This window comes from Lygodium microphyllum, chromosome 21 (assembly GCF_053477565.2).
Source record: "Lygodium microphyllum isolate KBCC chromosome 21, Lygodium_microphyllum_v1.1.10, whole genome shotgun sequence".
In the NCBI taxonomy this organism is placed as follows: domain Eukaryota; kingdom Viridiplantae; phylum Streptophyta; class Polypodiopsida; order Schizaeales; family Lygodiaceae; genus Lygodium; species Lygodium microphyllum.
The window spans coordinates 82576081-82648169 of record NC_141155.1 but is presented as its reverse complement, the minus strand read 5'-3'; the positions used below and the strand labels follow the sequence as shown (position 1 = coordinate 82648169).

The 72089-nt window shown below is 40.2% G+C and overlaps 1 protein-coding gene across 1 annotated transcript; it reads right to left on the bottom strand.

Annotated features, from left to right (window-relative positions):
• Positions 1–13955: 13955 nt before the first annotated feature.
• Positions 13956–37631, bottom strand: LOC148018212 (2-C-methyl-D-erythritol 4-phosphate cytidylyltransferase). Its single transcript, XM_087661881.1, has 8 exons — positions 37465–37631; positions 37178–37280; positions 36982–37041; positions 36787–36849; positions 36486–36710; positions 36295–36397; positions 14405–14607; positions 13956–14294 (listed from the first exon to the last, which is right to left on the bottom strand). Exons 1-8 carry the CDS (start codon positions 37569–37571, stop codon positions 14202–14204), a joined length of 957 nt encoding a protein of 318 aa, XP_087518007.1. The 5' UTR covers positions 37572–37631; the 3' UTR covers positions 13956–14201.
• Positions 37632–72089: the final 34458 nt, after the last annotated feature.

The window sequence follows — 72089 nt, the reverse complement described above, 5'->3', positions numbered from 1 at the left end:
CATTTATGTGATAGTGGACAGACTCACCATTTTATTCCTATCAAGACTCAGTTCACTGCTTCATAAGTGGCTAGTCAGTTCATGGAGTAGATCTTTAGATTACATGGATTACCACATGTGATTGTGCATGTTAGGGATACCAAGTTCATGAGTAACTTTTGGCAGGTGATATTCAGCTCCATGGATACTAAATTGACTCCTTTTACAACCTAACATCCGCAGACTAATGGTGAGACATAAAGGATAAATAAGTGGTTGGAGACTTACCTTCACCATTTTTGTCATGATGTGCACCATGCATGGGATTCATGGTTGCATTTGGCTAAGTTTGCCTATAATAACTCACCTCATGCTAGCATTGGAGTTTCATCCTTTGAGGCTATGTATGGCTACAAGGTACCCTTTTCCACAATTATTTTTAGTGAGAAGATTATCCCTCATGGAAATGAAGAATTAGAAAGAATGCAGACCCTTCTTCAACAATCTAAGATGAATCTTAAAAAAGCTCAAGATTAGATGTATAATGATGAGAAGAGACGACCTTTGGAATTCTAGGAGGGAGAGTTAGTCCTCTTAAAAGTTCCCAAGTCTCGATATTCTACTCTAAAGGTTATCTCTAGTAACATGTTTGCTTGTTGGTTCTATGGGCCCTATAGGATCTTGAAGCGTATTAGAGACTTGGCATATCAATTGAAACTTTCCTCTTCTACTACGATTCATAATGTATTTCATGTTAGTCAACTCAAACCCTTTTACGGTACCTAGTTGGAAATAGTTGATGGGTTGTCTCCTATGGATGAAGGACTTATTCAGTACATTCTTAGGTCATAGGTCAACATGAAAAGAAGCTTCGTTTTCATCAAGTGTAAGGATTTACCACTTGAGAAAGCCTCTTGGAGGCCAGATTCCATTTTGGATGAGTTTCTCTAACTACAGAATGCATTTGTGGGGTTGAGACGATCACATGGGAGCTAGCTATATACAAGGTTTGAAAAGTAGTTTGTTTTAGAATAGATTTTACTCTGTCTAGTTTTTAAATTTCTACCACCTAAATAGTGTTGAAGTGCTCTTCAAATAGCTACATTTTGATATGTGGCATGCCCTATTTGAATACTTCTATCAGAAGTCATGGCAATTTTCTTCAACATGCCTTGTTTTTTACAACAAGCGTGTCTATTCTTTACATAGTCTATTTCTTAAAGATTTGAAGGCTCCAATTTCTTTTAAAGACATCCAAATTATATATATGGTAGAGGCTTTACTTTGTGTTCATTTCAACAAATAACTCTTCATTACTTGATCCATTTCTTATCTTTTGTATAGCTAAAATCAGAGTAGTACTCTATTTTATACATCCTTCTTTACCATTGTAAATTTGTTTTTGTGGGCAAAAACTTTTGGGTAAGGATGGATTGTAAGAACCTGGGAAGATGTGTGTTGGTGAGAGAGTTTGTTAATACCTTGTTACAATGACATAAGTATAAAAGATGTAAGACATGTAAGTTTTTACATCATTGATTATAATACAATTATTATCTCTCATCTCACCTACTTACACTTAGCTTTCATGGCTTCTCTCTCTTCTTTTCTTTCTAGTATTTCTCTCTCCTCGTCACTCACTCTCTCCTCTTTTCTCTCTTATGCTCTTCTTTCTCACCTCTTAGGCCTCTTCTACCTTGTCAAATTAATATACATATTTATAGCTAATATTTATGTTACGTATTAATACCTAATTATTAATCTTAAGTATCATTTATTTATTATTTAAGTTAATTTTATTATTATTATTATTATTATTAAGTATGATATAATTGTATAATAATTTAATATTATACATGTTAATTATAATTATTAATACTTTCAATCATTCTTAATAAAATATGTATGATGTATATGTATTATGCTTATATATTAATATATGTAACTATAATCTATAATATTATAAATAATTATTAGTAATTTAATAAATTTGATTACATGCATAATAATAAAATAATGTAATTTATTGGATATTAATTATTAATAAAATATTTTTTACTTTTTATATATCAATGGTATTACATATCTATATATTGTATTTTCATGGATTCAATATTGTATGAGTCAATTGCCAAAGCTTTTGAAGATTAAATTATGTTCTTATCAATCTCCCATGAACCCTCGTACTACATGAAATGTGTTTTGAAGCCTTAATGAGAACACTGACACGAAGCACTAAGACAATCTAATCTAGATGTGGAGTGTCTAGTAGGAATAAATAATGAAGCGCATTTTGGGTGGCCAATTTATGTCAATCCACCTAAAAATGTAATAAGTAAGACATAATCTTCATATGTGGTCACACAAGATTTGGTAACTTATATCTTCTAAATACTTAATCAAGGACACATGGTAGTTTTAACTACATAATGTCAAATCTTAAATAAAAGGAACTAGATCTTCCTTGATATTGGGCATGAGATAAATTAATGACATCTTTGCCCTTGTAGTATAAAAGAAGGATAAACCATTAAAAATTCATCTAGAAAGTGTAGACGCAAGAGAGACCACCCACCAGCATTCATCCATTAAGTATTTTGTATTTAAAGGGGGTTTTGTTGAACCAACCACCGTCATCATGGATTTTCACCATGTTGTGCTTTTATGAGGACTCCAAATGGAATTAGCCTTGTGTCTCAACTAATCATGATCCTTAGTGAATAGATTATATGTCTAATTAACTAATGTATTCTTCAAGTGCCATCGTTCTTTAATTTTTCAATCTTACCAGAGATTATCCAAAAGCAATCTAGGAAAGGATTATCAAACAATTAAAGATTATAAAATGGTTTCCCATATATCTTAGCATCCTTTGGAAACACAAAATATCCTTAGGATTTATTGAAAGGACACCAAAGTTTGTCGTTCTAATAACAGTATATCAATAATAGAAACCAATCCAAATTGTGTTGTTCAATTCAACTTGGGTCTAGCTTATTGCTTGCCTTTCCGGAAAATAATCTTAGAGATAGATAACACCTTAGTTTGCATAGAATTAGCTTGCAAACCATCATCAATTGGTTGGCAATCTAATTTTTGCACCACTTTCCATGAATGGACCAAGTGAGTCAATAACACAAAAGATTTGAGATTGACAAGTTGATCAATATTAAGCATATACTACTAACAGCCTTGGATTCTAATATTATTTTCATGCATAATAGCCCCATCTTTAAGAAAGAATCATCTAATATAGACTTAAGGTTGTTGATCAAAACAAATAGCTTCAAATAATGATCATTTGAGTGTCATTGTATGAGTTTCCACAATGTCCAAATTTGTGTTACTTTCCATTTATTTTTTATGTATAGATATGATTCCACAATATCCAAGAAATACATGAATGCATAGTCCTTTTTCCAAAGCTTGAAACAAACAAATTGAGTAATGTCTGTTCAACTAGTCTTTGACCAAGGAATCTCTCTCTCTCTCTCTCTCTCTCTCTCTCTCTCTCTCTCTCTCTCTCTCTCTCTCTCTCTCTCTCTCTCTCTCTCTCTCTCTCTCTCTCTCTCTCTCTCTCTCTCTCTCTCTCTCTCTCTCTCTCTCTCTCTCTCTCTCTCTCTCTCTCTCTCTCTCTCTCTCTCTCTCTCTCTCTCTCTCTCTCTCTCTCTCTCTCTCTCTATGGAGAAGTTTGAATTAATGAATTGAAATAAGGTCCTTCAGGACAACCAAGCATACTCAAAGATAGGTAGTGAATACACATAGAGTCAAAAGGCTATAAAAACACAAAGCTACAAGAATAGAATAAGACAATCACAAAGCAAACACAATCAAGGTAGTGTAGATGGAAAACATCAATTGGCAAACAAAAGGCTAGCTAACATAATCAAAAGCATTTTGATAGCTAACTAGATCGTGATCATCTCCTAATATAAGCTTTTTCCATAAGCATAAGGTTTTTTAATATCCACCTAGATCATGACCACTTCCTAACTAGAAGCTTTAATATATTTTAATTCCTAGTTGAACATTCAATATATTGTATAGAGTATTTGTACCCTTGATGAGATTGTATTTCCTTGGATGAATAAGCTATAGAAGGGTGTGTATGTGTGTGTGTGCATGTGTGTGCAAAGGGCCATCTGGCCTATCAACTAAAGCCAAAAATACATATGAAAAACCTAAGAAGCCACTAGGTTAACAATAGGAAGGGACTCCATGAGAAAGGTTGATTTGGAGTAGAACTAATAATCTCCATCCATGAAGTCACATTTCTCAAAAAATTAAGACTAACTAAAATAGTGAAACCCACTAAGTTAACAATAGGAAGGGAGTCCATGAAGGAAGCTAACTTGGAGTAGAATGGATAATCTCCATCCATGGAGTCGCCACCTATTGAAGACCAACTAAAACCACGGAACCCACTTTCCCTAGCAACAATCCATGTACATGACTAATATGATTATGTATGTGAATCAAATAGAAATTCATTACATGTCTTGTGAATAGGCCAAAGGCCAATTCAACTAGAAAACTAAAACAAATGGGGCAATTTTAGTTGCAAAGTGGTGATCAATGGTAATTTACCCAAGACTTAGAAATAATGGTGGTGTACTAACATGTCACAATAGTCCAACCTCAAATTTTAAACCTCGCATTGATCAAGCCATTGGGCATAAGCTAAAAAGATGAGTTACATTACATGTAATGCAAAAGATACAACTACTAGAGTTACAACACATCACCTATTTGGGGATCATTTATTAGATGCTCCAAGTAAATACTTCCCTTTGTAGGGTATTCTTAATTTCCCTAATTGAAGTAACATGTACCATCATTTAGCTTTACTGTAAAAAATCTTTGTTATTATCTTCCAAGATTATTTTTGTCAATAAGGAACTAGTGACGCATGTATTTGGCACTCATTTGCATAGCAAAATTGTGAACTCAATCACGTTGGGCAACACTTTTGAGGCAATGATGACTGTGTGGTGGTAGGCCATTTGTTAACAGCTAAGAGGCATTGCAAGCAAGTTGTTGCAATAATCAAAAAGTTGCCCTAGTGATGTACTAGATTAGTTTGCTATTATAAAATGCTCTGCTTAAACCTATGATGTATGATAGAACCTTGTATTTGGATTCAATATGGAATATAATATATCATTTTGTGTCTATTGGACTCATGTGCCATAGTTAATCCTTCAATTTTAAGTGCACTTGTGCCAATATAGTTTTAATTGAAGGTCATACTCTACACATGAACTTGAATTGTGTCAAGAAACTATAGGGTTACCTTGTACTTGTTTAAGTATCTTGCACAAATAAAGTAATTCCTTAAGATAAAGAGTGTGATTTACCTTGAGCCTATAGATCCTTACACCTTGATGTTGTACCTTAATCAACATAGCACCTATTACATAGGCATTGACACTTGGCATTTAGGAAAAGACCTTAGGATTGTCATCCAAAAATAGCCTTGTATGTTAAAGTGTTTTGCACATGACCTCAAGCAAGTGCATGATTTATTTGAATTCTACAGATCTTACCTGAGCATGCATGTCCTAATACCTTACACCACAATATCCTTGAGGCCCTTGCCACAAGCATCACAAATTGGAGTGACCTAGGCCCCAAGTAGAAATGGAACCTTTGCATATATCATTGGATAACTATCCCCCATTTTAGCATGGATCATAGATCATGCTATCTTGTTGTTTCATAGATCATGGATGGGTAAATTCCCACTCTCCCTTCATCTCTTAACTAGGCTCTCCAAGGCATATATTGCACATGAACTTGAATTGTGCCAAGAAGGTGTAGGGTTACCTTATACTTGTTAAGCATCTTGCATCAAAAGAATCATGGCCTTGAGGTGAATGGGTATGATTTACCTTGATCCCATAGGTTTCTTATACCTTGAGGTTGTAACTTCATCATTATACTACCTATTACATAGACATTGATACTTAGCATTAAGTGGAAGACCTTGGGTTTCTCACCCAAGAATAGCCTTTCATTTTAGAGATTTTGACACATTACCTGAAGTTGGTCATAAATTATCTTAGTTCTAGTCCTCTTAAATCACAATCTTGTGTGTCCTAGTACCTTGCAAGTTGATGCCTTAGCCTCTACTTGTTCGGGGAGAAAAAAAATTTCCTATTTTTTAAGACTCTTCCCTTAACCATGCTTGGAGGGGGGGAAATTTTGCCTTGCCATAGTGCATGGAATAGCAAGAATTTTGTCTTGCTATTTCATGTGTTGTAGATGGGTAATCCCCCACCCCCTCCCCCAAAAGTCCTTTCAATTCCTTATTCTGAACCTAGTGTTTAATGTCTAATTACCTTCCAAAACAGCATGTGAGTCAAAATGGTGGTTGAAAATTGTCTTGCTTTTAGAACTCTTACATTGAGCCTTCTTAGAGGAGGAAAAATCCCCCGTCCCCAAGAAAAAAAAAGCACCAAAGTGACACTTCAACTTCTTATTTTCAACATAGATGGCCAATGTACTTGGACCAATGCATGACAAGCCCCCTCTCAATTGAAGCAAATTGAATGCCAAGATTGTAGTGCAAGAGACCAAGATCTATTTGAAATGTAAGCACAAGCTCTGCCACACCCATGACTCATCAAATAAAATGGCAATTATATTAGACAATAAATGATGACAATCGTAGACAAATTATTGAGACCACCAACAAGGTATGTGAATCAAGAAAATATACATATATTGTAGGGAATTGTTGATCCAATTTTGAATGAGCATTTATGAGATTCAATTTTTCATGAGCATATATAAAAAAGCAACAAAGGACTTCAATCATGTTCACTCTTAATCCTCCTAATTGGTTGCATACTCTATGCATAGTCATTACATGCTTGGCATGGATCACACAGAGATGTGCATTTTCAAAAAGAGAGACCAGGTAAGCTTTTGCTACTTCTTAAGGGCTCAAGAAAGAAAAAATTTCGTCTCCATACTTCCAAAATATAACCTACATTGTACAAGAAAAAGACACTTCTCAAATTGGTAGCTCTATGTTCTCTTGATATTTCTTAATCTCTCATTGTGCTGTTAAGTGGTAGTTTCTCTCTTTCACTATCCTAGCACACACACTACAAGACGTCATTATTGTAAGGCTATTCTATGTGTGTAGGAAATTGGGGTTTGCTAATAGCAAAAGATCAATTGCAATTGGGGAGGAGCAATCTATATCGTGGTGGTATGGGTAATTTAAGGAAGGGGTACATCATGGGCTCTTTACCTTGCCCTTGGCAAAAATAAGTAGCAAGACAAAAGTTGACTAAATGAGGAATAAAAACATATGGATGATAATAACAACCCTCTACCTACTTAAATCCCAAGTGTGATGACTTAGAATGTAGTTCAATCTTTTTGCCAATGCTTTGCTCTACAAATCAAGTTTTTACACCGCCAAGTCCCCCCTACTTTAGTTACATGCAATGACTTAGGTAGCAACAAGGCATTGTCCTTTGTATACCTTGCACAAAAGCTTTTGTTGGCTTCATTTCTTGCATGCAAGGAATCCTTGAATACTAGTTTCAAAAATTATCGTGAGGCCACCAATCCTGAGATCGTTGCTCCAAAAGCACACTTAATCTTCTCATTTCTAACCACTAGGTTAAGTGATCTAGTTAACTGCCTTTCTATCTTCTTTCTTATTGTCTTATGCCTTCAAAGAGATTAGGAGCTCAATGACCTTAAATAGACATCGAGAGGAAAAGGAGCCACTAAGAGATGAAGCGTCATTACAATAGAAGCCAATCAAGGATCACCCTAGAGAACCAATATACAACCACCAACCCCATGACCAAGTAGAGAAATCCAAATTGAAATTAAGATTTAATTTTTGAAAACTATTCTTATGAAATTAATAATTAATACGATCCAAAATAAAGAAAAAGGATCGTGAATCTAATTGCTCCTATATCAAATCATTAACTAAAACCATATGTATAATATTCTAATACTTAAAATTAGGAGTACAATACCTAAGTGAATATATTTAGCACAAGGTGAAATTACTTAAATTTAGGATTTAATTAGCACAAGGTGCAATTACATAAAATTAGGAGTGCAATACCCACAAGGGAATATATTTAGCACAACGTATGATAAATGTAGTATATTATTATTTAAGATTAGGAGTGAAATATCTAAAGAAAATACTTAAATTACAATATTTTACTGTAGTATCCTCTTCATTATGGACTTGTTCATGAAAACAGTGCCTAATGATTTACCATCATATAGCAAAATACAAGAAACATGCGTAGGAATTCTTTTTGTGCTATTAGTCCCACATTAATAAGATAGTGTATAGTAATCTTGCTTGTTCTCAAGGATAGCTAGCATTAACTAAGACTTATTTTCTCATATTGGCTAGCATTGTTAGGGTTACATCAAGTAGGTAAGTTTTATCCTCCCCTAAGACTCACAAAGTATGCGACGAGGCAAGTGAGGAGCTTTAGTTCTTCTTTTTCTGCCTCTTACTTTTCTCTATTAGCTAGCTAAGGTCATGCTAGATGACACACTTATTGTCATTATTGTCATTGAAAGTATGAAAGCCTTAAATATTATTTATTTGCAATCATGTCTTTCAAGTTGCCACTACTTGCAACATACTTGATGCATAGTTGCATTGAGATATCAAAATCTTACTATAGCTTCATTTACCTACAAAGTCACTAAAGCATACCTAACCTCTCAAGAGTGAGGCATTTGCTTCTCTCCAAGGTTGAGAGGGGTACTTTCATACACAAAAATAACATGATTATATGATCTTATCAAGTTTCCTATACTACTTTGTATAGCAATATCTTTACTTTTGGTAGCCCAAAACAGTTTCAATTCTTTGTTCACCTATGTTAGGATATTTAAGAAGTTAGTACAATAAGAAGTTATAACATGGAAGAGGCACTATCTATAAGTATTCTTTGCAAGGGAGAGGAGAATGTATGTATTTTGACACCCATGAAAGTGTTATAAATGTAGATGAGAGAGAGAGAGAGAGAGAGAGAGAGAGAGAATCACTCTACTATAAACATGTAAACAATGAAAAAATTTAAAGCTTGAGAAAGGAAAATAGATGTAGTACAAAGAAGAAAAGAGCAAGAGATATCCATAAGATCCTCATTATTCTACATTGAAGTCTTTAAACATTAAAGTGATAATAATTTTACAAGTACTTTATATCTATTTTCAAACAAGATGATATATACCATTTCACAGGAGTAGTCATAGTAGTTCTAGCAAGGTCATTTGAAAATGAAAATATAGCAACAAAATAAATCCCAAAATATTGCATAACAGTCATTCAATTATCAAGTGATGCCTTTCAATTTGGGTTAGTGTTTAAAAAAGTTTAATAAGGACAAATACAAACTATCTTGGCCAATATTAGGTTTTCAGTTTAAGAAGGTAAATAGTGATATAGTATTAATTCTTACAATTTGGTCCATCACAATATGATATTAGTAGTCTAATCAAGTTTACTCCACAAGTTGAGATGTGTGTATGCACACGAGTGAGATTATGGTGTGCACATACAAAGATATAGGTACATGAGTATATTGTCTGTGCACGTGCACGTGTACGCGTGTGTGCACGTGCGTGCGTGCGTGCGTGCGTGCGTGCGTGCGTGCGTGCGTGCGTGCGTGCGTGCGTGTGTGTGTGTGTGTGTGTGTGTGTGTGTGTGTGTGTGTGTGTGTGTGTGTGTGTGTGTGTGTGTGTGTGTGTGTGTGTAATGACATTGGGAGGATACTTTATCTAGGGTATGCAAAGGTATCTATATTGCATCACTTGAGATTTATGAAGTTTATTTTATGAAATCCATATATGCATAGAAAGTATTAGAGATTTCTCCATGTTTTTTTGGAAAGCACACAGTTCATGTAGTTTCTTGGTCTTCAAAAAAGGATTAGAGTTTGATATGACATATTTCCCAATATGGGTTGAGGTTATTGATTTTTCAAACTACATGAGAGATGAACTACCACAATTGGTTGCCCCATTATAACAAGTGATACCTCTTTTGTCTCTGATTGGCAATAAAAGTAGATTCATCATCTTATGATAAAAAATATTTTGAGTTGGAATCGATGTATTTATTTCCATGAGCTTGTTTTGGATATCACGAATTTGGAGATTTGGCCATAGAATGTCCCATTTTGCATTACAACAACATGTGCTACTAATACTCCACAAGCTAATGTTCAATAAGCACCTCATGATGTGGATAAGTCACACAAGAAAAATGACTATTGAAAACCAATGACAAAGTGTCAAAATCAGCCACATAGTCGATGCCACAACTAAGCAATACTACAAAGGCTAAAGATAAAGTAAAAGAATAAGTGAAAGATCAAGAAGTAATGGGATGATACAAATTTCAACAACCTAAAAAAGCTATAGCAGTAAGACAAATGCCTTTAGACTATCACAATTAGGATTGTTTTTCTCCATCTCATACTAAAACATTTGCTTCTAATGGCAACCTTAAAATTTTTGTATAGATATGCTTAAGAAACTTTAATATGAATAATGAGGAAAAGGATTGTAATACTTCGATATGCATGAAGCAAGACAACTAAATGCTTATAATGTGCAAGGGGTCTTTGAAGCAATGATAGTTGTTTGATGTATATTTATCATCCTTGTACATATGCAAATGTTTGCACCAATAAAATGTCTCAAAGGACAACATCCAGGGCCTTCCATTCTAATGTATTGTGTATGCCAATGCCCCTAAATTACCAGTGGAATCTTCAAGTGTTTTAATTATAAAACTAGCATTTCTTACAAATGTAGAATATCAAAATTAGTTACTGTGGGAATTGACTTATTCTTACTGGTTGAGAAACAAGTTCTTTGTGAGGAATGATGTGTGCAATAGCAAACCAACATAGTTTTCCCCAATAGCATCATTTTTTTGGTTGCTATTATATCTTCTATATTGGATAGTTACACTTTTCAAGTGTTCATATGTTACTCAACATGGTTTATAGCTAGTAGCAACTATAGTGATTGACATGGTACATGTCTAGTAGTTCAATGTATGTTGCATGATGAAATCTATTGGATTATAGCAATATATGTTCTGCAAACATCTAGGATTTGTGCATGAATTTGATATCCTTTGAAATATAATGGACTTATAAATGGGCTCAGTAGTTCTCTACCTTGTGATGAAAATACTACTCATAATTCACATGTGCTCTATACCATAATATAGCATTTGAATACTATGTAGTAGATTTGTGAAAAGTCTTACAATTATTGATCATGGGTTACACCTTTCATCATAATGATTTTGATAATTACTAGTCTCAACTTGACACATTTTATCATAATGCTTATATTAATTAATTGTGTATGCCTAATATGATTCCTTCACATGTACAATTTGGCAAATAATTTCATCAAATTAACTATTCATTCTCCAAACATGAGTTTGTTTTGTATATACAAATAGAGGATACAGTTCTGCCATGTCAAAGATTATAAACTATTAAAAAAATTATCACATCAAAAATTTCGGCATACAATACAAGTGGTTGTCAATCCTATACTAAGCAATGCTTAAGGAGACTTTGAGGTTTGCATGGCACAATTTTGTAGAACAAGTACAAATTTTCATTCAAGATTATGGTAAATGGTTCTTGAGAAAGGTGAGGCAAATTTTATCATTGGCAAAAACTCAAACTTAATTCCTCAAAGAACTCAACTAAACTAGATACTAAGATCTACAAGAAAAGAATGCATTGTCTTGAGCAAATCATTTGGTTTAACAAAATCATTAGCACATGCTTCAAGATATGCGCATTCAAGCTAACATATCATCCTTTTCAAAGGCTCACAAACTTGGCACCCAAGATGATCACTTGTCAAAAGACCTTCACAATGATGCATATGCCATCCTACAAATCTGACTTAATGCCATGGACCATTACAAAAGTCTTTTGGTTAGGAGGGTTTCCCTTCAAAACGTTTTTTGAAAAGTGGGCATGTTAATATAGGAAGACAAAATGTTTTCAATTAAACGACATGATGACTCATGAACACAATAAAAGTTTCACGTAGCTTATGGATGTAATATAGACTTTATGAGTGCTTTCTCTCAACCACCACTTCCTTTAGCTAGCAATTAGTTTAATTGACTAATGAATGTATTGAACACTTTCACAATGCCTCCTCTCAACCACCCCTTCCTTTAGATAGCAATTTCTTTATTATTTCTACCCATTTATTGACTAGAATTGAGGTTGCTAAGCTGCAAGATTTATTCACAACATTGAACCAAAGGATGCACTAAAACATTTTAAAAAATGAAAACCTCCAAGGCAAGCTAATCAAGCAATTGAATCCTATATGGTCTTTTGGAATGATCTAAAAGGCATTGTATCAATTATAAAATAGTCTCATTAAATTGGCTCTCAAAAAGAAGCAATTGTCTAAGACCTTACTAGCACCCAATCACAGTTATGCTCTATAAGCTAATATGTACAATGATTATTCACACAAAGGTATCTTGCATGCAAGACATCCTATTGAGTATGCTAAATACTCAATAAGATGCATTAACCATGCAAGTGGACGTGGCAAAAGTATTTGATAGCATAGTGGGACTTTGTATGTTACAATGTTGAAAGTGCACTTTGCGCATGAATTGTTACATGCCATTCCCTTTTACTATTCAAATGCAACTATGCAATGTCATTGACATGCTAATGAATCATCTTTTATACCTAAAATGAGCTGATGGACTTGATCTTTCTTCAAATTGGCAACATGATTGTATCTTGCCTTTGTGAACTCCGAGCTCTCACCTTTGGAACCCAATGATTGGCATGTTATGCTATGGCCAATATGCTTTTTGTAGCCAAATAAGGTTGTGCGGTGCTCAAGCTATCTATTGGACAAAAGATCACTCTGAAGCAACAAATGGACTGGATCTCACCACAAAAGAGAAAAAATAAAATACTGAAATCTCCCAACTTGACTTGACCTTGCATGTTGGGTTTCAAGCAACCAATTGATTAGTGCAATTATGGTCACCTACCACTCTTGATCAGGTCACAAAATGATATTAATGAGTCTGTCTAGAGTGGTGAAACTTATTTGGAATGCACATACAAATTACAAAGCACTATGATTACTGCATTAAAATACAATTAAGCATTTCAAAGATGCACGTGGATATGAAGCCTTCATATTATGCTAGCCAAGAGAGTTGCCTTACTGTTTGTTTTCTTTAAGTAAAACCACCTTGAACAGTTATATTGTCTGCCATGTGTGAAAATTAGGAATTAGATATGGTGATGATATGGTTGATGAGTCTGACATGTTGATTTTTCTAACTGCATGTCACACTCATGTGCTTGGCATATGCATGATGAATCCATTTAGAGAGGAGACAATCTTATGCTAAAGAGTTTTGCCAACGCCTTCTACGTTGAAACAAATAAACAAACTTGTGGACAAGACAACTCAAAAAAAGCAGTGTGTGCATGCGTGGGTGCATGCAGGCACATGTGGATGGGCACATGCACACACACGCACATTCATGCTTGTGTGTGCACATGTCGTAAATAGGTAATAAGGTATAAAAGTCACAAAGGTCTGTCTTACTGAGATATCAATCATATCTTCTAAAATGAAAGACACTAAGACGTGCAGAGGGTCTACATATCAGTACAGTTTGTTATGAAAAATCAAAAAAGTAGAAATCAAGGCGGCTCTCCCACGCAACATATTGTAGTCATCAACAGTCCATACATGGTGTATGCTACTGCACTCAGCTTCTCTCTTCCTTTTTAACCTATATAATGTGCATAATCAATCTACAGGTGTATGCTCCTGCACTCAACTTCTCTCTTCCTTTTTTACCACACCTCTATACAATGTGCATAATCAATCTACACAATGCAATGCAGGAATCTGTAAGATGCTGGAAACAGTAACTATTTACAAAAGTGTTGATTGCAGGTGACATACTGTGATAACAAAATTTAGAACCACACGTCACTGTAAGGATAACAACATTAAAGTTTCCAGCTTTCACTAAGATACTTTACAGCTCTGCAGTGCCTACAAAGCTTTATTTCAAAGCACAACTACTAAGAATCAACTCTCAAAAAATCGCTCCCAATGAGCTTTGAGAGAATGCAGCAACTTGTGACAAGAGCAATTGAATTGAATAAGCCCTAAGAATCTTGAGCAGACTCGAACCTTGTTGGTGTATCAATACCCATCATGCAGCATAGCCCTGATATAAGTATAATTAGGAGTGTGACAGCCTGCATCAATAGAACAGCCAGGAAGAAATGAAGAATTAAACTCAGCAATCTCAAAAAATTTGTATCAAAAGATATTCTAAACATGATCTCCATTTTAATAGAGCACATACCACTATCACCCCCTCATAAACACCTACAACCACCTCACAAATATCGTCACAAGTGGAGTTACTGCTGCTTGAAACATTTGATGCAAGTAATCGACCCTGAAAAGTTGTGGTACCGCCTGCTTCATAAGGATGGGAGGCATATAAGACTGCATTGCTTGTCCCTGATCCACGTAACGCCGATAGAAGCATTGCCAGTGTATCCCCTGAAAAAAGCAAGGATATTTAATGGATCAGACACCAAACATATGGATGAACTTGCTGCCTGAATGATAAACTCGGTAAGAGTTTTCAAAACATGAGAACTCGAGGATGTGTATTATAGATATTATGTACAAGTCTCAAGGGGACCAAAGCCAATACAAGAGAGAGGACAGACAGCAATTATGCACCATGGATTTCACAGGATGAACACATACGAAGAACAGTAAGCTTAAAAGAACAACTGCAGCCTCAGAGATCAAGTCACAGGAGAAGGGTGGAAGGTACTCCATGCAGCAGTAAATCAATACAAATCTAGCAGCGCCATCGAGTTTTGCAATTGTTGGTTATCATCTTTCTGTACCAGCCATTACCTAATCAGCTGGAAATTAAATATAATGCTAGTAGCTTTGGAGCACTATACCTACCATAGAGAAGCTCTACTGTAGCACTGAACTAAACTAATTGGGCATTACTGTTCTGTGACCAGCATAGCCACTTTCCCCTTCACATTCCCCGGATACATAGATACTGGATGCTTGAATCATGTTAAAGACTTCACAAAGAATGACTAAACATATTGAATTGGAGAGAGCACGATTTGCAATTAATGATACTACATTAGAAGCAGCAAGTACAGGTAATTAAGCGAGCACAGATAATGGCAGCAAACATTCCTGTCAAACTGTTCCACAAGGTTCCCCAGGTATTTCTGAAGCCATTCTCCCTAAAATCAGTCCACCAACAACATTCCACTGTTTTAGGCCCCAAACACATTGGTGAATGTGTTGCACACAAAGATTGTACCAAAGTTCTCCTACTAAACCAAAATCAACTTGGGCATTTATTCTTTGTCTGACAAAATCAGTTTTGTGTGTTGAGCATTTAAAAGTCCTAAAAAACACATTTTTCAGTTGCTTTAGAAGTTAGGTTGTTGCTTAGAAAAAGCATCTCACTTCCAAAATCCCCAATATGGTGTTGCTGTTTTCATCTGAGGCTATGCTTTTCAAAAGAAAAGATTGTGCCCGAAAAAGCTGGAAGCCTTTTGACTTAAACCAAAAAATGCCAAAAATGTCGAAACTCAAGCAAAAAAGGCTGGAAAGCAAAACATGGGGATACTAATACTTCTATTTAAGAGTGTCAAAAAGCTGCCATTGTTGGTTCTTGACAAAGCTTAAGAGTATAGAAAAAAAAAATGGGCACTCCAACTCCTCCGAACACAAACACCACCCTTGTTAATCTCACAAATGGGATGTGAAACCAGCCTTCCTTCTAGGAAGGGTGGTAATCCCTGATTAAGCACTTAATTACAGCAATCAATAAACAAGTATAAACTGAAATGCACACTTTCCCTTAATAATCTTGGACAATTGACACCCATATTGGCCCCAAAACTGGTGCCCTTTTCGGTATTTCTTTAACTTCAATTGCTAATGGATTGAATACAAGCTGAAATTCCACAATCTCCTTGGCTGATCCAAAAGCCTTTTGCTGTACCAACAATCAGCAAACAAATTGGGCCAATTGCCCCTTGATTTTCACCTAGGACTTGTTGAGAAACCCTTCACCCGCAGTTTGCATTTTTGCGATTCTGCATTTTGCGTTTAGGGTTTGCAGCCCCAAAAAGGGGCGCGATCCTAGACTGACTCTGCCTATTTATAGGCCACTCTCTCACTCATTCTTTAAGACTGATTCATTCAGTCCGTCCCCTCTTCTCTCCAATCTCTCCACTACCCTCACATCCCTTCAGGAGGACATTGTAGTTCGTGGTTCGTGGCTGTCTTCATCATCTTCCTTGTGCTATGGCACCCTTGTTCCCTTGTATCACATTCACTCCATGATTTAGATCTTCATCATTTCATTCATCAGAATTTCTTCTCTCTTCTCTTCTCTTCTCCATGTTTGTCGAGTTCACTCCGTGTTCCTCCCCGCAAACCCTATTGTCTCGCTGGTACGTCATCTTTTGACATGGTATCAGAGCTGGATCAGCTCAAACAGTGGCAAAAATCCTCCACTTCAATGATGGCAAGGACTGGTGGCGGGTTCAACATCCACTTCTCTTCTTCCACTACATCAATATCTCATTTTTGCAGGTTTCAGGTGTTTTCAGCTTGCTGCCCACACCCCTTTCGCGGAGGACATCGCAGTCTCAGCTGTCCCTTGCTGTCACCTACCGTCTGGTGCCTATTTCCAACCTTCCACCTACAATTTGCAGTTGTTTACAGCAGAGCCACTGTTGCTGATCACTCTCCATTCAAAAAACAATCTCGTTTTTGCAGATTTCAGGTATTTCAGCTTGCTGCCCACACCCCGGACGTGGAGGACATCGTGGTCCAAGCTGGCCATTGCTGTCTACAACAGTTTGGCGCTTGTTTCCAGCCTATCACACACTATTCAGAGCTGATTTCAGCATGCTAACTGCTACTACAGGTTTTTCCTACGTTTTTAATCTCTCTCTCTCCTTCACCCTGCATTTGCTGCTTTCTCTCTCCTACAGCCTGCGTTTTTAGTATTTCTCTCTCCTCACCTGCGTTTTTAGTCTTTCTCTCTCCTACACTGTCGTCTACGTCAGATCTAGCCTTCCTTGGCTGTGTTTTCCCACAAAGATCCTCCTTATCAAAGAAAATAAAGACCAGTGGCGGATTCGGCATCAACGTTTGATTTCTCTATCATTTCTGCTGCACATTGGGAGATATCCTTTTTCTCCCTCCCACCCTCCCTTCTCCAATTTGCCACACCGGTACCATGGCGTCTCCACCGACAGATTACCAATCTATTGGGTGTTCCTACTACAGCACCAACGGTCATCCCACCGAAGACTGTTGACATCGACCTTTGCTTCCCCACCCCTCCGAAGTATATGCATCTTCCACCATGCATTCCTTTTGCCACCTCTCCTTTCTAGGCCACAAAGATCGTTCTGCATTGGATATCGAAGTATTATGCTAAAGGCAATAAGCCGCACCCAAAGCGCACTAAGTCCTTTCGAGCACACAGAGGCTCTAAGACCTTTCGAGGCAATAAGCCCTCCTAGAGACCACCCCACAATGCAAAGGTTTCTCCCACCCACTTTCAAGTACAGTGACTTCCACCACCCACATCTCCTTCACAGTCCACTCTCATGAGAGCGCGCAACTATTCCCCACCCTTGGCTCATCCAAAGCCTCCTTTCCCACCCTCTTCCACTCAAGTTCGAGAGGTCACTTCTGGGTGTCTTCCAACTTCTTCTTTTGAGCCCCAAATACCTTCTTCGGCATGACCAGTGACTTCCTTCGCCATTAGATGCTTCGCAGTCCGTGAGCCATGAGTGTTGGTTGGATTCTCTTTCTCTCTCAAACTCGGATTCAGAGGGGGATTTCCTTACTTCGCCCTCAAAGGGGGCTTCCAGTTCTTCTTCGGCTTCACAGGGGGCTCCTACTCCTACTCCTTCCGATTCAAAGAGGAACCCTATGTGCCATAAAGTTCTTCACAAACCACCACCGTTTACTTTCGAGGAGTGGCTCTCCTTTGAGCATTCATTTCCTCTACTCATAACCAGGATCTAGAGGATCCACCTAGATCGAGACCCTTGGGTCTTCAACAACGACTTGGTGGCTAGGCCTTCGTATTCCTTCCAGCATGGAGTCACGAAGCTAGTGGCTTCTCTCCCGAGATTGAGTTTTGGGTTCCACAATTCATCCACTCTCCTGACTATCTTCCAAGGTCTCTTTTCAAGTGGTATTCTCAAATTACAAGGTGGATCTTCTTCATCCCTTGGTTAGCATGGAGCAATCTCCCGAGATCAAGTACAGGTATATCCTTATGGTTCTCGGCACCACACAAAGTCCAACATTCCACCTATGCATTGCATGTTTTCATCAGCGAATATGCAATGGAAATGATATTGCGTCTATACTTGCATTGTTTGGAAATACAATTGGTTTTGTTGGTTGATCAAGCAACGTCCTAAACGCTTCTATATTCAATTGCTTGTTGGTTTGTCGTTTGGATGATTATTCCAAGTACTTGTGATTGATGGTAAATTCATAGCAAGGTTCTATGATGACAAATTGACATGAGCGTAAATGAAATTTTTCTTGAAAAATGATATTAGGGATGATTACCCTGATTGTGCTTGATTCTTAACTAGATTGATTACGAAAAGGATATTTTGCGCAAGTGGATCATCTCCAAGGTCATATTGCGCTTTAACTCGAGAAGGGTAATGCTCGATTCATGGGCCCAAGGTCGAGTGGTAAAAAGGCCAACCACAGAAATTGTGTTTCACTCCTAGGTCACTTGTGGTTCAGGTAGAGCTCTGGACACCCCTTGCCAGTCCAGAACGAAGTTGAAGACTGCTGTGGGACCAATGTATGTGGCATTGGAAGATCCTATTGTAGATAAATGATGAAAATTTTGGTGCCGTGTGATTTGGACCGAGTACTTTTACAAGGCAGAAGGGATATATAATTTCTCCTATATGCACAGGAGACAAAGATTAACTTGAAGATAAGTTAAGGAATTTGTTTGAACTTGTTTATCAAAAGAATTGCTTGCTTTGTTTTCGTGTCAGTGTCGTAAATTACACGAACGAACCTTGTTCTCTAAAAGGCTTAATTAAGGAAGCTGATATTAAATTTCACTCATAAATGTGATAGGACCTAATTAAGTAACTAAAGAATGCCTATTGAGAAAAGCGGGTAGGCGGAACCCCGGACGGGTCTATCCTACACAGCAGGGTGGTCCAAGAGAACTCAGATGCTTCTCACAAGGTTTTACAATCGTTCGACCTTTAGAAATTGTCAGTTTAGAACCCCGGTTCATGCAGTTTTAGGTGACCGCGGTTCATGCTGCTCCAAATGGCTGGGAAATGCTATGATATCTAAGAATTGACTGAAGAAGATGAGAGAATGCCAGAGGAGAGAGATATTCCTGATTTCCACACGCAAAATGAAAGAATTGGGCCTGCTGCCTGTACTAGACTGCATTAAATGCAATAACCAGCTGCATGCTCCAAATGGCTGGGAAATGCTAAGATATCTGAGAATTGATTGGAGAGGGTGAGAGAATGCCAGAGGAGAGAGAGATTCCTGATTTCCACACGCAAAATGACTGAATTGGGCTCAGGCCTCTTCAAGCTGAATCTTACATATGTGCCTTCAGTGTCAACTTAATAAAGTTGAAAGGCATAAACAAGAGTGGATGTTACATCCTTTACAAATTCCCAATAGAAACTAGAGTAGCATTTCTATGGATTTTGTAGTAGGATTACCACATGCGAATCGATGTCATGACACAATATGAGTTATGCTTGAACAATTGACGAAATTAACTTGATTTATTCACACAAAGACATTTGTGAAGTGCCACAAGTTGGCTAGTCTCTTTGTTGACTATCTTTATAGACTTAACGGTTTGCCTAATGAAATAGTCAATGATCAAGACCTAAATTCACTAGCCATTTCTAACAAACAGTTTTCCAAAAATTGGAAACTCTATAGTCTATGTTGTCCTCAAAGCCTTGATCGACAAACTAAGAGGACAAATCAAACTATGGAAGATATATTGTGTGCATATATCTCCCGTAAACAATCTAATTGGGAGTGCTACCGTCCTCAGATTGAACTTGGTTATAACAGAACTATGCATTCAACTACTCATTATAATACATATTATGCTTATATACGGTGTTTCGCGAGCGGTGATCAAGGATAATCCTCTCACACAACCCATAACACAAGAGGAACAAGAACGTCGGTAGAGGTTTGTGGCTTGATGTTCGCCTTTAGTAACTCAACATCTAGCAAGTACAATCTGAATAGCTATTTTCAAGGTGCAAAAGGATACTATATTTCATTTTTCTTTCCCCCACACCAACATCGAAAAAAACTAAAGTTCTTCACCCATGCAGCACCAAGAAATTTTATTCCAAAATTTCAAACGTACATCCATTGTCCGAGAGAATTCGATTTCAAATAACTCCATATATAATTAGTGAACACAAGTGAAACGTGATCTTCATCTCATTACCCCGATATTTTCTCTTTCCTTTATGCATTCAACAAAAAACAAAAAACAAAAGTTAAAACATTAAGGCCCTAAACCTCATGATAATTGCCATATAAACTTCCATCTCTTCTTGTTGCCGACAAAGTTCTTCTTTTAACCAGTACGATCAACACACCGCTGTCAAGCTCTCACGGGCACTGGCCATTTCATCATTCAACCTACATAAAACAATAAGAGATACTTCCTCAGAATAACAGTGGACCTTAGAGACACGTCTGGTCCTTCAAAAGAGGTATTGCTCTCTTGAAGCTCGTGAATGGCCAATCATGACAGTTCAATTTTTCACTTTCTCATATATCAAACTACTGTCATTCAAAGAAAAGAAACTCCAGCAAGTATGCAGCTTACTTCAGAACCGGATTGCCTCCATATAGGACAACTCGAATAATCAGCAAACATTATCTGTTTAACATGTCGATTCATCAATAATTGCATGCATATTTTCCGCGCAAATCATGCTACTAGCTCTCGCAGAGAAGAATCCTAGCAATTCCAAGCCCCATCATCCAATTTGATTATTTGCCAGCAACGCTCACTTCATTCAAATCAAACCCCCCCCCCCCCCTTTCTAACGTTGAAGATCATGCGTCATCCCTATGATCATATCAATCTCCTTTGTAACTGTAATGCATCGTCCTTTCATTGCAGCAACACTCCCCCATAATTCGTTGACGAGCAGCCCAAATCAATGTGGATAATGAAATAATGTTTGCCAATCCATCCTTCTTCATGATTCCACTACAAGAAACGATGTCATCCATCACGTGCTATGCCCCCCCTCTGATTCGATATGGCCACCTCCCCCTCTTTATAATCCCTCCTCCAATCAACGCAGTTTGCGTTTTCAAAGCTTTTCCTTTGAAGCTAAGTTTTAGCTTTAAATCTTTGCTTTTCCTACATGCTTTCTTTGAGTGTATTTTAATGAATATCATTAACATTGAAATCACATCTTGTTCTTGAATACGTTCATATGATCAAGCATTTAGGAAATATCTGAAAATATATCTTGATTTGAAATACCTATTTAGGTCGAATTCTCACGTTGCTTGAATAAAGTTCACCTCATTTATAGAATCAATCTCATGGCTACTTAAACTTTGGAGTCATGTGAATACAACTTGCCATAACTCTCAACCTGCTAAATCTTTGAAAACCAAACTTCTTGTGTCCAACTTACAAGCTAGTGTGTGCTTGCTCCACTTCATCAAGAAGTAGTTTCCTAGTTATGTGAGATAGATTGAGCTATCGTGAAAACATGTAACACATTTAGCCCTCCCTTGAATCCGCAAACATTTATGTGCAACGGTCCACCTGGATCAAAGATGAAAATAATCTAACTTCCATCGTGCTGACCAACAAGAACGATTTTTTGAGTACTAGGATTGAACACAAAAATAATTCCGCTCTCATCAAACTCCCCTGTAAAGCATTATGATTGAACTCTTGGATCAAACACATAAATTATGTCCTTTTCATCCCATGTGAGACACTTCTCTAAACCTGAGGACAAAATAGAAAAACCATATAACTCATATGCATATAATTACTCCAATCTAGAATCCCAAGTAGTATGCTTCATATAACACATGTCCGCAAAAATCGCCTCATCATCTTGTTGACTCTAATCTTTGCCTCCAAACTTCATATCTACTTTGTCAAAAACTACAAGCTTTGCAAACATCTGTATACATCCAAACAAGAAATTCAAAAAACATGAACAAGCTTTTGAATTCCTGTAGGCATATATATACCAATAAGCACAATCTCTTCCTTTGACCTGATCTCCTCAATACAATAGGTATGATCCCTTCTCAACTTGTTCCCCATCCTTGGCTCATCCTGAGCCTCCTTCCCCACCCTCTGCCACTCACGTTTGAGAGGCCACTTCTAGGTGCTTCTTGGCTGCTTCTTCCAAGCCCCAGATACCTTCTTCGGCACGACTAGCAGCACTTCCTTTGTCATCAGATGCTTCGCAGTCCGTGAGCCATGAGTGGTTGGATTCCCTTTCTCTCTCAAACTGGGACTTAGAGGGGGATTTTCTTATTTCACCCTCAGAGAGGGCTTCCAATTCTTCTTCGACATCACAGGGGACTCCTACTTCTACTCCTTCCGATTCAGAGAGGGACCCTATGTGCCATGAAGTTCTTCACACACCACCACCGTTCACTTTCGAGGAGTGGCTCTCCTTTGAGCAATCGTTTCTTCTACTCATACCCAAGATCTAGAGGATCTACCTAGATCAAGGCCCTTGGGTCTTTAGCAGCGACTTAGTGGCTAGGCCTTCGTATTCCTTCCAGCATGGAGTCATAGAGCTAGTGGCTTCTCTCCTAAGGTTGAGTTTTTGGTTCTACAGCTCATCCAGTCTCCTGACTATCTTCAAAGGTCTCCTTTCAAGTGGTATTCTCAGATTATAGGGTGGATCTTCTTCGTCCTTTGGTCAGCATGGAGTCAACTCCTGAGATCGAATATGGGTATATCCTTATGATTCTCGGCACCACCCAAAGTCTGACATTCCTCCTATGCACCATCTTCGTACTAGGGCGCTTGGGCAAGTGAACAATTTCCCCACAAGGGACACTATCCAAGTGGCATCTACTGCATGAGCATTCTTCAGCATGTAGTATTCCATCTCCACCTCACTCTTCTCTTGTTCCCCTTTTTGGGCCTGAGAGGGGGTGTTGAGAAACCCTTCACTCTTCACCCGCAGTTTGCATTTTTGCATTTCTACGTTTTGTATTTAGGGTGTGCAGCCCCAAAAAGAAGCGCCACCCTAGACTGATTGTGCTTATTTATAGGCCATTCTCTCATTCATTCCTTGGCTGATCCTTCAGTCTGTCACTCCCACTCTCTTTTCATCAATCTTCTGACACACTCTCTTCCATCATCTCTCTCTCTCCTCTCCTACCACCATCTCCACACTCACCTAGCGCCAGCCTTCATCTCCAGTTGGCTGCGTTTATGGTGGGAGTGTGTTCCTCTTTAGCCGACATCCATCCTCCATTGTTGGTGACAGCATCTTTTATGCTCTTACACCTTGCGTTTGGAGTCCACACTCTCTTGGCATCAGCATCCACCCTATCTGGCATCATCCTCCACCCTTCTGGCGGCTCCACCTTCTTGCATTTGGCTGCCAGGGAGGTTCCTCACCATCTGGTGCCTCTCTCCAGCAGGCATTACCTTCACCAAAGGCAATTGCACCTTGCATTTGGTTCTTGGTTACTTCCCACCCTTCTGACGTCGCTCCAGTAAGCTGGTGTCACCTCATCATGCTTGCATTTGCAAATAGAGGCTTCATCGGCTCTCTCTCTACTCATAGATACCACTCTTTATCCTTGCATTTGCAGATTCAAAGGCTCCTCACCCTTCAACGGCAGTCTCCCTGCTCTAGGCGACACCTCCTCATCCTGTGTTTGCAGAGGCTTCGTCGATAGTCTTCCTACACTCCATGGCTTCCTTTGTGCTACGACACCCTTGTATCAAATTCACTTCATCAACATGCTTCATCTTTCATCATCTTCTATATTTCTTTTTGTTAGAGATCACAGCCTGATCAGGGGCAGCAGGGCAGGTACAGCCAGTACGGTGGCAGCAGTGCAATCGGACAGGTGTGCAGTCGGACTGCCACGTGGCAGTCCGACCAGTGCAGTCAGTCAGCTGCATTTAATGCAGCCGACAGGCTATTTTCTGGCGCCTTGTTTTTGGCAGATTCTGGCTATAAATAGCCGACATCCCCAGCAGTCTTCTACACTTCTCTGCTCGCAGATTACAGACCGGTGACACGCGCAGATTCCGTCTCTGTTCGCAGATTTCAGACAGGAGACAGTGCAGACTGCAGCGGACTTCGAGGTGAACAGCAGGTTGCATCGTCGAGGTGGAGACACGCAGTCCAGCGCACTGCGCCCGTGTATATATCTGCATATCTTTGTATTCAGCACACTTTATACAGCAGATCTTCATCTTCCACTCCCTTTCTCTCTCTTCTCTCTCTGCGTTCTCTCTCTCTCAGTCCTACGCTTCCGCACCGCTGCACTCAGACATGGTACCAGAGCAGTGTTAGAGAGCTGACTGAGCGCAGAATCAACCTGAAGAGGAGTTTCCATCGCGACACGAATTTGCGTTTTTTGCGTTTGAGGGCAGACAAGAGGGCTGCGCCTTGGAACAAGGCTGAAGCGAGTGTGGGCGCGCAAAAAAGGAGTCCAGGTGGTGGATTTGCTGCTGTTTACTGCTGTTTGACGCGGAGGAAGTTTGAGTTTTCAGCCTACAAGTGCAGGTTTTGCTTTTTCATCGCCTCCGGCGGTGAAGAAGTTTTCAGGACGCGGAAGAGCCTTAGCAGGCTGAGTTTTCACAATCAGAGGGGGCTGCTTTTGCGTTTGTGAAGGCATTACAGGTGAAGATGTCTACAGAGATTGACTTGGAGTTCCAGTCGATTATCCGATGCTCGTGCGGAGTTGGCCAAGGCTCAGTCTCATTGGGACAAACTGAATGCCAAGATTCGTTCCTTTCTTTTTCTATCATGTACTACAGCCGTGATCGCTCACATTGAGCACTTGATGGTGGCTCGAGAGATATGGCTGGAGCTTGATCAGATGTGCAATTGGATGACCCTTATGAAGCGGGTTTCTTTGGAGGTACAGATGCGGACCTTGTCCGTAAACAAGTCTTCTTCGCTGCGGGAGCACATTAACAAGCTAAGGCAGCTTCAGATGCAAGTTCAAAATGCGGGGAAGCCGATTTCCTCCAAAGACATGGCGATCACACTTTTGTCCCAGTTGCCGCCACGATTCGGTACATTTTACTCTGCCCTTATTGCTTCGGGGCGAGAGTCTACTCTTCGGTGGGAAGAGTTGGTTCCTATGGTCTTGGACCAAGAGGAACAGTTAAAGGGACAGAATGCTTCCAAGTCGGAGGCGCTGACAAGTCAAGCCTCTCAGAAGAAGGGGAAGGACCAAAAGAAGAAGAAGGGGGATAACAAGTCCAAGAAGGACAAGGAGAAGGACAAGGACAAAGACTCCACATGCCATATTTGTGGAAAGACTAGCCATTGGAAGAAGGATTGCCCTGACAAAGACAAGAAGGACACCAAGGATTCTGGAGCAGTGACTGCACCCTCATCAGCTGCATTTCTTCATCTAGCTGTCATTGAGGACGCTTCACCGAATACTTCTGATGCTGCGATGACGGCTCCCCAGGCTCGAGAGTGGATCATTGATAGTGGTGCCTCCCGGCACATGACTCCTTCATCAGATGGTGTTGCCCAGTTGCGACCCTCACGTGGGCAAATTCTCATTGGAGACAACTCTTCAATATCTATTGCAGGTTGGGTAAGATGCAGCTTATTCCAGATGGACGAGGTGGTACCCATACCTCAAAGGTTTTGCATGTACCAGGCTTAGGGTACCATCTGTTAGCCTGCTCTTTTTCAGTCTCAGTCTGTCATCTCCTGGTTGTGAGCTCCCGTCAGAGTCTGACAGGAGATAGAGAAGCTCTGTCAGGACATTTTCTGTTCAGCATGCAGTCCTGGTTTTGTTCCAGCCCAAACTGGGCTGTTTTTGTGCTGACTGCCCATTTTTCTGGGCAGTCGGCCAGATCTGGCCATAGTCGGCCAGATCTGGCTGGTCGGCCAGTTTGCTGGCCTGGGGGCTATTTATAGCAGCCCCCCCAGTCAGTCCAGCATTGTTCTCTGCAGGTACAGCACTGCTCCCTCCACCTCCGTCTCCGGCATTGGTGCTGCCACTGCGTCTAGTCTGTCCTGGTTCCCTCACTGACGCTCCGGGCTGCGTGCAGGGACTGTTCTGTCCATTCCAGTGTATTCAGCATTCATCTCAGTCAGTGCAGACTTTCTTCCTTCATTCTCTGCTTTCTCTCTCCTCTCCTCTGTGTTCGCGTTCTTCTTCCGCTGCACACTCTCACATGGTATCAGAGCCTAATTGAGAGCACGGAGGACGACCTTCAGGAGAGAAATACCTTACTGCTGCTGCCAACAGATCCACAACAGCCAGGCGACTGCTTCAGGCGGCTGCCACCAGATCCATCCCAGCCAGGCGACTGCATCAGGAGGCTGTTCAGCCTGCGTTTGCTGTCCACGCTGACTGCAGGGGCTGCCACGTCATCCAGCGACGCAGCAACCCTGCGTTTGCAGCCAGGCGGCCTCTCCTGCTGCTGGGCGACCTCCCTACAGGCTGCGTTTTGCAGCTCTACAGGTCGCCTCCACCCCAGGCTGCTCCTTTCCTGCTGGCGACCTCTGTCCGGGCTGTTTTCCTGGTGCTGGTGGTCTCTTCTCTGGTGTTCGACATCAGTATTCTTGCGTTTTGCAGATCCAGGTGTTTGTAGGCACTCTCTGCCTGCGTCTTGGTGGTTGGTGACCACATTGCGGGTCCTATTTCGACAGCGGCACAACTTTATTTGGTATTTTGCAGATTGGAAGATGTCTTACCAGTTTTCAGGCTTTGAAGACTCAGAGGATGAGCTTCTCTCTCATCATTCCTCTGAGCGGAGGCGGGATTATCGTGAAGTGCGACATCGGGAAGAACCTCCTCACACTCGTCCTTCTTCAGTCCATGCATCTTAGAGGGTTCCATCTACTGCGAAGGTTTCTTCAGTGAAGACTGCATCAGATGTGCGGATGCCTTCCTTGATTCCCTCTATACAGGTGCCGATTCTCCCTTCCTTTCCGAAGGACGATAAGTTGGATGGTTCCAACTACTCCCTATGGTCCTGCAAGGTGGCTTGCATCCTTGATACCTTTGACCTTTGGGAGCTTGTTTCTTCGCCCATCGACCGACCCCCCGTGGATTCGTCCGATGGCACCTCTATGGACCGTGCAGCCTTACGGAATAGGCTCAACTCACGAGCCCGTTCCTTTCTTTTTATGAGTCTACATGATTCTGTTCTTGTACATGTTCACAGGTTAAAGACCGCGGCGGAAGTATGGACAAAGCTTGCGTCTTTGTATCAGCACAAGACATTTGCCCACAAGATTTCCCTGGAGAAGAAGTTGCAGATGCTCAGTCTTGATGGTTCTTCTTCCATAAAGGGGCACATCACGAAGATGGAGGATATGCGAGGCGAGCTAGCCTCTCTTGGTCATTTGATATCGTCTGAGGATATGGCGATGATTCTGTTGACTCAGCTGCCATCACCCCGTTATGATGTCTTCTACACCAGCCTCATCACTTCGAGGACCCGTGAGACACTCCTATGGGAGGAGCTTTCCCCGCTTGTCTTGGAGCATGACGAGCGACTCAAAGAGGTGGGAGCTAGTGGCTCCACCAAGGCATTTACGGCCGGCACAGGTGGCGGCAAGAAGAAGAAACAAAAGAAGGAGAAGGCCAAGGACAAGAAGGAGGAGGACAAGAAGGATGCGAAGGAGAAGAAGCCCAAGTGTCCCCATTGTGGGAAGGACACTCATCCCGAGGAGAAGTGTTGGCAGAAGTATCCCCATTTGAAGCCTAAGGAGAAGGACTCGAAGGCGGCCCCAGCCACAACAGAATCTGCGTTTGTGCATCTCTTTGTTGAGGAAGACACTGCCCTAGCTTCTACCACTTAGGAGAAGCCTTGGCTCGTCGACAGTGGAGCATCTTCACATATGACCTTCCGTCAAGATTGGCTTCAGGATCTTCGTTCCAGAGGGGGTACAGTCAACATTGGTGACAATTCTACAGTTCCTGTTCGAGGCGTGGGGACTTTACCTATGTTTTCTGACAGGCGGTCTTTCCCGCCAAAGTTCTCTATGTCCCTGATTTGGGTTTTAACCTATTATCTGTGCATGGTCTTACTCAGCTAGGTACCCGAGTCATTTTTACACAGGATGCAGTCACAGTGGAGGATGCTTCTACAAGTGATGCTCTTTGGACAGGTACTCAGGAGGGTGGGCTTTACACGCTCACAGCCTTGGCTGCGCGGACTTCCCATGAGCTTGGGCTGTTTTGGCATGCTCGGTATGGTCATTTGAACCTCGATTCACTTCGCCGGGCTTCTAGGAGGAAGATGGTGGAGGGCCTTCCTGATTTCCCTCCTCTTCACACTTTATGCCCTAGCTGCTTGAGGGGCAAGCAGCACCGGCAGCCTCACCCGCAGGTTGCTACTAGGCGGGCTACTTCTCCGCTTGAGTTGGTTCATACCGACCTTTGCGGACCTATGGGCACGGCCTCTCTTGGGAAGGCCAAGTATTTGATGCTGATTGTGGACGACTTTAGTCGTTATGTGTGGCCTTTTATTTTGGAGTATAAGAGCGAGGCGTACTCCCGTTTCTGTGAGTGGCAGGTGTTTGTGGAGACCCAAACCACTTCTAAGGTTCGTGGTGTTCGAGCTGATCACGGTGGAGAGTTCACTTCTCATCTTTTCTCTCAGTTTTGCAGGGATCATGGTATTCGGGTGGAGTATTCCCATCTGAACACACCATCAGAGAATGGTGTGGTGGAGCGTGCGAATCGGACCATGCTTGAGATGGCCCGATCTATGCTGGAGCATAGGAGTCTTCCTCATTTCCTTTGGGGTGAGGCGGTGGCTACAGCGGTGCATATTCGCAACCGCTCTCCGACTTCGGCATTACAGGACATGACTCCGTATGAGGCTTTCTTTGGAAAGAAGCCTTCCGTGTCCCATTTTCGCATCTTTGGGTGCGATGCTTTTGTCCATGTGGACAAGAAGAAGAGGAAGACGAAGTTCAACTCTAAGTCGCGAAAGCTTATCTTCATTGGTTATAGCACGACCACGAAGGGATATCGGCTCTATGACCCGACGACGCGGACGGTTGAGGTGAGCAGGGATGTGATCTTTGATGAGGCTTCGGCCTCTGAGGATCCGACTGATGGTTCCATTACAGATGTTTCTTCATCATCGACGGACCCCCCCCCCCCCCCACCTTTTCTCCCTTCACTTCCTTCCAGGATGCCTCTTAGCACCCCCCCTATTCCTCCTCCTTCGGCTTCTCTTTCCCCTTTGGTGGATGTGCCTTCATCTTCTACGAGCTCTTCTACCGCCACTTCGGGATCTTCACGAGATATACAGCCTTCTTCAGATGCGGAGGATCTACCTTCACTTGGTGAGGGGGAGTCCCTCTCCGATATGGGTGCTTTACAGGTTCCGGAGACCCCCCGGTCTCCCTCATAGCACCAAGAGTCTCTCAGGATTCCTTTATGGTATCGCCGGCTCATGCAGGATTCAGGTGTTACTCACTTTCCTGCTTCTTCTACAGGTCCCCGCCGATCAGCACGTTTACAGGCCCAACGGGACAGTTCACTATGTGTGAACTATGCTCTTATGTCACAAATTCTTCAGGATTCCGAGCCTTCCACTGTGGAGGAGGCTCTTGCACAGGATATTTGGAGACAGGCTATGCAGGCCGAGCTCGATTCCATCGAGCGAAACCATACGTGGGAGCTTGTTCCGCGTCCCGCGAAACGGAAGGTGATTGGTGTGAAATGGGTCTTTAAGACCAAATATCTTGCAGATGGCTCCTTGGACAAGCATAAAGCTAGGCTTGTTGCCAAGGGTTTTGCTCAGCGTGCAGGGTTGGATTACTTTGAGACTTTTGCTCCTACACCCAAGATGTCTACCATCCGAGTTCTTTTGGCTCTTGCTGCTCACCACTGTTGGTCTGTCTTTCAGATGGACGTCAAGTCTGCTTTTCTGAATGGCGTTCTTGAGGAGGAGATTTATGTTTCCCAGCCTCCTAGTTTTTTTGTGCAGGGGAAGGAGGATCATGTCTACAGGCTGCGGAAGGCTCTTTATGGCCTCAAGCAGGCTCCTCGTGCTTGGTACCAGCGGATTGATCGTTTCTTTCTACAGAATGGCTTTGCGCGCTCCGCTTATGATCCCAACCTCTACCTACGGGTTGTGGATTCTCTTTCGGTGTTCCTTATCTTGTATGTAGATGATCTTATCCTTACAGGGAGCGACACTCAGCAGGTGGAGCATACACGGTCCATTCTTCAGCAGGAGTTTGACATGACGGATCTAGGGATCCTTCACTTCTTTCTAGGTCTGGAGATCTATCAGATGGCACAGGGCATTTTTATCTCGCAACACAGGTACATCTCCGAGCTTCTTTCGGAGTTTGATATGGCTGATTGTCGGCCTATCTCATGCCCCATGGACCCTGAGTCCAAGCTTTTGACAGCTGGAGTTCCTCTTACCGATCCCACCCATTACAGGTGCCTTGTCGGCTCTCTTATCTGGCTGCTTCACACTCGGCCGGATATCTCTTTTGTGGTGGCTTTATTGTCTTCTTTTATGCAGACTCCTACCCAGGATCACTGGCAGGCGGCCTTGCGGGTTCTTCGCTATTTACAAGGGACTCGATCCTTCGGGATCATGTATGGAGATGGGATTACCCTTTCTGGATGGAGTGATTCTGATTGGGCAGGTGATGTGGATTCGCGACGATCCACTACAGGTTATGCTTTCACCCTTGGATCTGGTGCTGTCTCTTGGAGCAGCAAGAAGCAACCTACTGTGGCACTTTCTTCTACAGAGGCCGAGTATCGGGCCCTATGTTCGACCGCTATGGAGGCAGTTTGGCTCCGTCGCTTACTCGCGGAGATTGGCTTTTCCCCGACCAGACCTACGGAGCTGTGCGTGGATAACCAGAGTGCTCTTGCTCTGGCCAAGAACCCGGTGTTCATGCTCGTACAAAGCACATTGAGGTTCAGTATCACTATGTTCGAGAGCGGATCGTGGATTCGGAGCTGGTGGTGGTCTATTGTCCTACGGCGGCCAATGCAGCTGATCTCTTTACGAAGCCGTTGACTCAGGCTTCTTTGCTTCATCACATGCGGTTCTTGGGTCTTCAGACTCTCCCAGGAGTTGAGAGGGGGTGTTAGCCTGCTCTTTTTCAGTCTCAGTCTGTCATCTCCTGGTTGTGAGCTCCTGTCAGAGTCTGACAGGAGACAGAGGAGCTCTGTCAGGACATTTTCTGTTCAGCATGCAGTCCTGGTTTTGTTCCAGCCCAAACTGGGCTGTTTTTGTGCTGACTGCCCATTTTTCTGGGCAGTCGGCCAGATCTGGCCATAGTCGGCCAGATCTGGCTGGTCGGCCAAATCTGGCCAGGTCGGCCAGTTTGCTGGCCTGGGGGCTATTTATAGCAGCCCCCCCAGTCAGTCCAGCATTGTTCTCTGCAGGTACAGCACTGCTCCCTCCGCCTCCGTCTCCGGCATTGGTGCTGCTACTGCGTCCAGTCTGTCCTGGTTCCCTCACTGACGCTCCGGGCTGCGTGCAGGGACTGTTCTGTCCATTCCAGTGTATTCAGCATTCATCTCGGTCAGTGCAGACTTTCTTCCTTCATTCTCTGCTTTCTCTCTCCTCTGCTCTGTGTTCGTGTTCTTCCGCTGCGCACTCTCACACCATCTAGTGTCAGTTTATAAGATTTGTTCCCTTGGCCTTTTAGTGGAGTTTGACAGTTCTACGGTGCGAGTCCTTGATCGTGGATCGAGAAAGGTTCTATCATCTGGATATGAGGAAACGGCATTTATAAATTGAAGTCTTCCACCGCCCTCTCTACTCTTCTTCTTACCTCTCAGTCACAATCAGAGTTATGGCATGCTCGGTTTGGTCACCTCAACTATGATTATCTTCAGAGGGCGTCACGTGGACAGCTTGTTCAAGGGTTGCCGGATATAGTGGTGAGCCAGCAGCCATGTGTCTCCTGCATTCGGGGGAAGCAGCATAGGGATGCCATTCCCCACACAGCTTCGCGGCGGTCTACTTCACCAATGGAGCTTGTATCTACGGATCTATGTGGCCCTATGCGGAATGAGTCCTTACGTGGGAGCTCGTACTTCATGCTGATCGTGGATGACTACAGCAGGATGACATGGGTCTACTTTTTGGCATTAAAGTCAGAAGTTTTCTCACACTTCGAGGATTGGCTTCTCTTTGAGGAGAACCGATCGGGCCGGAAGTTGAAGACCTTGCGATCCGACAAGGGCGGTGAATTTATTTCTAATGAGTTTGCTCAGTTTTGTGCAGATAAAGGAATTCACCAGGAGTTTGCCAATACCAACACTCCTCAAGAAAATGGCATTCTTGAACGGAAGAACCGCAGTGTGATCGAGATGGCGCGCACCATGATGGAGCATCGACAGACCCCTCAGGTTCTGTGGGCCGAGGCTGTGGCTACTGCAGTCCACATCCTTAATCGATCTCCTACTTCGGCCGTGGAAGGGATGACCCCGTTTGAGGCTTACTTTGGGACGAAGCCAGATGTTTCTTACTTCAAGGTCTTTGGGTGTGATGCCTATGTTCACATTCCCAAGGCTCACCGTGATAAATTTGAAGCAGCTTCCCGAAGACAGGTATTTGTTGGCTACAGCTCCCAGCCCCAAGGCTACCGATTGTATGATCCCGTCAAGCGAAATGTGTACACTAGCCGCGATGTGCGGTTTGTTGAGGTTCCGGCTATATCAACGGGTGAGGAGCATCCCGTTCTTGGAGATCCAGGGGAGAGTTGGGCTCCTTCTACAGTTCCATTGGAGCCCGTGCCTTTTGATTATGATTATGTTTCTGACACAGAGTCTACTATTCCACCGGTCACCCCTAAGGAGTAACCACCGGTGGATATTCCAGAGTCTTCTGCTGATGGAGAGAGACGAGGGGAGGTTCGGCCTCCTCCGCTGGGCCCGTGACACACTCCGTGATTTGGGGATCGAGGGGGTTCCTGAGGAGTGGGGACCGCAGGATGGTCCGCGGCGGTCACGGCGGCACCAGGCACATTCTACGGAGCTTGTTTGCTCTAACTATTGTTTGATGGCCCGTGTTATGCAGGATCGAGAGCCCACCTCTGTGAAGGAGGCTTTACAGTCCGCACCATGGAAGAAAGCTATGGAAGCCGAGTTGGAGGCTATTGAGAGGAATGGCACTTGGTCACTCGTGCCCCACCCCCCGCATAAGAAGGTGATTGGCGTCAAGTGGGTCTTCAAGACCAAATACCTCAGCGATGGTTCTTTGAATAAGCACAAGGCTCGCCTTGTTGCTAAAGGTTTTGCACAGCGCCCACGGATTGACTGTCATGATACTTTTGCCCCCACAGCTCGTATGGCGACCATTAGAGCTGTTCTTGCTTTGGCTGGCCATAGGAGATGGCCTGTTTACCAATTGGATGTGAAGTCGGCCTTCCTCAATGGTGATTTGAAGGAGGAGATCTATGTTGAGCAGCCTCCTGGTTTTGGATCTTCAGATGGAAAAGTCTACAGGTTGAAGAAGGCCTTGTATGGCCTCAAGCAGGCTCCGCGTGCATGGAACGAGAAGATTGATTCATTCCTCCAGTCTCAGTTGGGATATCGGCGTTCCAAGGCCGATCCGCAGCTTTATGTTCACACTTCCGAGGATGGTTGTGTGCTTTTTGTCTTATATATTGATGATTTGATTGTCACAGGTGATGATGCACAGCAGGTCCAAGAGACGAAGTCAGCTTTACATCAGACGTTCAAGATGACGGACTTGGGTCTACTCCATTTATTTTTGGGCCATGAGATTTATCAGTCTCAGAGGGGGATCTTCATCTCTCAACAGAGATATGTACAGGAGATATTAGTGTCTTTTGAGATGGAGGATTGTCGGGCTCTTTCTACTCCTATGAATCCGAACTGAAAGGCCACTTCCCATTCAGCTTCTCCTTTGGCGGATGCTTCCCGCTATCGTCAGTTGATTGGGTCTTTGATTTGGCTTATCAACAATAGGGTTTATCTTTGTTTTGCTGTTGGGCTCTTGGCAGGGTTCATGAGTGAACCTCAGACGGTGCATTGGCAGGCTGCTCAGAGGATACTTCGGTATTTGAGGAGGACGTCTGATTTAGGGATTCATTACCCCGCAGGGACAGATGGTTCAAATCTGGTACTTGCAGGTTGGAGCGACTCGGATTGGGCCGGTGATGTGGACCACAGGCGGTCTACTACAGGTTACTGTTTTACCTTGGGTGCAGGTATTCTTTCATGGAGTAGCAAGAAGCAGCCCACAGTAGCCCTTTCGTCTACTAAGGCGGAGTATCGGGCCACGTCTTTCACCACATGTGAGGTTGTGTGGCTTCGGAGATTATTGGAGAAGCTTGGGTGCCCCCAGACTCATCCTACTTTGCTGCAATGTGACAATGAGAGTTGCATTGCCTTGGCACGGAACCCTGTTTTTCATGCCCGGACGAAGCATATAGAGATCCAGTACCACTTCATCCGAGAAATCTTCTGGATGAGACCATCACTGTGGAGTACTGCAAGACGGAGGACAATCTTGCGGATTTGTTTACGAAGGCACTTCCCCAGGCTCTACTTCGGAGACATTCCAGATCCCTCAGGCTTCTGCCCTGCCCAAGCTCTGAGAGGGGGTGTTAGAGATCACAGCCTGATCAGGGGCAGCAGGGCAGGTACAGCGAGTACGGTGGCAGCAGTGCAGTCGGACAGGTGTGCAGTCGGACTGCCACGTGGCAGTCCGACCAGTGCAGTCGACAGGCTATTTTCTGGCGCCCTATTTTTGGCAGATTCTGGCTATAAATAGCCGACATCCCCAGCAGTCTTCTACACTTCTCTGCTCGCAGATTACAGACCGGTGACACGCGCAGATTCCGTCTCTGTTCGCAGATTTCAGACAGGAGACAGTGCAAACTACAGCAGACTTCGAGGTGAACAGCAGGTTGCATCGTCGAGGTGGAGACACGCAGTCCAGCGCACTGCGCCCGTGTATATATCTGCATATCTTTGTATTCAGCACACTTTATACAGTAGATCTTCATCTTCACTGTCTCTTTCTCTCTCTTCTCTCTCTGTGTTCTCTCTCTCTCAGTCCTACGCTTCCGCACCGCTGCACTCTGACACTTTTCTCTCTCAGTGTTTGCCATACACACTGTGTTTTCCCTTGCAAACCCTACTCTCTCTCTAGTCACTTGGTCATTTTGACACCCATTTGGCTCTATGGCTTAGAGATGGCTTTGATGTCTAGTCCCTTCATATTGTAGATATTGTGGGTGTCTCATGTGCAAGTTGGATCGGCGTTACATGCCTAGCCAAAGTGGAATCCATGGTCACATATGCTATTACAGTGGAATTGTTGAGGCTAACATTGAGAGCTGCTATTACTTGGAGAATCTCTTGGAGAGAGGGAGCATGTGCCCACAGTTAATGATTCACTATTGTATTTGTATTGTCTCTTATCTTAGTAGATGGATTTCATCACCCGAGCATTCTTCTTTTCAATTCTATTGTGTGACGCAGTTTGTGACAAGAACATCACTAGGATGGTGTTTTGCCATCCCCTTTCCCTTTGTTGCTTTTGACTATGTTGTGTCCCCAAGAGTACTCCAAAGATTTGTCCCTAATACCGAAGGTTGGGTCCCACCTCGCATCTATCCACTCATCATATGACCTATCACTACCTATAGGATTTTCCTCACAAAGGGAACCCAAATCACAATTGGGAAACTATGCTTGGCAAACAAAAGTGTGCAGCATAACCATCGCACTATAATTGGAGATGCTTAAATACCAATATTGTGATACTTTTCCCACAAGCTTTTCACTCAGGTTTGGCAAACAAGTAATAATAATCTTATTCCCAAGGTAATGTTTTTCATGCTTCAAATTAAATCCAGTCATTTACTACACTATCTTGAGTTCTCAATTGAATGGACAAGAAAAGCAATATCTGGCTATTGATTTTACCTTCAGATTGGGCATCCTCTCGTTTGTGGTGGCTTGAGGGGCATGTAACTATGACATCAGTTTCACTGTGTAGACGGCTTGACTTCCTGCTATAAATAAACTCCTGTACCATCATGAAAGCAATGCTTAGGGAAGTCCAAAAGTGAAATGAAAAAATACTGTGATAAATAACACATGTATTTACAACTTACCTTTGCATCTTTGGCACTTTCGGCAAAATCAATGCCTTCAGTCAGATCATCCCATCTTGAATCCAGCTCTTGCCTCAAGCAAGGCCCCACAAAAAGGATCTTTCCAGGTCTTGACTTCACATCACACCTGCCCTTGATGGAGGACAATAACGACATAGCAATTCCTGGTCTTTCAATTGAAATATATGGCAGTGCCATTGAATACTTTGAGGATGAAAACGAATCCTGAATTCGAGGTTCAAATTAGATGCATCCAAAAACAAACACGGACAACAAAGGTTTAAGCAGCTTGTCCAGCTACCTTCAAAATAGCTAATACATCAAAAGCGTCTCCTGAATTATGTGATACGTCCTCTGAGTGCAGCTGACGAGGGTGAGGAGAATGTAAGAACCAATAGCAAACTATACTATAAGTAGAAGATGTATAGGCAAGTTGTCTCCCCTATTCTCATGTATCAGAAGCTAGATTTTGCACATAAAGGGGTTGAAAAAGCACCTGATTGCCAATGAAGACCAAAATTGTGTCGACCTTCTCTTCATCTTCATTTCTTGAACACTTTATGAGTAGTCATAAAAACCAATAGCAATTTTTTAAACGAGAGAAAGTGGTCAAAATCAAAAACCTACCCTACAGGCAAATATTAACCATCTGCAACTGATCCAGAAAGTAATTGTCAAAGCCTGTGGTCTACCAGAGAGCTTGACCAGCCAAATTTTTGCATGAGAGTCTCTGTTAAGCTGTGAGGTGAGAAAACACGATAATCAACTGCCCCACGAGATTCCAGCCCGAAGGATCTGCACAGTAGAAATGCATTATTGACAGATTGACAAGAATGAGTTCCGACGGACAAGGCCTGGACAGTCGAGTGTTCATGTTAGGGTTCTCTCACTCTCTCTCTCAGACTGGCCAAATCGAGTTTTTGTTTTTCTTTGGCTTCCCAATAAAAAGCAGATCAAGAGAGGAAGGGCAGAGACGTACCTATGATCGGACCATACGAATGCCGGGCCTGTGCGGAGAGATGACGCAGACGCGACAGCGGAGCCATGGACGAGCAGCAGCAGCAGCACGACAACCGGGAGCGCCATGATTTCTCTGCTGCGCCACGAACGATTGCCCGTCGACACAACCTTGAGTTGATTTTGATAAATACGATTCCTATCAAAAATATGCAAATTTGCGGAGGCTCGGACGTAAGGTAGAGGTGTGGTGTCAGGTTCGGGTATGTCGGACCTTCTAACCCTTATGTGTACGTGCTAGGGGAGACTATGACCGGCGGCCTAGCTTGTCACATCCATACAAATTATGGTAGGTTCGGCTATGGAAGTGTGGTCTCACGTTCGGATATCTCAAGCCTGAGAAGCCTCGTGTGCAAGTACAAAGAGAGAATGGGATTAGTTTGAGAAGGCCTAGTCCCTCAAGGCGCAGGTTGTGCCATGTCTATAGATTTTAGTGGTATGCAAATTTATGGGGGGTTCATATATGGAGGTGTGGTTCAGGTTTGAATATGGAGGTGCAATCTAAAGTTTGGATATGGCAAGCCTCCAAAACCTTGCATGTCAATGCAAAGAGAGAATATGATTGGTTTGAGAAGGCCTAAATCCCAAAGGCCTAGGTTGTGAACTAGTGATATCTATCTAGAATGTGGTGGCATTGGTCCTCTTCCCCTTGCTAGCCTATTTTTATCCTCCAATATGTTTGATCCTCAATGGAGGTATGTTTGATCCTCCAATATGTGGCTATAGCATAGAAATACTGCCAAAATTTGTTCCTGTGCTCTTAACATGTAACCAAAGCTTTCTAATATAATTGGCAAAATTCAAATATAAAAAATGGTAAACTTGACCCCCATCACAATACTACCTGCTTTATCTTACGCAACAAACCTTTAGCATATACGGTTGACTAGCACTGTGCATAAGAACATGGAGTGTGCTATGCATAATATGCCATGCATCATCCATTAACACAAGGTGTACAATACACATTAAACATTGATACTACAAGATCCTTACAAGGGTACATGATCTAGGAATGACTACACAAATCTATGTATAAATCATTTGGCCATGAAACTAATATTGAAACTAGATTTTCAACTTGCATCGTTGACTTGGGCCATTCAATATATACATATTCTTACCATTAAGACCCATTTTATATGATGAAACTAATATTTAAACTAGACTTTCAGCTTGCATTGTCGGATTTTAAAGGCTCATGGATAAAATTGACTTGGGCCATTCAATATATACATATTCTTATTGTTAAGACCAATTTTATATGACGTTCATTAAGACCTATTTTACATGTTGCCGCCTATTCATCCTTCCACATCCTTGAAGGCTAATATTAAGTATGTTACACTCATGAGCCTTTTAAAGCTAGCAACACATGTCAAAAGTCTAGCAGAGGGGATTGAATGTTGAAGAGCTTGGGGCAAGTAACCCCTTGCATTGACAATCATTGTGTTTTTTGCAAAAGTGCACCACAAATTGTATATGCATCATGCGATCGAGAGTTCATATAGAAGTTGCCACATCTTGGAGGTGTGGAATGCTTCAAGGACCATCTCATCATTAGTCCACCTAGGGTCCTTCACCAAGGTGGTAATCCCTTAGGTGAGCACCATTTCAAGGAAGAACTTGACTGATCATGCCATCATCTCCTTGTACCATTGGCTTCCATCTCAAAGAATGAAGTAGTTGATCATGCTTGAACTATAATTCTAAGCAATATAATGGCATTCATTGTAATAGTAATTACAAGGTTTACTTTGATGACGATATTGTGGTATAGTCCTAGTGCGAAATAACATTTGGCAAATGGCCATTACATGGCTCAAAAACACTTCATTAGAATAACTAATTCTCAACTCATAATAAAGTCCAATCATGTAATTTTAAAATATATACTAGCATAATTAGTAAATTAGCCAATATTTTGGATTTGGCATGAAGGTTTTGGTTGAGAAAAAGGATGACTCATAGGGCTTGTGGATGAGGAAGTGGCTAATTGAAACCTCAAAGCTTATATGAATTAAGGATTTGGGATAGGCATCCTTGCATAAATTGACATTGTTTAGTACCATGCACTTACTGAAGTTTGTCCCTATCACATGTGCAATGCCAACCTTCATTAACTCATCCACCTTGTGTCAAGATTGTGGGAGAGAAGGAAGGAGTCTCACTTGTAGCTTTTTCACTTGCACAATGGGGGAATACACACAAAGGTGGAGGTTGAAAACAATTTTCCTCTTCTTCGTTGTGTAAGCCAAAAAGAACTCTCGTACAGAGAAATAGAAGAACCCTATATATGGGTCTCAAACCAAACTCAACTAACTAAGGTGGCATACTAACTAAGCCACGAACTAGAGTAGATAAGGATAGCTGTCATCTAGCTATTATTCATGGGCGGTGTACCAACCACATCTGCAACTAACAAGTCGGTGACATAAATGCACAACGATCACCCTGGCATATCACGAGTGGAGCTCGATATCTCAACACTCCCCCTCGAGATCAATCCCAATTCCTGCACACCAAGCAGGTCTCTAAACTTGCACAGCTTCTCTGCGCCCAATGCCTTCGTGAATAGGTCAGCTACCTGATCCTCTGTGCTAACATAAACTAGATCAATAAGACCTAGTAAAACCCTCTCTCGCACATAGTGATAATGCACCTCAATGTGCTTTGTTCTAACATGATAGATTGGGTTATTTACCAAGTGTATACTACTCATGTTGTCACAATAAATGACAACTGGCACATCTATAGGCTGATGCATATCATAAAGTAGCTTATGCAACCAAGCTACCTCACATGCTACCATTGCTGCACCCTTGTACTCAGCCTCTGTGCTCGACAAGGCAACTGTAGGCTGTTTCTTGCTGCTCCAAGTGACTGCAGCACTCCCAAAAGAGCACATATCCATTGGTAGATCGTCTATCAGAAATACTACCAACCCAATCAACATTAGTGTATCCATGCAACTGTATCTGAACCCCCGTCTCATAAAATAGTCCATACTGCAATGTGGACTTCACATAAATGAGTATGTGTCTAGCCGCATCCAAATGCGGTTTCCTTGGAGCCTGCATAAACTGACTTACCAATCCAACAACATAGCTCAGATTTGGCCTGGTAATAGTCATATAAATCAAACTTCCTACTATGCGTCTGTACATAGTAGGGTCTTCCAGAAGCTCACCTGCATTTGCGCTCAGCTTCACATTCTGCTCCAAAGGAACTGAAATAGGCTTACATACTGTCATCCCATATTTGGACAGCATGTCCAATCTATATTGCCTCTGCAAGAGCCGTATCCCACTTGGTGATTTAATCACCTCAATGCCCAAGAAATAACGTAGCTCTCTCAAATCCTTCATCTCAAACTTCTGCTTCAATAGCATTTTCACATGAAGGATATCTTCATCACTATTGCCTGTCATAATCAAACCATCAACATAAATGACAAGTAGCATAATACCTTTCTTTGTTTTTCTCACATAAAGTGAGAAATCTGCCTTGGAAATCTGAAAGCCAATAGTGACAAGATACTGTCCTATCTTGTCAGACCATGCTCTAGGTGCTTGCTTCAAGCCATACAAGGCTTTCTTCAACCTACAAACAAACTTAGGATGAATAGCATGCAATAACCTGGTGGCTACTCCATATAGACCTCTTCTTGCAAATCACCATGCAAGAAGGCATTCTTTATATCCATCTGATGTAAAGACCATCCCTTTGATGTAGCCATAGCAATGACTGCTCTTACAGTTGCCATCCTTGCAACCGGACTGAATGTTTCTTCATAATCAATGCCATACGTTTGTGCATATCCCTTGACTACTAATCTTGCCTTGTATCTGTTCACAGAACCATCTGCATTGTGCTTCACCTTATAAACCCACTTACAACCAATTGCATTCTTATCTTTAGGCAAAGGTAACAATTCCCATGTAGCATTTGCTTCCAAGGCATCCATTTCTTCATCCATGGCTTTCTCCCATTTTTCTTTTCCCATGGCTTGCTCAAAAGAAGTGGGTTCTGGTTCATGTATCACTTTGACCATATAGGCATAGTGAATGGCTATAAATCCATTATATTTCAGCCTATCCACAGGATACCTAGCTCTAGTAGACCTGCGCAAAGTAGGTTCACTTCTAGGTGCTCTTAAAACATCCTTGGTCTTCCTTACTCCAGGTGTAACAATTGAAGGAATACCCAACTCATCATCAATGCTCTGTTCTAAGCCATTGGATTCACCGTCCACATAAGAGTGACGTGCATTCACATCAAACATGGGCTGATCTACCTTCTTTTTTCCTTTTCGTGAAACTTGCATACCACTATCTGCATTGTTTTGAGGAGATTCTCCTGATCTCAATCTGCCTGTCTATGGCGAAGAATGTGAACCACTGCTAGAGAACACTCCAGGTCCACTAATATTTTGTGACTGCTGCTGTGAATTTCGTGCAGCATTACCATTTTGTGCATCTACATTATCAATCACATTTACTGGTTTATGCCAGCTACACATCTCATCAAAAACAACATCTCTGCTCACTGTAAACTTACGAGTAGAAGGGTTATAGCATCTATACCCTTTCTGCTGCAGAGAGTAACCAATAAAGATGCACTTCTCAGCTTTTGGATCCAACTTAGATCTCAACTCATCTGGCACATGAACATAGGCAATGCAACCAAAAATTTTCAAATGAGAAATATCTGGTTTCCTACCAGTATACCTCTCCTCTGGAGTCATCCCATGTATTGCTGCAGTGGGAGTCCTGTTCATTATGTAGACTGCTCTACTGCTTCAGCCCAGTAAAAATCTAGCAAGTCTTTTTCGTTGAGCATGGCACGAGATACCTCTCCAACATGCATGCTTTTCCTTTCTACAATTCCATTTTGTTATGGGGTATGACCGCATGAATATTGCTGCTTTATGCTATGCTCCTGCAGGAACCTTGCAAACTCATTTGAGAGGTACTCTCCCCCTCCATCTGACCTTAGGCATTTTATTTGCAGGCATGCTTCTTTTTCAACCATAGCTTTAAGATTTTTGAAATGCCTAAATACTTCACTTTTCTTTTTCATAAAATACACCCAAACTTTTCTGTTATAGTCATCAATAAAAGTGACAAAATAATGACAGCCTCTAATAGATGCAGCTTTAGTAATCCAGACATCAGAGTGGATTAATTCCAATGGCTTCTTACTCTCTTGAACATGTCTAAGAAATGGTTTCCTTGCCTGTTTTTCAAATTGACAGGCTTCACATACCTTATGCATTTCTGCAACCTTGAATTTAGGCAATCCTGCAACAATATTTTGGGCTTGCATTGATTTAAGTCATTATACATTAACATGACCAATGCATTTATGCCACATATCAATATTTGCAACTACACCGGTCCCATGTGCAAACATTCCTGCACTCAATTCAAGCATGTCTGCATCCAACGTAAACATTATGCCCTTCTTCTTTCCTTTTGCTATCAAGCGACCATTATTTTTCATATCCTCAACAAAGCATCCATGAGGATTAAATCTAACCTGCAAGCCCTGCTCAACCATTTGACCAACAAAAACCAGGTTCTTGGTGATATTCGGGACATGAAATACATCCGACAGGTATTTCTTTTTCCTATCCTGCATAGACAAAGAAATTTTTCCAATCTGCACAATAGGATGTGCAGTATCATCACCAGTCTCCACAAATCCTGGTTTTTCCATTTTCCTTGCATCTTGCATCCATTCTGCATGACCTGTCATGTGGTTTGATGCACTTGAGTCAACATACCACACATCGTTGCTTTCTTCTGCACTTGTCACAGAATTGGTCATGTGCTGCACCATAAACAAATGCTCATTTCTGTCATCACCCTGTCTACTAGAAGATGCATAATTCCCTTGTTGCAATTTTCCATTCATGATGTTATTCTGCTTTTTATAGTAGTCTTTAGCCATATGACCCATTTTACCACAGTAATAGCATTCAACATTGTTGTTTGCATTTTGGCCTCTTTGCCATCCACCACGACCTCTTTGGCTCCCCCTGTCTCTAGAGTTACCACGTCCTCCTCCATAGGACTCGTTTTCTTGAGTTTGCTGCATATTCTGATTTCTACCATGGCCTCTAGATCGGCCTCCTCTACCTCTGCCTCTACCTCTTTCAACATTTGAGTAGAAGACAGCTTCTTTTGAAGTTCCTCCTGAAGAAGATGCATCACCATTTCTCTGCTCCTCAGAAATTAGAAGAGCAATCAACTCCTCAAAATCAGAAAATCTTTCACGGACGGAAATGGATGTTCGGAACTATGCATAATCCTTTCCTAGACCATTCAAGGTCACAGAAACTAAATCATCATCTTCCACTGGCGACCCAATGGAAGCAAGTGCATCTGCAATCATCTTCGCCTTCATGTGGTAGTCATTGATGCTCATACTTTCTCTTTGCACATTGTGCAACTCTTGCTTGAGCTGAATTTTCCTGGCTTGCGTATTTGTGCTATACATTTTTGACAAAGTATCCCATGCCTCCTTTGGCATACTTGCATCCTGAATATGCACAATCATAGAGTCTGAAATATTAATAGACAGCCAGTACATAACTTTTCTAGCTCTCTCATGCCATCCTTTAAATGCCTGCATTTGCTGTTGATTGGGAACATAAGGAAAAACTGGTTCTTCTTCATTTCCTGCAACAAATTCCCAATATCCTTTTTCCATAAGGAAATTCGTCATTCTAAACTTCCATGCTTGGAAGTTGTTCTTGTCAAGCTTTTTAGTAACAATCTGTGAAAGAGAATCAAATGCCATTACAGAACACTGCAAAAAATTCAGTCACTGCAAAAAACACAGCTTCAGTCTCACAAGGACAAATCTGCCAAACTGATGAAAGTGGTATTTGACCACACAGTCACTTCCTAGTGACGATTTTGCATCAACAGGCGACAAGGATGATTCTGTAACTCCCAATGTCTCTGCGCACAGGCATACTATGCAATTTCTACGGTAACTTTTCACCGACCTGTACAACAGTGGTCGCATAGCAAAAAATAGGACATTTTCCTGAGTGCGTGCGAAAAACTTCCGCCTCCAAAACAGGCCCCGAAATGGCCTCAAATCAAAAAAACAGGGCAACTAAGGGCTAAACCCCTTACCCGCAGCATATACTGCCCTCTTGCTACACAACGAAGGGCGTCTCAATCTGAGACAATGCACTCTTACACTTTTCGACTGTGCTACATACAGAGACTTGCTCCCAAACTCGAAAAATGAAAGCAACACTAGTCCTCTTACCAGAACACCGCGAACTTGGTTTGCTTTCTTGAGCTCCTTACCACGAACCAAGCTCTGATACCATGTCAAGATTGTGGGAGAGAAGGAAGGAGTCTCACTTGTAGCTTTCTCACTTGCACAATGGGGGAATACACACAAAGGTGGAGGCTGAAAACAGTTTTCCTCTTCTTAGTTGTGTAAGCCAAAACGAACTCTCGTACAAAGAAATAGAAGAACCCTATATATGGGTCTCAAACCAAACTTAACTAACTAAGGTGGCATACTAACTGAGCCATGAACTAGAGTAGATAAGGATAGCTGTCATTTAGCTATTATTCATGGGCGGTGTACCAACCGCATATGCAGGTAACAAGTCGGTGACATGAATGCACAACGGTCACCCTGGCATATCACGAGTGGAGCTCGATATCTCAACACCTTGATCATGGTGAACACCATGTGGCACAAGTATGCTTCTCTTCAATCAGCTTGTTGATCTCCTACCACTAAGCCTATAGCTCCACATCCTTCTAAACCACATGCTCCTTCATCCATTGCCTTAGTTACTAGTTCTAGCACATCCATCACAAATGAATAGTCCTCAAATATGAGTCAACATGTCTTGCTCCAATGGATGGATTTTAATTATTACATTTCTAGAAGATGGTTCCAGGGATTCTTTCATCGATGATGGCCCATAAAGTGAGAAGACTTGGTTAATGAGGATGGAAAGAATTGTCATTGCTGAGAAAAAGAGGTAGTTGAAGAAAATCATGTGGAGACAATGGAAGTGAAATGGACAAAATTTAGAGTCCAATCCAATAGCTCTTTGAGGGACGTGATTCTCCATTAGATCATTGGATATGGGAGTTCATGGAATGAGTAGCATTTTACATGAAGTGCCTTCTCCACCTTGCTCTCAAGGTTGGTTTGTAGACACTAGGGTGAATAAGATAAAGAGGTGAAGAGTGGAGTGACTCACATAGATATATCTAACCAAGGTAGGCTAAGACTCCCCATGTATGACCTACCCTTAATGAGCCTTGAGTAAACATGAGGGAAGCTGGGAAGAAGGGAGCTAAAGACAAAGTCAATCAGCTAGGGCCACTAGATATACCTAACCTGAGGACCCCTATGTGCGGTGCAATGCTTGTGGGTGCATTTTTTTTAAAATAATTTCTTTTGGATAAATACAATGTCATACAATTATGTTTGTAGCCTTACTATTGAGGCTCAAATTGCACTCTTTGTTGGGAGGAAAGGCGCATGAGCCTAGTCACCTGTGTATTAGTTATACTAACAATACCTGCACCGTATATTAGCTACCAGCATACTTGTATCATATAGGTGGCAAGTGCCCATCACTATCATTTCATTCTTTATTCTTTTAGTGACATTTGAATATAAGGAAGGCCTGTCACACATTGTGACTATTGGAGTTCCCACATCTTGATATATATATATATATATATATATATATATATATATATATATATATATATATCTCTCTCTCTCTCTCTCTCTCTCTCTCTCTCTCTCTCTCTCTCTCTCTCTCTCTCTCTCTCGCTCTTGCTCTTGCTCTTGCTCCTTCCACCATAGCTCTTGCTTCCACTTCAACAGCTCACTCCCTTCAATTGTATCAAAGCCATCTTCCTTAAGAGCTCAAGCCCAACCCAATATTGCTTCAGCTTGTGGAGAATACCTTCAATTCACAGTTTTCATGGCAATCATGGCTCAAATTGAAGTGGTATGTATTGTTGTTCACTTACTTCCCAACTCATATAGGCATGTTTCGAAGCTTCATTGAGCTCCCCTTGAGCTCCATTGCCATCAACCAAACTAGTAGAGCTCTAAGGACAACAAGTGCGATTTGCACTAATTGAACTACTCTCCTTCCTACTCAGATTTACTTCATCCTACCTCATCCCTAACTCCTAGCCTTGGGCAATCACATGGCATCATACTTGGAACCTTTGACATGAGTTTGGGCATTAGTTGGAGCTCATGGGTTCAACCACTATTAGGTCACAGTTTATGACATTTCATTGTATTACAACTCTAGACAGCCCTTCACTCATTGTTTGGAGGTCATTTATGCTTCCCGAGATGTTTATTTGACGGTAAATCATTTGGGGATACTATGTAAATGTATTGGAATGCTATTAGACTAATTTGAGCACTCTTTTGCTAAGCTTTATATAGGTTTTTTATTGTTGTAATAAGTAGGGCTGAATGCTATATTGTCAAAGAAACTTCATGCCTATTGCTTGTTGATGATTACCGACTACTTGGCATGCTACACTGATGTCTATGGTTGATGCCACATACTTGGTTATGCTTCTGGAATGCTCTTGGGTTGAGATTGAAGCTTGGTCTCATTGACCTTCACTATCATCTCTCATAGCAAGCATTCATTTGAGACACTTCATGTCTCTTATCCATTGAATGATACATGCGACATTTGTTAAATGTACTGTAATATGGATGCTACATTCTTGGTTATGTTATGATAGGCATTGAGCTTTGCATTTGACTTGCACTTGAGCAATCTTAGAGCTTGGACACTTGACATTGGCTGTCATTTACCTCTTTGGATGCTACAGTAAGAGCTTTGCTGACTACATTGGGTTTGATGCTTATGACGTTTGTTACTTGGATATTGGATGTACGGATGCTATTCACATGAGGTTTTGAGCTTTGTTTGCTTGTCTAGCATCTGACTTTTGTTCCAGTGGGAGCTATCACTTAATACTTGGATGCACTATATAGAGTACTTGGTTATACACTTGAGATTGAGCTTATTACAAACAATGAGATAGTGAGATTCATTGCGACATGTATATACTCTCTCAATACTCATTGGATGTAATGTTTGTTAGAGTGTTGTCAGTGGTATTTATATGCCTTTGAGTTATATATTGAGCCTTGCTCAATGGGTTATGCATTTGGCAATTATTTTCATTCACCTTGAGACCTACCATGTGCACGACATCTATGCCTCTTGCATGTATAGTTACTAACATACTGCAGTCGTGACATTCTTCAATGTGACCACCCTATACACCCCACCCCAGAATGGTATGGCTAAGCATATGAATAGAATAATTCACGACCAAGTTTGTGGTATGCTTAGCCATATAGGCTTACCACAATATTTTTGGGCTAAGGCAATCGCTACTGTCATAGACTTGATTAATCGGTCCCCTTGTACTACTCTTGACTATCATGTTATAGAGGATGTATGGTCTGGAAAACCTCCATCATATGCTCATTTGTGTATCTTTGGTTGCAAGGCTTTCTGCCATGCTCCCAAGGACAAGTGCAATAAGCTAGATCCTAAGTCTAGGAAATGCATATTTCTTGATTGTGGGGATGCATGTGAGATGGGCTATCACTTCTGGGATTTGTAAGCTCAGAAGGTTATCCACAACCATGATGTTCTTTCCCATGAGGAGAAAAAGCATAAGTAGCCTGGGCACATCATTGAGGTACGTAGGGTGATATTTCAAGAGGAGCCTCTTCTTATTGTATAGCCTGCTAGATAGCCTATAGCAACGGCTTATGTTCTAGTGGCCTAAGTCCTTGATTCTCCATAGAATGTATAGGCTTCACAGCCTATTTTGAGATGGTCTACTAGAGATAGATGATAGCATGAGTGGTTTGCGTCCTCTATGGATTATGTTATGATGACATATGCTAGTGAGCATCTTGCCTATGATAAGACCATGCATAGAGGTGATAGTCACTCTTGGAAGATGGCCATGTAGTTAGAGTATGACTCACTGTAGAAAAATCACATGTGGGATTTGGTTCATTTACCTAGTGGAAAGCGTGATTTGCTATGCAAGTGGATTTACAAATTGAAAAATTGCCCTGGCTACCCCAAGCTGGCATACAAGGCCACATTGGTTGCTAAGGGCTTCAAGTAGGAGCAAGTCTTTTCTCATGTTATGAAGATGACTACCCTATGCTTGGTACTGGCTTTGGTTACTTGCCTTAACTTGGATCTTTATAAGATGGATGCCAAGATGGCTTTTCTTCATAGGAACTTGCATGATGAGATCTACATGGAGTAGCCTAAGGGCTTTGTAAAACCTAGCAAGGACTAACTAGTGTGCAAATTGAGAAAGAGCCTTTATGGCCTTAAGTAGGCACCTAGGGAATGGTACCACAATTCTGATGCTTTTATGCATTCACAAGGATATTCTTGTAGTGATATGGATCCGTGTTTATACACAAGAAGACTCATGATGGTAGTCTTATGATTTTGATACTCTATGTGGATGATATGCTGATTTCTGGGAGTGCTCATGATTAGCTAGATGCCTTGAAAGGTCGACTCAATAATATCTTTGAGATGAAAGACATGAGATAGGCCTCACATATTCTTGGGATGTGCATTATGCACAATAGCTCTAAGGGGCTACTTTACTTGTCACATAGAAGGAGTACATGCAGAAGGTCCTTTAGCAGTTTTATCTACAGGATGTTAAGCCTATTGGTTGTCCTTTACTTTCTCATGTGAAGGTTAATCAGGTTGATTGTCCATAGTCAAATGACTAGAAGGCTAAGATGGCCAAGATCCCTTATGCATCTACAGTGGGCAATTTAATGTATGCCATGATAGCCACTCGTCTTGACATAGCATTTGCAATGGGAGTTGTGACACACTATATAGCTACACCTGGTAGATGGCATTGGGATGCCGCCAAGGGTATTATGAGGTACTTGAAGGGCACAACAACTATGTGCATCTATTATAGTGGCTACTGATTACATATTTTATTAATGAAGAAACCATAGTAAACAACATCAAATTTTTAGGGGACAAAGACATGCATTCTAGGTTACAACCTCAACAATCCCAATAGGGCACCATCCTAAAGGATTTCTTCTGCACATCAAAGATAGATCTGAAAAGATACATTTACGAGGTTACAACCAAAACTTCCACCCTTCACATGACTTCACGTGACATTCAAGGGCTATTACATACATAGTACAAATAAGGCACCTATATGCATACTAAGGTTAAGACTAAAGGGGGCCATTACATACATAGTACAAATAAGGCACCTATATGCATACTAAGGTTAAGACTGAAGGGAGTGAGCCCTAAAGTGGAAGCACATAGAGGAAACAAGAGCTATGGCGAAAGGAGAGAGAGAGAGCTAGAGGTGTTGTTTCTTGGATGTCCAAGGTGAAAAAATGAATAGTCCTATCTACTACAAAGGTAGAGTATGTTGCAGCTGCTAAGGCTTGCAATGAGACTCTCTAGTTAGGCCATCTAGTGGTAGGCCTTGGCATTATTGATGTCATCCCTACACTACATTTAGATTCTATGAGTGATATTCAATTGGCCAAGAATTTGGTCATCCATGCAAAGATGAAGCACATTGAGGTATGTTACCAATTTATTAGAGAGGTCATTGAGGAGAAGTCCTTTGAGCTTGTCAAGATCTCAGCAAATCAAAATCCTACAAATCTATTTACTGAAAGTCTCTTAGTGGAGCACTTTGCCTTCCTTAGGAAGTTGATGGGCATTAGATGACACGGCATCTTTTCTCATCCTATTGTACTTTATGTGCATTTGTACTTTGTCACTTTTTTCTTGTTCTCTCCTCAGTAGGGGTACATTTGCCTTTAAGTGGGAGGTGTTGGGGATAAAGGTGCATGTGCCTAGCCACTCGTGTATTAGTTACACTGACAGTACCTGCACCGTGTATTAATTATCCACATACATGTACACTACAGGTGGCGAGCACCCATCACTATCACTTTATTCTTTATTTTTTTAATGATATTTGAATAAAGGGAAGTCCCACATCTTACCTCTCTCTCTCTCTCTCTCGCATGTCTATGATGTGACTTAAAATCTTATACTAGTTTCCTAGATATTGAATGTCATTTTCTATCATTTTCTCATTCTAAAATAATGTAGGTTGTAGTATTTTCTAAACAACATTTTCCTTTTGTTGGCTACAATGTAACCTGGATATTTGGACAAATTTTTCCATAGAATATTTGCCATTTTTCATCATATTCTAATTTAAGAATCTATGGGTTGAATTATGAGTATTCAAGGTAGATTTTTATGTTGGTTGTTTTTCTTGTTTTTCTATGGTAGAACATGCCAATACGCATTGGTGATCCTACTTGGTTCATGTTGCATTGCACTCATGGCACTCATGATTTAGGCATCACACCTAGAAGAAAGAAATTTACAAGAGCAGCATGTGAAAGCATAGGACTGTAATATATGAAGATCCGGTGCAACAGAGCATTCAAATCTATTCAAAGAATATTTTAGTCATGTGTATAAGGCAAATCATTCAAGTTTCATCTTCCTTCTTGAAAATTTTATTGTAAATCTTATTGTAATGTGCTAATTTCAAGATTCATACAATGGAAACAACATACTATTGCAATGGTTTAGGCGATAGCCTGAAGATCTCAATCTATTCAAGAGTTCTCAATGCTGTGGGTTCAAAGTAGTACGGTTCAAGTTGAAATTTCATATATGTGATAGCCAATAGCTTCAAGGGTTCATTTTGAGAGTTTCAAGATACAACCCTAATTTTAAGTATTTAGGTTTCTTCTTCAAAATTGAAATGTCAGTAAGAAGATATAAGAGTAACAAAAGATGGTGCAAATCTGTGATGGGAGGCAACTACAAATGATGAGAGAAAGATGACCTTTTTATAGGAAGACATTATGATTCATTTCTATAAATGGAGGGTATTAGGTTATCTTTTCTTTAAAACATATTGCATACATGCTATTTTAGAGCAAATAGAGATTCAAGTAGTTTCAAGGTAGACATATACTTGAGTAGATTCGTGCAATTTAAAGAGAATCACATAACTTAGGTGGTTTCCTACAATTTAGGCAAATTCACTCAATTCAGATAGATTCATGTAATTCAAATGTTCAGGAGATGGTGGAAAAGAATACTACAAAGACTCACAAGAAAGTGCTACCAGTAAAGAAGGAGATCAAAAGTAACTTCAAGAAAATGCAATAATGAGGAATGGATTGATAGGAAATACTTCTCAAGCTTATACAATGAATAGGAAGATGTAGAAGAAGATAAATAATAAGGAGAGGAAAGGATTTTGCTTTATCAAAATCAGCCCTAAGGGAATAATATAAAGAACAAAAGTGTGAAGGAGAGGAAAGGAATTTGTTTTATCGAAATCAACCCTAAGGGGAAAATCCAAAGAACAAAAGTGTTAAGGATTTCCTAAGATGATAGGAATAACCTGAATTGTAGTAGTTTCAGGTATAACTTGAAGATCAAGAGTTTTAGAAACCTAAAAATAGACCTAAAAGTCAGGAAATATAGGTTCTATTAGTTTGGATCAATATCAAGCAATACTTTGTAGATGCCATGATGCAGATTGAAGTTGTGGAAGACTATGATGCAGATGTAGATGCACTTTTATATTGTATTCTTTTGTAGGTTTACTTGGATTATCTTGCACATTTCTTTACTGATTCAATTTCTTGTTCAAGATTGTAATGAAGAGATCTTAGCCTAAGACTAAGTTAGCTATTCAAGCCTAGAATCAAATAGAAATGACAAGAAATTGACAAGAAACCATAGCTAGAACTGTCATTAACTAGGAAATGAAGATGGTTACAAGGAAAAACAAACAAACCAAACTTCTTGTTCCAAAATAGAATGTGTTTTTTTTAAGTGGCTATCCTCCTTTTTATAGCTATAGCTAACCCTAGCCAAACTAAACCTAATCTTTAGGTTATATTTACATATGTCAGCCCATTTTATGGTTGTGGTTATGTCCAAATTACATACCAGAATTTCCTACATGACAAAGATCTAGATTGTATGGCGCATTTCCATACATCTCTTATGGTATAGATGCTAAAGCGTCATCAACATATTTTTCGATCGATGCAACTACTATTCGTCATTGGAGTAGTGATCTACTTATTCAATCATAACTCTATATCTTCATTCTCTATGATGTTCTATGGATGTCATTATATTTAATGGGTTTCCAATCATGACATGTTACTTTGAAATGGTTGCACTATATTTCACTTTGGATTAAGGGATATGTGGGTTCAAGTCATGGCTAACATGCAACCATCCATCGAGTTGTGCTAGGTGTCGAGGCTCGAGTTACACTCTTAACTATGGTATGCATGTAGGTGCCTTATTTACTATGTATAAAACAACCCTTAAATGTCATGTGAAGTCACATGAAGGGTGGAAGTCCTGGTTGTAACCTCTTGTATGCATATTTTCATATCTATCTTTGATGTGTAGTTGAATTCCTTCAAGATGGTGCCCTATTGGGGTTGTTGAGGTTGTAACTTGAATGCTTGTCTTTGTCCCCTAAAAATTTGGTGTCTTTTACTATGGTTTCCTTATTCAAGAAATATGTGATCAGTAATATTCAAGATAGTGGTTGTTCTTGGCTGTTTATGATGTGGCTTGAAATCTTGTACCAATTTCTTGAAAATTAAATGTCATTTTCTATCATTTTCTCATTTAGGAGGAAGAATGTAGATTGCTTTATTTTCCAGACAAATTTTTTCTTTTATTGTGTGCAATGTAGCCTAAATTTTTGTACTATTTTCTTGAATAATATTTGCTATTTTCTATCATATTCTAAATCAAGGATTTATGGGATAAAGTATGAGTACTCATGGTAGATTTCTATGTTGGTCGTTATTCTTATTTTATTTGGTAAAATAGGCCAATACACTTACATAATATGAATTAGAGTGACAAAGATTGGAGGGCTAATTGAAAATAGAAAACTTGACTCTCAAAATGGTTGGTGCAACTCAAGGGCATGCAATAAACACTAAGCCATGACAATTTAAGCACAATCCTTGTTGTTGATATAGGTTTTAAGGAAGAATCATATTGTCATTGGATCTATGTTGTTGATGAAGTAAATTGCAATTCCTTAAGGAAGTCAATGGTTATTTGAAGTAGAAGTCAAGATATATCTTCCTCAAATAAGTTATGGTGTCATTGTTGATAGTTCTCTCATTTCTTTGACTCTCATTTCAAGCTTTAGGATGGTCTTGTTATCTCGATGTTTACACAACTCTAGATCTTCAAGGATAGCTTTTGTTATTGATGTTGTCATCAAGCCTTGAGTTTTCATTACTTTCTTTTTCACATGTTGTTACCCTATATTCACCTAGTGAAGCTTTGATATCATTATGGAGTTGATTCTAGTTCAAAAAATTGGATGAATTAATTACAAGTTGAGTTGCTTACTAGTGTACTTGTACTATAGAGCTTGTAGCTTGTATCCTCTTAGGACAATAAACAGTAATGTTTTTGAGCATTGCAAGGGTTGCAAGTTGAGAACAAGGGATTGGCGTGTGTGCAAAACTTGAGAGATAGAATAAAGAATTGTGTACACTAAACTACAGCTAGAATTGTACACGAGTTAATGAGAAGAGGATTTTGAAAGCCACCAATTATAGAAGTTAAGATTATACTATAGCTTAACAAAAGTCTCTAAATCATTTGGTCTAATTGCCAAGCCATAGAGGTAATTGATAAGGCCACAAAGCAAGGAAGGTCATGCAAAGCAAATGGCAATGTGCAATTTTTCTTTGGTTAGAACTTCATCTAAAAGAAGACAATGTTGCAACTTTGGCAAAAAGCCCAAATTCCAACAAAGAATAATGGGCCAAAGAGAGGTGGTCCCATAGTATATAGGGTCATATTGAAGTGTACTTATAGAGTGGCACTCCTCAACCATCGTCATAAGGTGACTGTTAAGACAAGTGGTCTAAACTCAATGTGCAAACTACTTCTTTAGGAATAGACTCGATGATTTGCTGCAAAACATGGTCTAGCAAAGAAGATAAGATGAGCTATAAGGAAAATAAGAAGAACATGTAGGGAATCATGATGACATTGAATAGACTCGATTGATTTGATAGTGAAGTAAGTACATTGTTTTATAGCTTTTCAACTATGCTACTCTTCCCTCTCTTTGCTTATGGGATACAACCATATGTGCTTATAACACTTGTCACTTTTGAACTTTACATTGTTGTGTATTTAGCATTGCCTCTAGCACCATACATTTTAACACCCCCCTTGGTGCTAGCTCATCATTTAGACAAAGTGTACCTAAGGATGTAGGTTCCCCCTTAAATGCCTACAAGGCCTCTAGCACATGCAATGTCAACCAAAGTGTAGGTAATACAACTCAAAAATGGATTTTTTTTTGGTTCCCTTGGCTACATCATTGATGCCAATGGTGGACATTATAATTTTTTTTTTCATATTTGGTGCTTGTGTTTTTTTGGACTCATTGGTCTTGGATGTCTCCTCTTTTAATATTCTTCTTCTTGGCTTTGCACTTGGACTTTTGGCTCCACTATTGATGTTCTTTTTACTTTACTTTTGCTCTTTTGGCTTCCTTTCTTGGACTTTGACATGCTTTTGTAAGCTTCATGGTGTCCTTGATCTTCCTAGTCTCTTGGACTTCTTTTCGTTCATGGTCTCTATATTGGTTTTTTCTTTGATCAGTTGCTCTTTGGTTTTAAGTCTTGTGATAATCTCTTTTTGATGGATACATTTGTTCTGGCTTAATATCTTCATGGCATAAATGGCTTGGTGAGACATTACATAAATCATTTTGGGATACATGAGATTTGGGATTTTCTTTGCCTTTGGCTCAATGACATACATGACATTTTATTCTTTGAATAGTAAAGTTGCATGGGAGGTCTTATTGATCGGTAATTTCACTCAATGGCAGTGTCTAATCCCAATTACAAGGATAGGGACTTTATAATGAAGATAGACCAACAACACAGTTATTTGAAACCAACACTTTTGGGTTTTTACAATTTATATTTCCAGTTTAAAGACATAAGGTTAGCATTCATACATACATAAATTGGTTCAAGACAACAAGTTTAAACATAGATGTGAATAGGCTGCTATAGATTCACTAATTTGATAGAAGTAATGTGAACAAAGCTTTTTTAAAACCAATTTGGGGGGAAAGAATAATGCAAACAAGAATTTACATGAGAAACCTATTTGAGAAGAAGTCAAGTGTGAAAATGATTTAAGTGATAGGGTTTAGGAAGAAGAAGAAGAAATCGAACGTAGGTAGAACAATTGTTTCTAAATGACATTGACTCGAATAGACCTCGAGGATGTCACTGTAGTAATTGGATCTAGAGAAGATGCCCTCATGCAATAAATCAACCAAATTTGAACTTCAAATCATCCATAATTACTCTCTCTTCTCTTCTTCTTCTCTTCTCTATCTCTATCTCTATCTCTGATGACAAAGAAAGTAAGACCCCTGCTTGTTTAAACAAGTTGCCCCCTAGCTTATGAAAAAGGTAGGCCGCCTTAGGCTTATTGATAAGTTGGCCTTGAGCTTCTTAAACAAGCTACCCCTTAAGCACACCCCTTGCTTCATACTTATCAAGAACCAAACTGAGACTAGCCCTTTAATGGATGTAAAACAACTTCTCTTCAACAGTGGCAACCACTAAGAAGGCCTCAAAATTTGATGATTAAAAAAAAGAGATAATATCTTATACCTTGCTTGAATCCATACCTTTACAAGCTTCAATTCAGATCCTTGAGCCTCTTGAGCTCCTTCTTCTCCTATGTAGCAATGGATGTCTCTCTTCCTCACAACCTCAAGGAAAGAGGCTTTGAGACTGTGTTGCAAAACATGGTTTGGGCAAGAAGATAAGATGAGCTATGGGGGAAAGAAGAGGAGTAGGTAGGGAATCATGAAGACATTGGATAGACTTGATTGATTTGATAGTGAAGAAAGTACATTGTTTTATAGCTTTTCAACTATGCTACTCTTCCCTCTCTTTGCTTATGAGATACAACCCTATGTGCCTATAGCACTTGTCACTTTGAACTTTACACATTGTTGTGCCTTTAGCACTACCTCTAGAACCATACATTTTAACATGATTCACATTACTACTTAAGCTTGTCAATCTCAGAATTGATCCTTGCTTTTAGGGGTTGATGCATAGGATGGTATGAGTCAGCATGACTATAGTTGTTATTGGAAAAAAGTTTGAGAAAATTTATATTGAACATGAATGCTTTTGCAAAAAATATACTTGTTCTCCTCTTGTGTGGGATGCCATTGCATATTCCTTCTTACTACTTTATCCTTGTTTAGTAGGATTTTTTAGGTACATCATTTTACATTGTGGCATTTGATGAAGATCTATTTTGCATTTTGAGCATCAATAGAGGAAGGACTAGGTTGAGTTCATGCCAAAATTACTGAGAACTATGATTTTGAATGGATGGCTTGGTTTGAGTTTGCACCAAACTTAGTGGAAGAGACATTGGGAAAAGTATGTCAAAACATAAAAGGCCTCCACAAGTCTCTTGAAAGTGGGATGAGAGTTCAGTGGTAAGAATTGATGGAATTGTAGTGAAAATAGCGTCCAATGAAGAAGTCCTCCTAAGAGCTATACCAGAAGAAGAGAGTTGAGGGTAATATAGCTCTTTCATCACCTCTTCACCTACAGCAAAACCTCCAACAAAACCTTGACCAGGCCATACTTAAGTGGCCCCTAGAAGACATATCGACAAGGAACCTAGTTAAGCAAGACTTGAAAGCCCTATGGCTAGAATATGTAATAGAATCCTTAGCCAAGGTACAAAGAATCCAAAAGTAAAGCTTAATTGCACAATGACCAAGCCAACATAATTAACTATGATAACTCACTTACCAGCATCATTGTTGTCATAGTGGGAATTCCCTTCTAGGAGATCTTGCCACCATATATAGAGCCACCCACACTACCCAAGGGTTCATCTAAGGACACCACAAAAAGAGAAAAGAGACGAAGAGAAGGAGGATGACACTAGCAAGAAGAAGAAGTGCAAGAGAAGAGAAAGAAGCGAGCTCATATTTGGAGGACTTGAATGAAGGAGATATAGAAGAAGAGTGACAAATCTTCTATATCGCTTAAGAGAGGTCAAGGAAGGAATGGAGAAAACTAGAAGCCGGAGTGAGGCAATCGTAGGAAAAGTATGAAATGGCTATTGAAGAATTTGTAGAAGAGTCCATGTGCAACAATGACCAATTCATATGCAATAAGTGGCAGACCTTATAGCCCAAAAGGGAGAAAGTAGTTCTAACAAGGGAAAGGTGAAGGTGAAGGAGAAAGAAATTGCTAATTTTGCAAGTCTCCATGAAGTAATGGCTCAAATTAGTTCAATGTAGGCAGATATTATGAGTTGGAAAAAGCAAGACCTATGCTTGAAGTTGCAACAACCAATCTAGAAGAGAGCTTTCGCCCAATAGATATCATGAAGAATGCACAAGACACCTCCAAGGGATAGAGTGAAACAAGAAGGATAGAAGTCATTGAGTGGATGTGCAAAGAGCTAAAAGAAGACAAAGTCAATGCACTCAAGGCCAACCAAGAGCTCCAGGACTGATTGGAAATGACTTCTTAATAGACTCTAGAAAGTAAGCTGAGCAAGGCTTAATTGCAAGAACATGAAAAGGCACTAAAGGAGATTTAAAGAAAGCAAGAGTAGGAATCTCAACACCAATTGAAGAAGTGTAACTTGTGCTTGCAGATCTCCAAAATCTGCTAGAAAAGCATGGCACTATGCTCAACAAGGACTTTAAGAAAAATAAGTACAAGAGCTTCAAAATATACTGAAGGAGCTTGATGTAGTGCTTAAAAAGCTCCAAGATTAGCTTAAAGAGTAGGAGACAAATGTGAATGAGCTTTAAGATAGACTCAATAAGAGGAAGACCAATTGCTCATAAGCTACAAAATCAAAACAAATGAGCTAAGCATGTAAATTACAAAAATTTAGCTGCGAGCTCACCAATGCTAAGATTGAAGTGGTCTAGGAGAAAGAAAAGATAGACCTACATGAGAGATGGCACCTAGAGAATAAGTAAACATAGAGTCAATGTAGTGCCTCATGCGTAGGCTTGTAGGAGACTATCTCCACTAGCTTGTTAGGGACCATGAGCATGGTAGAAAATGATACAGAAAGGCTCTAAGAGATCACCTTGATGAAGTTCTCCAATGACCTAGGATTTGCTCTGTATAGTGAAATCCAACAGAGAGTCTAACTAGTTAGAGACTTGTGAATTGGTCATGTTGAAGCAATAAGAGCTATTTAGGAAAGCTTTCATGATAGCCCATATGCCTCAATCTAAAATCTAGAAGAACTTAAGGCCCAACTTGGATTGCTCTCCAACAACTTGGAAAGCATGGAGAGGATTCAAGGAATCAATTTGATGATGATAGAAGGGTCAAATCATGAGGCATCATTCTAAAAATCTAGAAGAACTTAAAGCCCAACATGGATTGCTCTCCAACACCTTGGAAAGCATGGAGCAGATTCAAGGAATCAATCTAATGATGACAGAAGGGCTAAGCCACGAGGACCTAAATTGATAGTTGAAGTAAAAGGGTTATGAAGAGTACAAACTCAAGGCAATAGGGCTGATGTAATTTGAATAGACCCAATCGACCTCTCCTATTGATTAAGACCACCCACGATCATGACACCCCCCATGGACCTACTAGACTTACCAGATTTGGACACAAGGGAATCATAAGACCAATCCCTAGATAAAGAGGAATATTGAAAACAAAAGGAGGCCTACATGGCCATGATCTAGACCTCATGAGATTAGCTACAAAGAGTAATGGAGCATCTCATTTCTCATGAGCTCTGAGTGCATGCAAGAAGCAAGATTTTGGAGAGAGATTTTTTTGGCAACCTCTAATTTTATTCCACATAGTCCACATAGTCCTCTTTTTCTTGTGGGTACATATCAAGTACCACTGCTACTCCTCCACTATGACCACCACCTCCATCTTTACCACTACAATTAGCACCACTACCACTACCACTACCACTACCGCTACCGCTACCACTACCACTACCACTACCACTACCACTACCACTACCACTACCACTACCACTACCACTACCACTACCACTACCACTACCACTACCACTACCACATCTTACTCTCCCTCTCCTCATTAGAATCATAACCAACAATATCACCAACACTTATTGGTCTCTTTCTCCCCCCTTTTTAACTGCCTTAAGTACTAATTCTTCTCTCTATCTCTCTCTCTCTCACCATTTCTCCTCCATTCACACAGACACACATCTTGGGGACCCACAACATGCATCTTCGTCTCTCTCTCCCCCTTAATAACACCCTCTCTAGTCTCTCATTTATCATCACACAGACAACAACCCACAACATACATCTCCCTCTCCTTCCCCTCAACAATACCCTCTCTCTCTCTCTCTCTCTCTCTCTCTCCATCTTTCTTTCTTTCTTTCTCTTTTTCATCCCCAACTCTCTCATTTATTATATATCTCTCTCTAATTATGCATTAGTGATTCTCTCTCCTTAACTTCTTTACATCACTAGAGAGCTTGTTAATAATGCTCTCATCAATAAAGACCAAAGAGGGAAGATTTTTAAGAGTAAATGTAACATGTGTAGTTAAACCTCTATAGTATGAGATCCTAATAGAGCTCTTTTTTTTTTTTTTTTTTGGTAACAATACACACACATGTTCATAATTTCCTAATGTTCATCTATAGCTACCCCCAACCAAGAAGCTTATTGTGTTTGATGTGAATGGGATGCTTCTACATAGGCATCTAAGGCCAAAAAGGCATTGCCCATCAAGCCCTTGGAAGTAGGTAAATATTGGGTAATTTTGTGGCTAAGCCTTGCCAAGTTTCTAAAGAGAATAGTGCATTATTTGACATTGCTATATGGAGAGTTATGAAGGAGAACTTGAATGATCTATTCCAAGTAATTACAAGTGATCATACATAAAGCAAATAATGCTAGCATCACAATTTGTGTTTCTATATAATCAAGGCAAGTGCAAGACACTTCTCGTAACTCATTCTTTAGGAAGGAGTTAGGCAAAGCCACAGTTTCTAAAAAATTTGATGATATTGATTGGCCAAACTTTAGCCTTAAAGCGACACTATTTGTGGATGATAGCATAGAGAAGATGCAATGCAATCCACCTAACTCATTTACGTCTCATCTACAGTTGAGGAAAATCCCATGGATACCATCCTATTGGAACACATACTTCCCTATTTGATTGAGCTAGCAAGCTTTCTTGGGGGAGTCCAGGAGTTTGTTAGAGAATACCGATTTTAACCTCTAGCAATGGAGCTAGATTGATATTTAATATTTGCAATAAATATGTTCATTTTCTTTATGGATTTAGTTTTTTTGTAGTACGTTCATGCAGTACAATATAAAATATATTGGTATATTAAAATATTTTATGATTGAAGTTTGGAGTGTAAAATGGAGAATTATTGGAATGAATAAAGGATGCATATAATGAAGCAACAAGGAGCTACATTTATAGAGATTGTGAAGCAATTGCTTACAAGGGTCTATTATAAACAAATACATAACTTCAATCTATACGTAAACCTAATCAGATGAGGAAGAGAGGAAGAATTAAGAGAGAGTAGGAGAGGAATGTGTAAGTATATGTGTATATATATGTGCTTTCACTTATATGTGCATAATTGAAGTACTGACACATTGGGATTCTCTCATGTGTACATGATTGTTGAAGTACTAATACATCAAGATGTAATTATTAAATATGTGCAAAGAAGGGAGAGAGGGGAAGTTTTGAATGTATATATGAGTGTAATATCACTTTGTGTGTGTGCAATTGAACCACTACCAATGTGATAATATTATCAAAAGTAAGCATTATTGGTTCTTCATCTTCAAGTCTATGGTTATGGCTTTGACCTTTCAGATGCTAGGTTGTATAGACTTGGTTAGGGCACTACAAGATGTTGTGTGCATTAGACAATCATGATACATGTAAGTGATGTTGCACTAAATGCAACTTAGGTCAGCCTTTATGGATTTATCTATCTCCATCTAGTTTGCTAGTTGAGGCTCTAGCCTTTGTGATGCTAGCTATGCCCCTTGTCAATGGATAGGTTGATTGGAGGGTTCTCTCCTTGTTGTTGCCTCATTAGAATGGAGGACTCATAGACTTTGTAGTATAGTTTGTTATGTAGCACATCAATAGAGCATTAGGCTCACAATAGCTAGATTAGAAACTCTTTTTCTCTTCTTGCAATGACAAGTCTATGTGTGGTCTCTTGTGTGAGATTCTCTTTGATTATTTAAGCTTTTTCAAATTTCCTTGGTCTCTCAATTTTATCTCTTCATCTTTTTATTGCCTAACTTTTTTATCCTCCAATTATTACTCAGTATTCTTCTCTATATGATTGTACTAGGTGCAATCGTCCTTGGGTTTCTTTTGATATGGCTTTGTGTCTAGCTTGGGGTCTAATGCTTTTAGATTGACTAAGTCAATCACTTGATCAATAAGAACCTTGAGTGGTGTGGTCTGAAGGATCAAGCCTATGATGGGAGGAGAATCAAAAGTTGGTGTTGTAGTGATTGGTTTGGGGCTGATTCTATGCTCCTTAGAAGGAGAGGGGATCATCTTGCCATTTTGCAATGACATACAACAAAACTAAATGTGAGCTTTAGCCTATGCCTTGGAGTGCTATGCGTGTTAAGCTCATGGATGGTAAACATTGATATATTGGAACTCTTGCGTGTTATTTTGCTATTGTACCTCACTAGCTGAGGGCTATGGCTAAGGGCTAAAGATGATTTATGCTTGACAATGATTGCAGATTTTCTTTACATATGCTCTAGATGCTTTCACATTGCAATGTTTGATGCCTTGAACAATGTTTGCACATTTTAGAGCTAGTTCACTACTGGTTATAATAGACCTTATGTTAGTTATTGTTCTTGGCAAGGATCTCCTTCATGTTTGCATGAGTTCTATGCATCTATTGATGCTCGTATGGACATGTTTTGATGTTGGGATGTCGTGGTGATGTCGTGAGATGTTTTTTAGTTGATTTGGACATGTGTTGAGCTAACTTAAATTGTTATTTTGCTGTTGTAATGCAATTTACAACAACACTCATCTGGACAGGTCATCCATAAAGCAATTTGATATTGATCGAGTACTTCCGGTGGATATATTGAATCTTTGGGTGTCATGTACATGTATGAAGATGTTTATGGAAGTTTTTAAGCTCTAGATCTAAATTGCATTTGCTATCTTGGAGCTTGGTTACACTAGCACTGATTGTGGTAAATGCACTTAGTTTATGTCTTGAGTAGTTGATGATTTTTGCAACTATAGCTAGTAAACTGTAACAGGGTTGTGGAGACTGTTTGAAGGAAATGGTGTTGCCTAGTTGAAAAGGCATTGCATTGTCTTGAGATGGTAGCATTATGTGTTGAGAGTCAAGCTCATCTACTATCATACTTATCTTAACATGACATCTGCAGACCCTAGCTATCAATAGCCATGTGTGTCATTAATAGATCAAGTAAATTAGAATTAACTATAGTTAGTGACTTATGGTTAGTTCATTAACCAACCATAGTTCCCTAGCTTCATCTTACTCTATTGTAGATAGTGAAGTACTGATAGTATGACTTAAGAATAATGGAAGAAGAAGTGATGGGTAATTCCTACTCTATCTCTTTCACTACATCTTTTCTCTTGCATTTTTATCATGGTATCAGAGCAGGTTTAGACTTTGATTAGTGAAAGGCAAGAGGAATCTGTGATGGCTCTTTTGATTAGCCATTTAGAGATCATAAAAGAAGCATTGTTGAGTTTTGAATATTGAGACATGATAGTAGCAACGTTCACATGAAGACTTGTAATGATTGCACCTAGTCAAGACTTTCATAAATAGCCTAGAAACTAGTGCGAACTGCTAGAAATGGTCTGCTACTCCAACATCATGGCTTGACAAAGGTTCTTCTTCCCAACTCTAAGCATAGATGGTGGGCAACTAATGCATTGTGTGATGCATGTAATATCTACTTCAAGCATAAAAAATGGCAGCATGATCAGATCTGGGCCAGTGTGAATTTGCACATGTTTCTCTACTTCTGGAAGAGTATATTGGTTAAGAAGTTGTGTGCTTCATGTGACACACTCAAAAAACATGGAATATTAAGCAATATTGTGGCAAAATACTTGTATATCTAGATAGCATTTGGGTGAACGGAGATAATCTATTCCTTGCATGTATCAGACTATATGAAGTCATACAAGTTGAAATCCTTACAACTCTTGAACTAAATGCTTCTTTAATGCTCGGGTTGTTGGTTATTGATGTTGGTATGGTGCTAAATGATCAATGGTAGGTCCATGGATGTTCATGAGCATTGAATGCTCATTCTTGGCTCATATGAAGCTAGTTTTTGAAAGGTTGTTGGCTAGCTACAACTTGATTGAATGTCGAAGAAATACGAGCATTCACACTCATATGTATGTGTATTGAGTCTCTCAATGGTTGCGGCACATTCCTAAGATGTCATTGAGCTGTTTTTGAATTGAGAATGCCTTAGTTATGACAAAGAATTGACCATTGTTATGTCATAGACTACTTGTTTGTGACATGGGATAGTTTCTCAAGTCAACGAATCAAGGCATTTGTAGGCCTTGTGCTCTTGAGCATGACCAATGAATACACACTTTTGTGCCTTAAGATCCAATGTCTGCCTTTTCTCATCTAGAATATGTACATATGCAATGCAACTAGAAACTTTCAAGTGGCTGGCATCTTGTTTTTATCCATACAACTTTTGGTACAATGTCATGTCATGAATACCTATAATTGGAGTTCTATTCAACACATACATTGCTATCATAACAACTTTAGCCTGGTAGTACAATGGCGTGTTCTTCTCATTCACCATTGCACGAGTAGTCTCCATAAGAACTTGATTCTTTTTTTTAGCTACTCTTTGATGAAATAGCTTTGTGGTATGCATCATCGATTGTTATTCCTACCGATAAGTCTTCAGATCATGTATACACTGTTACTCGTACCAGAGTACTACTATGTCGGGGGCCAATTGATGATGTCTCTCCTACCATATCTCCTTCAACTAGCAATCTATGGAGTTATGCATCATCGTCCCCACTAACAACACTATGTCAGTGGGGGGAAAATGATGTAGAAAGCAAGCACAAAGAAAAAGCTTTTGATGATGCTCTTGGTTCTTTGACATATGGATATGATTTAGCTGATAGCCTAGATAGCGAGCTTGGAATTTTGTCTATGTATACTAGCAGTGAACCACAGTTGAAATGCTCATAAAGAGTGAGATACCTAGTTGGTAGACTTACATATAGTGGATACTCCACAAAGCACTATGCATATATGACTAAGGTCATGGAATAGAGCCTGCTACATTTAGTGAAGTAGTCTTGGATAAGAGTTGGTGCAAAGCGGTGGATGAGAAAATGAATGTGTTGGCTGAAAATCAGACTTGGGAATTGGTTGCATTGCATAATGGCAAGAAGTCTATTGGCTTAATTGGCTTTAAATGGGTGTACTCTCTTTTTTTTTGTAGAAACCATATGTTGCTGCAAAAATAGATTTTGGAGAAATAGCCCATTGTTCCTAACCATTTCAATGTGATCTACAACTTTGTGGAAGAAAGCTTTCCCAAATTATGCATGGATTTTGAGAAATTCAACATAGACACATGCAAAATTTACAAATGTTTTAGAGTTTCCATTAATGCACCTTCTCCCATTCCATGATGCAAGGCATGTAATGATTGTGTATTCAATGTATCCAACCCCAAAAGTGGAAGCAAAATGTTGCCCTCTATGACCTTAATATCAAGATAATCAAACACACCCTTATCCTTCAAGGGTTTGACACATGAAGCTCATGGCTATCTCTCACCTAGCCTACTTACATGCTCACATAAGTCTAACAACTTGATGCAGTATAGTGAAAGCACTTGCCAAAAATTACCACATCATTATCATTTGCATCAACAAGCTATGCTCCATGATTAATGCACGTACTTACTCACTTGCCTCCTTGCTTTTGTTGTTGTCCACATGCCTAAGAGGGGTCAATACTACAAACAAGAGAAGATGAAGAGATGGAGAAGAGCTTTGCATTGCAAATCCCTCACACACTCAATGCCAAATACTATTGTTCAAACACTCAACTCACAACAAAGGGATGGAGATGAAGAGGAGAGAGGAGAATAGACAAAGCTTCACCACACACAAGGGCCTCGCTTTGCACACTCTCCCTCATTCCCTCTCCTTATCTCTCATATATTTGGACAATATAGTAGCAAGAGAGATAGAAGCATAGGTTAGCACACACATGAATAGCATCTTCTATTCTTTTTCATCCTTTCTATATATGATTTTTAGGGTTAGGATTTTCCCATTCCCCTTGAGCATCTAGCCCTCTTTATGGCCACATGACCAAAATTCCCTTCTTTTTCATACACATAGACCTTATTTTTAATGAAAAATTAACTTGTGGAAATGTTAGTCTTATGGCAATACTTGATTCATACACAATGTGCATGGGAGAGATCTTGACTCTCAATAACATATCCACTTCATTAATACAACTTAGTATAAAAATTTATGGAACCTTTTGTGCTTGCAATTAACAATAATGGTAGAGGCAATTCAAATGATCCCTAAGTAGAGTTATTGAAAAGAAACAAGAGAGGAGAGAGGTGAATCAACCATAAGCGCACACACATACACACACAATAGAGACAAGCACATAGAGAAGCAAGGCTAAATCTTCTTCTTCTTCCACACAAAAAGACTTAGTTTATAACATAATAAGAGACTAATATGAAAAGAACGAAAAAATATATACATGGAGTCACTAAGTATAAACTTGTTAAGGATATATAAGGTGGCACAATGAATATGCCATGACCAAGAGTGGACTATGTGGGTGTAGTCCAAGTATAAAATCATTAACATATACTCTATGTTGGTGTAGTCCAAGTATAGAATCACTACCATATCCTCTATGTTAGTTACCTAATGTACCAATCATCAAAATCCTATCACATTACCAAGGCATGTAGTGGATGCCAACTCATGTGGAGCCCGAATCTCAACACTACTCTTTGAGCATAGTATGAGTTCACGGACTCCAAGTATAGTCCAAAGTGGTAGAGCTCCTTAACTCCCAAGGCCTCGCTAAACTACCTAATTGTCCTTCTAATTGGATTTGTAAAGCCCACAAAAGCTATGTAAAGCCCACCAAGGTATTTGTAGAAAAAAGAGAACATACTTTGTTGTATGTTGTTGCATTGATCATGCATTTTTGCAACCTTGATCAAGGTTGCCCTACATGGAGCTTAATTACATCTAGCCCTTTGTAAATAGTTTGGTTAATTATAGCCATGAAATGGCCGGCAATCATATTTTTGAGTGTCTAATACATGTATTATTGCAATATTATTCCTTTAATGTTTGAGATGTCCTTCATTCACATCCACATTGCAAGTTTGGTAGCCTATGTTGGTCCTAGATTCCTCATCTCAATTACAAATCAATGACCCTTCAGCCACCCTAGCCTAAAAAAGACCCCACTTGATGCTAAACCACTTATCTGTCCCATTTCATGCCCATGCTCTTCACAAGCACCAAGTGTTGACCTTATTGCTAAACAAGGAGGATGATTCTCATTCCTAGCACTCTTCCAAAATCTATGCCCTCAACAACCTAGGCCCAACCAATGAAGCCTACAATTAAATCCACACTTAGTGGCAAGGTGGTTGCTTAGCAAGTTGAATTCTCACTCGTTCATTTTGTAGCCTATGATGCTATGAAGAAGCCTTCCATTGATGCTTCCTAAAATAATAATATATTCTCAAATTGGGAGAGATTTAGCTTATAGAGGCATGGGAAAAAAATCTATTGACATTATGCAACTAGACTATAAGTCACTTTTCAATGGATTTCCATGACAAAGAGGCCTACCCAAGAAATCTTCAACTTGTTACTTATTTAGGGATCTCTCCACTACTCTCACCATTGTCGATTTAGTGAAAACCATCAGTAAGAATGTTGTCTACCAAACCACCCACATCTCTTGGAAAGTTTTATATTTTGAAGCAAGAAAAGGAATCCTCCAAGATTAAGCAATGCGAACATTGGAGTTATGTGTTGAAGTCTAGTAAGTTTTGCATTGACTTTGATTGAGCCCATAGTTGGGAGAGAGGTGCATTGGATTGTGACATTTAGTGTACCACAACTCTACTTATAGTTCAAAACTAGGTCCTCATTGTCATAGGGGATTTCTTCATATCAAACATATCACTAAGAATGTTGTCTACCAAACCACCCAAGCAATGGCCATCTCTTGGCAAGTTTTATCTTTTGAAGCAAGAAAAGGAATCCTCCAAGAGTAAGCACTCAAACTCTAGTAATATGTTTGATATGAAGAAATCCCCTGTGACAATGAGGATCCTGTTTTGAACTACAAATCGAGTTGTGGTACACTAAATGTCGCAATCCAATGCACCTCTCTCCCAACTATGGGCTCAATCAAAGTTGGTGCAAAACTTACCAGACTTTAGCACATAACTCCAATGTTTGCATCTACAATGGTCAAAATTCCCAACCCCATCCAAGCAATGATAGCCTCTTGTGGTTTTGGCTACCCATTCTAATGTTGCACTTTAGATTCATGTTATAAAGAATTCCTAACCACTCCAATGTGTGCTACTTCTACATGTAAGAAAGTCATTGGTGCTCAAAATGTTCTAAAGCCACTAATTAAGATGTAATGAAAGAAAAGTAAAGAATTGAAAAAGGCAAGGAATCTATACCTTCTGCTAGCATGTTTCAAATTGAAGAAATGCACACCATAAGTGTCAATGTTATTGCCGATGTCAAGGCCAACCAAGTACCAAGCAAGGAGAAGCACCCAAATAACTAAGAAGCCCAAAAAAGATCCCACCACTAAGTACACATTTAGCTAGCTAAAGTTTCATTAGCAATCATCTCAACACCCCAATTCCATAACTATGTCTATTTAAAGCTAATCCAATTCCCAAACCTCAACTTGGACTTCAATGCCCACATCAAAGCACCAACTTATTGGCCTAACCCATTTCCATTCCCTTGGGCAATATTGCCTACCTTCTACACCCATGTACCATAAATCACCAAACCTATCGAGGATTCCAAAGTACATCTTTCTCAGGAAGAGCATGTACCACTTGTATCTCTTTGAAATAACCACACACGTTTTATATGATGAATCTCCACCATTACCATCTACTTCAAGGGCCAAAATATTTCTCATGTGCCGCGACACATGTGTATCAACATTGTCACCACCATTACTTCTCATGAGATTGATCTACTCATTTGGGCTCCAATCCCATTCTTGGTTTGCATGGCCAATCAAATAAGGGTATGAACCCATGGGCATCCTAAAGTCCCCTATCATCCTCCCTATTCTTGAGATGCCTTTCCTATCATTCTCCCTATTTTTGGGATTTTTCATGTATGTTAGTGTGATCCAACAAGGTCTCACTACCCACAACGGAGATAAGAATCAAATCATCATCTAACAAGGTCACCCAAAACCAAGTTTCATCTACTCTCAATCGCAAGTTCAATTAGTCATCACCAAAACTATCAACATGGTGGAAGGATATGAAGAAGAGGAGGAATAAACCTCTTGTTGCTCATCAAAACCTCATTTCTCTATGTAAGGCTATTACCTATGCCATCAATAGTATACTCTACTAGATCACCTACTTAAATATCTTGCTTATATGAGTCTCCAAGAGATTGTCCAAGACCCTAAGTTCTACCAACACTGCATTCACGTTAAGTTTAATCACAAGAATCTACACATGGCCAAGCTAGTCAAGTAGGAAATGGATTGGTTATTGCAAGAGGAACTTTATACCCTAATAGATCATGTTGCATGGATCTCATGAATTGTCATCATCCACCAAAATACTATACTCTATATTTATGTGGATTACCAAAAACTCAATGAGGCCACAATTCCTAATCCATTTCCCTTGCCTTACTTGGACAATATCTTATATAAACTTGTAAATCATAAGATCAACATCTTTCTAGATGGCTTTCTGGCTAAAACCAAGCTTGCATGGCTCTAAAAGGCTAGTCCAAAACCACCTTTGTTGCTACTTTAAGTATATTTGTTTGCATAGTTGTGTGATTTGGCCTACAAAATGTATCGAGCCTACCACATTGATTTCATTTGTATCTTCCTCAATGAGTTCAATTTTTTTGGTAATAATACCTACCATCTTGGGCACCTCACACTCTATTTCCTCAAATGTCAAGAAGCCCAATCAAGCCTCAATTTACTAAAGTGTCTATCCTTCATCCAATGTGATATTTGGTTAAACCATTTCCAAAGATGGTATTGTAATTGACCTTGGAAAAGGTAGCACCTTTGCTACTTAGCCCATTTTGCCATCCCCTAAACCAAGCCATCATGTGCCAAAGCTTCCTTTCAATGTCCCAATGAATATAACTTAGCTTATCACATCTCAATCTCCTACTAACCAAGGCTTTTCTCCTAGTTTTTGGTGACTTAAAAAAAAGTAAATTTCATATTTTTGTTGATGCCCCTAATCTTGCTATTGGTAGTGTGCTTCATGATAAACTGACTTGGGCTAGTACTATCTTGTGCTCTACATGAGCAAAAGACTCTATCCACTATAACGAAAGATTACATCACATATTAAACATGAAGTTTGGGTTTCATCTACATAAAAGAGTTGATCAATATCTGAGTAGAAAAACCTTTGTGGTACATGTTAATCACAAAAGACTACTCTACTTGCTCAAATAGATAAACCATCTAGTATGGTGGGTCCTACTACTTCTAGGATTTAATTACCAAGTGGTTCATCACCCTAGCTCTTAGTATTGGGGTAAAGGCCAATGGTCTATAGCTAGGCAGACACTTTGTTCACAATGTATAGTCATATATAAGTGAAGATACTAAATAACAAGGGTGCCATTCTAGATGACTCTCTATTGTTCTTCTCTCTCCCAACCCCCTTGCACTCCATAGCTTCTACCTCACATCCCACCATTGCTTCCCTCTTAACTAGTATGAGAGAAATGTTTAATATTCATGGAAACACATACTTGGAGTGAGCTTTGTCCACAAAGATCAAGGATTTGGCCTTCTTCTTCAACAATGGTTCTTGTTGTCCACATCTTGATACAAGTACTATTCTCATAATCAAGCTTCATATCTAAGGCAAATAAGTGCTTTGGCACGAGGAGGTAATGAGGCTTGATTTGAGGCCTTCCATAGCTTGATTTTCTTGCATTCAAGTAGCCATTACAATGCAAAATAGCTTGGCTTTGGATACTCAAAAAGAGGTTTTAGATGCTCAAAGAGATTAACATTAAAGCTTTTCAAGAGAAGAGAAATTAACATTCTCTTCCATTTTCTTCCTTTCAAATGCATATATAAAAGATGAGAATCTAAAAATACCTTCCCAACATTCACTTTGGAGCCATTTTATCCATTTTGAGTTGGGTACAAAGCATGTTGTGGATAGTTATGGTAACTTGACAGCACTTCCATATTATATTAGATTGAGGTGTTTTATAGCTCAAAAGGAAGAGCGCGATGAGAGTTACAAATTTGAGAAATCATTGGGTTGATTTCATGTAGTTTTTAATTTTTTGTTTTACATAGAATACAAGATAGCATTTTCGGACAATAGCTTGCACTTGGAGGCTCACAAATTACTCTCGACTTTAGATAGCATATATATTTTGATGGATTTGTTGTTCGGAAGAATTTACCATGCTAGTTTATGCTCACTTTATTGAGATTATGTGGGGTGAAATTGATTTTTGAAGGCAATTTGCATGTATTTGGTCTTCAATGGTTGCTTTATGCTCAAAAGATAGCTAGAATACTTAAGGCATACAAAAAATTTCATATATATTTGGAAGTATTGTTAATATCATTTTTGCATTAGTTTTACCTTGATTTGATCTTTGGATAACCATTTCTTGGCTTTGTAGAGCACTCATTTATAGTCTGTTTGGTCTACTTCGGGCTTACAATCGAATATTCCTTATTGTTTTTGGTGCATAGACATACTCTTATCATATGGCTTCTTCATTGAGTTCAAAAAATACATTGTTCAATATTGAAAAACTTTATGGTAAAAACTATTCACATTGAAAAGAGCAAATATATAATGTATTGATCCAAAAGAAGTAGGTGAAGCTGATCAAATGTAGTGGAATTAAGATTGAGAACATGGATGCACATGTATGGGAGGAATTGGATAAGTTGGCATACTCCACTATTATATTTCCACTCTCAAAGATGATATATTTTAATGTGAAAGACATGGCAAGTGCATATAATGTATGAAA

What these genes read in the sequence shown, in the direction of transcription:
- LOC148018212 (XM_087661881.1), bottom strand. Translation starts at nt 37,571, where the DNA reads ATGGCGCTCCCGGTTGTCGTGCTGCTGCTGCTGCTCGTCCATGGCTCC. An exon ending in TGGTCTTCATTGGCAATCAG is followed by an intron (nt 36,850 to 36,981) that starts GTGCTTTTTCAA and finishes CACCCTCGTCAG; the next exon opens with CTGCACTCAGAGGACGTATC. An exon ending in AAAGTGCCAAAGATGCAAAG is followed by an intron (nt 36,398 to 36,485) that starts GTAAGTTGTAAA and finishes ATGATGGTACAG; the next exon opens with GAGTTTATTTATAGCAGGAA.